General features: G+C 29.4%; 4 protein-coding genes and 2 pseudogenes across 4 annotated transcripts in view; all 6 read left to right on the top strand.

Annotated features, from left to right (window-relative positions):
• Positions 1-1,766: 1,766 nt before the first annotated feature.
• Positions 1,767-6,215, top strand: LOC129315968 (beta-glucosidase 13-like). Its single transcript, XM_054960161.1, has 13 exons — positions 1,767-2,022; positions 2,224-2,293; positions 2,884-2,942; positions 3,036-3,111; positions 3,273-3,350; positions 3,467-3,554; positions 3,657-3,912; positions 4,017-4,132; positions 4,266-4,480; positions 4,576-4,607; positions 5,110-5,212; positions 5,325-5,421; positions 5,819-6,215. Exons 1-13 carry the CDS (start codon positions 1,891-1,893, stop codon positions 5,985-5,987), a joined length of 1,491 nt encoding a protein of 496 aa, XP_054816136.1. The 5' UTR covers positions 1,767-1,890; the 3' UTR covers positions 5,988-6,215.
• Positions 6,216-10,729: 4,514 nt separating this feature from the next.
• LOC129316713 (vicianin hydrolase-like) lies at positions 10,730-15,268 on the top strand (annotated as a pseudogene).
• Positions 15,269-18,353: 3,085 nt separating this feature from the next.
• Positions 18,354-24,554, top strand: LOC129315997 (vicianin hydrolase-like). The gene is made up of 13 exons (XM_054960211.1): positions 18,354-18,551; positions 18,629-18,698; positions 19,173-19,231; positions 19,369-19,444; positions 19,571-19,642; positions 19,758-19,845; positions 19,976-20,228; positions 21,205-21,320; positions 22,420-22,637; positions 22,773-22,804; positions 23,496-23,598; positions 23,685-23,793; positions 24,240-24,554. Exons 1-13 carry the CDS (start codon positions 18,390-18,392, stop codon positions 24,406-24,408), a joined length of 1,527 nt encoding a protein of 508 aa, XP_054816186.1. The 5' UTR covers positions 18,354-18,389; the 3' UTR covers positions 24,409-24,554.
• A 13,091-nt stretch (positions 24,555-37,645) lies between these two features.
• On the top strand, positions 37,646-40,937 carry LOC129316712 (vicianin hydrolase-like). The gene is made up of 11 exons (XM_054961105.1): positions 37,646-37,707; positions 37,819-37,894; positions 38,068-38,139; positions 38,271-38,358; positions 38,483-38,735; positions 38,842-38,957; positions 39,115-39,332; positions 39,449-39,480; positions 40,027-40,129; positions 40,337-40,445; positions 40,727-40,937. Exons 2-11 carry the CDS (start codon positions 37,834-37,836, stop codon positions 40,935-40,937), a joined length of 1,263 nt encoding a protein of 420 aa, XP_054817080.1. The 5' UTR covers positions 37,646-37,707; positions 37,819-37,833.
• A 7,623-nt stretch (positions 40,938-48,560) lies between these two features.
• On the top strand, positions 48,561-50,769 carry LOC129316711 (vicianin hydrolase-like; annotated as a pseudogene).
• A 7,210-nt stretch (positions 50,770-57,979) lies between these two features.
• The window catches only part of LOC129315842 (vicianin hydrolase-like), a 4,313-nt gene continuing 1,344 nt past the window's right edge, over positions 57,980-60,948 (top strand). Inside the window, exons 1-9 of the mRNA XM_054959950.1 lie at positions 57,980-58,153; positions 58,396-58,465; positions 58,691-58,749; positions 58,847-58,922; positions 59,151-59,222; positions 59,347-59,434; positions 59,985-60,237; positions 60,345-60,460; positions 60,853-60,948. The exon at positions 60,853-60,948 is cut by the window's right edge and continues 122 nt beyond it. Coding sequence (XP_054815925.1) covers positions 57,983-58,153; positions 58,396-58,465; positions 58,691-58,749; positions 58,847-58,922; positions 59,151-59,222; positions 59,347-59,434; positions 59,985-60,237; positions 60,345-60,460; positions 60,853-60,948 — 1,001 coding nt within the window. The 5' untranslated portion in view covers positions 57,980-57,982. The remainder of the gene's footprint in view (positions 58,154-58,395; positions 58,466-58,690; positions 58,750-58,846; positions 58,923-59,150; positions 59,223-59,346; positions 59,435-59,984; positions 60,238-60,344; positions 60,461-60,852) is intronic.

Here is a 60,948-nt window from a genome sequence, read left to right as displayed (position 1 = left end):
TAAATTTTAGAGAAAATTATGTATAGGTTTCATGGAGTAGCCTTATTTGCAAATAAGTTACAAAATTTAAAAACTATAGTCAAATTCTTTGAAACGTAAGTGTAATTTAAAATCAGAATACAAAAACAATACTACCCTCATTTGTAATGCATAATTAGTTTAACTATTAAATGTGTAAAATTATAATTATAAAAAGTTAAAATGATAATTGTAAATTACTAATAAAATAATTATAAAAATTAGTATTAAACTTTGTTAAAAGTGCATGATCAATTTAATTATTAGATATGTGAAGTTACATTATGTGAACAATTAATATTAAACTTTATAATAACGTATGATCAATTTAATTATTAGATATGTAAAGTTATAATTATAAAATATTAAAGTGATAATTATAAATTATTGATGGGATAGTTGCATACATTAGTATTAAACTTGTGGTATATTATCAGTTTAACTATTGAATATGTGTAGTTACAATTGTAAAAAGTTAGAGTGATAATTATATTATAAATTATTGATTAATTAGTTATAAATTACTTGATAGATGTAATGTATTTATAATTAGAGAACTATTATCTTTGCACCTCAATTTTAAATTATACTTAGATCCTAAGAAAAATTTTAAATTTCACAAGACTTATTTATAAATAATTCTACTTTATGAGACTTATACATAACTTTTTCTAAACTTTATTATGGATAAATATTTTTTTATAAATAACAAGGAAAAATTAATTTTTCGGTCTTTGTAGTTTTGACCCAATTATAACTTAATCCCTTAACCTTGACTTGTTATAACTTAGACCCTAAAATTTTGGCTCCGTTGCAAATCAATCCATGAATTTTGCTTATTGTAATTTAGTCTCTGAAATTTTAACATATTAAATATTGGTCCCTATATTTTAAAAAATAAAATTATAAAGATTCAAAATATTTTAAAATTTATTACTAATATTTTAAATTGTTAAACCCTTTTAATCTTTATAAATATTATAAATATTAAAAGTTTAAAGTATTTTTAATTTTTATAATTTTATTTTTTAAAATATAGGGACTAATATTTAAGAAGTTGAAACTTTAGGAATTTAATTGTAAGAGGTAAAGTTTAAAGACTGATTTATAATCGAGTCAAAATTTTAGAGACTGAATTATAATGTATTAAAGTTAAAAATTGAGTTACAACTGGATTAAAATTATGAAGACTAAATAATTAATTTTTTTAAATAATAAAGTTGTTCTTGTCTAATTGAAATAACAATTTTTTCTTCATGCAGCCTTCTCTTACTAAGCGAAACATAAGGAGAGAAAACTATATTCCTTCGCTTTTCTCTCATCTCCATTTTCTGTTGTTAAAATGAATCTTTATTTTATTAACAGTGGAAGAAATATTGTATTGTTTTCAATTGTTGATAGAAACATTGATCATAAAATGCTAAACGCTCTTTGAAGGACCAAATGTCTTCTAAAATCTAACCTTTGCGAAAGAAACATCACTATAGCTTCTCCAAAAAAAAAAAAAAACTGACAATGGAAAAATTTCAAAGATGGAAATTGGAAGAGATGGTATTGGTATCATGAAGGTTCTCTTCAGAAAGGCTCGTATATATTATAAACATATCGGTGCAGCGTCAAAAAGCATAAAGTTTTATTAGTTTAAGCATGGAATTTTTATTAGATCGCCCACATCGAGAATAATGGCATCCTTCGTCTAAGTGACTTGTTAGTGAGAAAAGGTGTAACTTTTTTCCGTTTCCTTTTCAGTAAGAAAAAGACAAACGCTTCCTTGTGCTGCTGCTTTTCTTCAAGACATAATATAACAATACACGCGCTTTCTTACGGAAGGAGGAAGGAAGTTTGAGAATCAAATTCAAACGCCAAAGAACAATGTGGCGGGGTAGTAGGGGTTTTCTTCTCCTAGTGCTGCTCTCTCTTCCCCTTTTCGATTCAGTAGCTTCTCTGAATCGTAGCAGTTTTCCGGCGGATTTCTTTTTTGGAACTGCATCTTCCGCTTATCAGGTTTTGTTATTTGCATCCATGGCTCCTTCTACCTCCTAACATTGTGTGTAGTTCTGTATCTGCATCTGGCTAAGTGAATGAAGTGTGAAGCTGCCTGTGGGCTGTGGTTTACTTTGCTTTCAACGTTGTTTGGTTATTTGCGTTTCCCCATGTTAATAGTTTTGATCTTAATAGTTTTCTGACTTTCTCCTGTAAATGAAGTATGAAGGTGCCGCAAACGAAGGAGGTAGAGGCCCTAGCATTTGGGACACCTACACTCACAGATACCCCGGTATGACTATTTGACTCTAACTCTTAGCAGGCTAGCAGCTTCTCATATTTTTTTTAATCCCTAGAAGGCACAGAAGTATCATCTGTTCTCATTGGAACGTTTTATGACGATTCACGCAAATATGAGTTTCAATCCTTTATATGGTTTTGTTTAAAAAAGATTAGGACATGATATCGAGGAATTTAATGCCCTCTTTTTACTGAAGTAGTTTAGCATGGTCTTTTTCTTCTCCCCAAATAGTAGAGTAACATCCTCTATTGTAGCTGAAATATTTTATGAAAGTTCGTACATAGATGAAATTGAATCCTTTCTTTCTGTTCAGAGTTAGAAACGATAATAAGGTAGTTGATGTCTTCTTCTTAATTAAGAAACACTCTGGCATGGCGATTCTTGAAATCCCCAGATAGCTGATTAATATCCTCTGTTTTTGCTGAAATATTTTATGAAGATTGGTTTATGTGGAATCCATCCTTTTCAGAAGCAAGATTATAAATTATATTAAGGAACTTGTTGTTCTTTTTCTTGATTAAATTTTATTATCAAACAAACACAAAGGCTTGAGGGGTTGAAACATTTTCTTGGTTCTTTAGAAAGGATAGCTGACCACAGTAATGGGGATGTTGCTACTGATTCATATCATCACTACAAGGTACTTTCATTCTCTAAGTATTTTAAATTTTAAATTGCTGAGCTTCATTTTCGTCTGGACTGATAACACTTTCCTTGCACAAAAAATTGTTAGGAAGATGTGGCTTTGATGAAGGATGTTGGATTTAATGCATACAGATTTTCGATCTCTTGGTCCAGAATACTTCCCAGTGAGAACTGAAAAAAACTAAGCTTTCCTATGTTCCTTTTATTTTCCTCAGATTTAATGTTCAATAACTGAGCCTTTCCCCCTTTTGAGACGCAGTAAGAGGTTAAATTTGGATCATCAGTTTTATGATCTAATCAATCTCATGATTAAATTATGTTCTAGGGGGGAACCTTAAAGGAGGAGTGAACCAAGAAGGCATTGCATATTACAATAATCTCATAAATGAACTCTTATCAAAAGGTCAGCAGAATTTGTGTGTCAGTGTGTGTGTGTGTGTGTGTGTGTGTGATTCATTATACTTATGTCCCAAAATCAAAACCAAGTTGAATTGAATTTCTCATTCCTTATGCTCACAGGAATACAGCCCTTTATAACACTATTCCACTGGGACCTCCCTCAAGCTCTTGAAGATGAATATGGTGGTTTTCTTAGCCCGAAAATTGTGTAAGTATTAATTATAATCACATGGTTTTCTATAATGCTTGGAACCCCCTTCTATGTTTTTTCTGGCTGCCTGAAACATTCACCCTTTGGTTTTGCGAACAGGCAGGATTTTGCATCCTATGCAGAAATATGCTTCAAAGAGTTTGGAGACAGGGTAAAGCACTGGATCACTCTTAATGAGCCACTGTCCTTTATCGTTGGTGGTTATGCAAATGGTGGATCTCCTCCTGGAAGATGCTCTAAGTGGCTAGGCCCAAACTGTAATGTTGGTGATTCTAGTACTGAGCCTTACCTTGCTTCCCACCACCAGCTTCTTGCTCATGCTGCAGCTGTCAAAGTCTATCGGGAGAAGTACCAGGTTACTGCATTTATATGGTTTTATAATCCAACAGATCAAATTAGATTTCATTTTCATGAACGAACCTTGTAGCTTGGTTAAAACAATGATGATCTTTTTAACAGATTTCCCAGAAAGGTCAAATAGGGATAACCCTAAATACTGGTTGGGTTATGCCTTTGACCCCATCTAATGCTGACAAAGAGGCAGCAGCTCGGAGTCTTGCTTTTTCATATGACTGGTAAGTGTCTGTTTCACTTGAACATAATCTACTTGTTTCAAATTCTTACCTGTCTTGTAGTGCCTCCCCTCCTCTCTCTTGTAATTCCTCATGGGTGATCAGGCCTAGCACTCATCATTCCTTGCTTTTGAAGGTTCATGGAACCCCTGCATTCTGGTTTATACCCTGCTGTAATGGTTGAAAAAGTTGGTGCGCGATTGCCGAAGTTTTCCAGAAGCGAATCCTTAATGGTTAAAGGGTCCTTCGATTTCATAGGTTTGAACTATTACACTTCAAATTATGCAGCTGCTACTCCTTGTCAACATGAAAAGCGAACCTTATTCACAGACCCTTGCGTTAGATCTACTAGTAAGCTACGGATGAACCTTATATATATCTCTGCACCCACTTTTATTGAGTTTGCAAATACATTTGCTTACTTATGATCCCTCGTGCTTCTTCAGCTGTAAGAAACGGAGTTCTCATTGGTCCAAAGGTAACTACTCATCTAGAGATAACTTCTACTTTGTTTAGAGACACTCTAGTGCATGAAATTGAATGTAATCTCTAAGACTCTTTCGTAGTCAAAGCCTGAGTTACTAGATCAAGTAGGTTGGCTCAATGATTTCCTGGTTTAAAGGGTGGATGGCAATGAAAGCCATCCCTAGTGTGGCGTTTTAATCCACTATCCAGGCATTTTAATTTTCCAAGTCCTTGAATCGTACTTAAATGATACATGGGCAAAGCCAATATTGTACTCATTCATTATAAATATTGAATTTGCAATATATCTTGTGCTCAAAATTTTATGAATAGGTTTCTAAATGCTTGAAACGTGAAGGATTTATATACCAAACGCCACCAAGTTCATTTATATTTATTTCTATAGTAAAAACCTAGCAACTGATCTAAGTAAAAGTTAGATTGAATTAATATTTTTCTGGCTTATAGGGTGGACTCCCTTAAAAAGAAAATTGAGAAGTGAAATAATTTTGCAGGCTGCCTCAGACTGGCTCTATGTTTATCCACGAGGAATTCAAGAGCTACTACAATACACGAAGGAGAAATTTAACAATCCTGTCATTTACATAACGGAAAATGGTAAGATTAGCCACTTTTTTCTCCTCTAACCGTAAAGGCTTGGCTTGGATCTTTACCAAATCAAAGCCCCTGTGTTTTGTTCTCCCCTTCATCAGATTTCATGTATTCACAGGAATTGATGAGGCCAATGATGGTAAAAGGAATCTCGATGACAAAATGAGGATGGACTACATCAGAAACCACCTTCTGTATGTTCAAAGGGCCATAAGGTGAGTGCAAAAGTGAATCAGTTCACTTGCAGCTTGAGAAACACGCACACAACACAACACAGTAAGATATCTAGCGTTCAAACAGACAGTTTTAGGCACATATATAAATGAACTCAACAAAAATTCATCAAAGTGGATATTTTAGGTGGGGGGATCCATTTGCTCACCTGCCTTTTGAGTTTCTTTTTATTGACCCCTTGCTCCAGGTAGCAGCAAAGTATATTGCTCTTGCTAATTTCTTGTGTTCAGAATCAGATGCAATTTGAAGTATCGTGTTGTATTTTTTGATACAAGTGTCTTCCACAAAATTAAGCACGGGCATGGCTCCAGTTTTGATGAGGCCATTTGTCATAGGTTGCAAAGCTCATGCTTCTCAGTTAACTTTGAATTTTGTCAGGAATGGTGTGAGGGTGAAGGGCTACTTTGCATGGTCATTCTTAGACAATTTTGAGTGGGGTGCCGGATACACTGTTCGGTTTGGAATGGTGTACGTAGACTACAAGAATGGGCAGAGAAGGTACCGTAAAAGATCAGCTTTATGGTTCAAAGTTTTTCTTCGCGGATGAAACGTCATGATTAGACTGGGCAGAGAAGGTACCGTAAGCTTAAGCGTGGCCACTATATGAAATTGATGTCTGATAATTGGCTCTAAGACTGCTTCATTGTAATCTGAGGTTCATGTCTTTCCTTGATCTGTTTCTGTACTTTGTTGTCTATTAGCCAACCCATAATATGGCGAGACTTTTGTTGTTCCGTTGGTAATACTTAACAAATTAGTGGACTCTTCAACATTATGAATGTGGCTACAAGTACCAGTGCTTACATTTTGTAGGTTAACGGCAGGTTTGTTTAAGATTAGAAAAGATTAGGGGAAAAAAAGGTAATTTTGATTGGTTAAACATGAGGGAGTCGTTGGGAGATGTGTTGGAAATAATTTTGTTTTAACTTGATACAAATGTGTTTATGATAAATAATGATATTGGGTTGCAATAGAATTTTAAGATGCGTGTGTTGTTTAGTTAGAAGAAGAATGAAGCCAAAAGTTAAGATATGCATTTAATGGAGGGTGAGCCGATGAAGCTTTCATTAACAGATTGTGGACTAGTAACACTGTGTTAGCACTATGCCTTGCATAAATAAGTTGAGATTTGTGAATTTTTGTAGAGTTTGCCTTTTTAAAGAAAAATAAAATTTTATATTTTATAAAGAATAATGAAATAAGGAAAATATTAAAAAAAGGAAAGCTTTACGGAAATCCATATATCCCAACTTCAGATGATTTAAATCCTACTTAATCTCATGAATTTTGTGTCTCTTTGTAAAATTCTTGCAATTATTTTTTCTATTTTTCAAAATATTTCTTTACAACACATCAATATTATTGTTATGTACACTTTTGATTGGGAATGGATTTGGTAACGAGAGCTTGCTTGGTCTTCATAAACCCGGTTTTTCTGGGCTTTAGCCTGAAAGCTCACATATTTCTTTGAAAAAAATTTAATTATGTTGATACATAATTTAAAATATTGTGTCATTTTAATATATCAATTCAAAAATAAAGCAAATAATTTTAACCATATTATTTGCAATATTATTAATTTTAATCCAACAATTTCAATTAAATGTTGACGGAAAAAATAATAAAATACAAAGCTTAAAAAAATTAGTACTTGAACTATCTTTTAAAGGGTTTAAATATGTTGGGCCTTAAACCCTTTTTTACTTTTATATAAAAAGAGTACATTTTTAAAAGTTCGGCTTTCAAAAAAATACAAAGCGAGGAATCCATTTTTGGGACAATGTTGGGTCTTGTGAAATCCTTTGAGTGATGGGACTCCATCCCCATATAATTGAAGCATGGACATGTTTTTTTACCAATAACTATGGAGATCGATTATTATATAAAAATAAATATATGTCAACTCACGGGTGTCTGACTGACTGTCGGTCTGCGCCAGAGGATATCATAAAAAAAATAAAGGGATATTTGATAAATAAAATATATTGTTATTATGTGATAGGTTGATGCTATTATTTTTTAATAAGTACTTTGAGTCTTTGCGATATTTTCTTTAGGAAGAATAAAAGAAAAGTTGTAAAGAATCAATTAATTTAATTTAAATTTTAAATCTTAAACTTAAAAAATTTATAAATTTATTTTAATTTATAATTTTATTGTGATGAATTTATAACTTATATTTTAAATTTTAACAGGTTCATCTTTCAATTTATAATTTTATTATGATTAATTTATAATTTATTTTTTAAATTTTAATATGATTAAAGGATAAATAAATTTATTTTCTCTATTAAAATTTAAAATATAAATTATACATTTATTATAATAAAATTATAAAATTAAAAGTTGAATTTATAAATTTTTAAAGTTTTAAATTTAAAATTTAAGTTAAATTAATTGATATTATTTGTTTTATTTTTTAAGTCTGATTCAGAATCAGAAACAGATAATGACTCCCAAAGGGCCGGCTATATCGTCCAAGAGACAGCCTTCCAACTGCTCATCCTTTCATTTTATGGTTTTGCTTGTATTTATTTATATTCAAGGTAGCGTAAAATATATTTAAATATTAATGAGTAAGCCTTAAAATTGGGACCATTTATTTTTGGCTTCATGATTTTTCCAAGAACAATTACTCTACTAGTACTATGTTGTATGTTTTTGGGATGAGTATTCACTGCGATGCTACTCAGTCCGGAAAAAAGCTGGATTAATCTTGATTTATAAATCTTACATTTTTTTATAATTTTTTTAATGTTATATTGATATTATTTTCGCACAGGGCACTTGAGATTTTCAAAAAGTAAACTTTATAGCAAGTTGTATTTCCATTAATTATAATAATGACAATTAATTGTTCAAACCACACGCAATATGCGAGAAAAGGTGTCTCATTTCTTTAAGAGAGCTCTAACTTAATCACATTATTTTTTAAATATAAATAGTGCAGCTTTTCTCACATTTTATGTGAAATACAAAAGATAGTCTTTTTTCTCAAGATGGTAAAGGTAATTAATTGAGTAAAAACTTATATTCTTTCTTTTAAAAATATAAAATATTTTTAATTGAATTATATCTCCAATAAAATATGGTTAATTATCTTTAAATTAATATCATTTTTTATATTTGATCTTATTTAATAAAGTATTTGGTTTTAAAATAAATATAAAATAAATTATTTATTAAGGACAATTTTGATAAAAGTATATTAATTACACCTAGTAATACTAAAAATATCTTGTATTTTTGAACATTTAAATTTTTAAAAAATGGGGTATAAGTTTTACTGTTTTATTTCTTAAATCTATTTTCATAATATTTGAATGAAAAAATTACTGAATTTCAGCCTAACGTAAGTAAAGCAGCAAATTGTTCCCTCATATGTGTTCCTTGTGGCAAATTGACCACCATACTATTAATTTTTTTTTTTTTACCGACTAACGTTCTACATTATGAGAAATATTTATTAATGATATTATAAATTGAAACTTGATTTAATAAACATCAAGTTCTAAATTTTTTTGTGTGAGACTTATATAGAATTTGGTGTCTACTTCTATATCAATGTAAGATAATAAAAATTACACTTGCTACTTTCTTTCTCTATACACATATCACGGTTCGTCCATCTACTTCTTTTTCATTGTGATTTTCAACAACCACCTAGATGTATTAAATCAAAGATTTAATAGTTATTAATTCAATATTATGGACCTATATGACTACTGTCATGATTCATGATCCATTTCTTTATACTTTAATGCTTTGGCTTTAAATATTTATATTTATTTTAACAATAAATTTTTATATTTATAAATTTATTAATATTATAATGCATCTAAACGATTTGGCACTGGATCCCACGTTCTTCTTCTTCTTTTTTGGCCATTCCATTATTTGGTATTTGGGGAAATTTAAGGATATTACCACCTTTTGCTCAAATAAATGCAAATTTCCACTACGCAAAGGTATTTTAATATATTTATTTAATGCAATTGTATATTTTAAAATTCAGACTCAAGATAATAAGTTAATTCAATTTTTTTCAACTAATTGAATGAAGTCCCTCCATCTGGATCTCACTTCTAACATGTGTTAATGTTTAAAAAAAAAAAACACTTTTTGAATGGAGCTAAGTGATGATACTGTTGAATTTGACACAATAGAATCGATATAATATATATATATATATATATAATATATCATTTTAAAATAATTCATAAAAATTAATAGTAATAATTAATAAATTATAAATAGTACGGAACTTAAGTCTACTTGCTTATATTAATTAGAACCAATTCTCCAATAAAATCTTAGTATTTTATGATAATTATAACAATAGCGCATTATATTTAAGTAAACGATGAAGTGAGGAAAAATGCCCGCATTACAAGACTTAATTAGAGAATTGGTTGTGATAAGTTACGTAGATAAATGGACTTAAGTTTATCCTTATAAGCAATATAATATAACTTATTTTTCATATGATAGACAAAAAAAGTGTGTATGGTTTTGCTCATATTAAGAATTTTAGGAAGTGAAATATTAGAGGGTTTGGAGATGATATGACGGCAGTATCCATTTTTTAATTACTGTAATACATTCATGATTTAATTTGATATACTCCCTGATTCTTAATATAAGACAGAAAAGCTTTTGTTAGTCTTAATATAAAGCAAAATTAAAGTAATTAATATATTTTTCAATTTCATACCTTATCTATTTGTTTATTTATTATATCATTTGATTTGGAAGACAATTTATTATATTTATCAATTGCAAGTAAAGGAAAAATTAGAAAATTATATGTTGTTTTAATAATTTTAAGAATATAACCGTATTTTTAGTAAACACGAAATTGATTAATTCTGTCTTATATTCTTAAGAACTAGGGAAGTATTCCAAAAATGTTTAATGGATTAGAAATAAATGAAAAATATGATTTGAGGTCTAAACAATTAACGAAGAGATCACATATAAATGAGAAAATCATATCCACAAACTTTGAAAGAAAATTATTTGCAAGTAAAGATCAATAACATATTTCATTCCAAAAAAACAAATTCATATTTTTATTTTAACAATAATGCATTTTGTATTGATCTTTGTCAATGAATAACTGTCTTTCTAAATCTTTAGATGGGATTCTTCCAATATAAATTCTTTCAATCGAAATATACAAAATTATAGTGGACATTTCTTTTTTTCTAAGCACTGCCTAGCCATCACAAGAACCGTTATAAATAGATGAGCTTCATGCAGCAACTGAGCACGAAAACAAAAGCAGCCATGAGAATTGAAGGTGATGTTGGTTTCCTCCTCTGCCTGTTATTGGTGGCCGCCACTGCCGCAACCCCTCCGGCAGCTTCCGGTGGCACTGCAAAGCCGAGCCATTAGTCTGTTCCGTTCAATAGAACCCTTTTCCCATCCGACTTTGTCTTTGGTGCTGGTTCTGCTGCTTATCAGGTGCGCGTGTGCGCGTGTTCATTCATTCATTTTCACTGACTTCCACAAACGTGCGTGTAAAAGTTTCATGGTGTTTAAGTGTGCGCGTGTGTGTGTAGTTTTTTTTTTTTTTTTTAATGTTAAAATTTGTTGTGGTTGTTGAAAATTACAGTCAGAAGGAGCGGCAAATATTGACGGAAGAGGACCAAGCATTTGGGACACCTTCACTAAGCAGCACCGGGTATGTCTGTACACCTTTTCCCTCTCCTTCACACCTTCTCTAAAGAAAATCAATTGCACGAGGGATATTTTGAGGAAGAAGATTAAGTTCAAAAAGAGAGAATTGCAAATAAACTATTTTAAATTTTAAATGTAATTTTTAATTAACAGTTGGAGTCTCTATCTACATATGTCTAAATTAATATTTACAATTCAATTTTTTTAAAATTTTTTTATTAGAATCTAACCGTGATCCATTCTCTATTTTAGGATACTTTAGTGTCATTTTTCCTTTTTATCCTTTTTATAATATTATATTGATTATTTATTAGATTTTTTTTCCTTTTTTAAGAATACGTTTAATTTAATATGGGTAAAGTAAAAGCATTTTTAAATATTTAGATAGAATTAATAAATTTTAAGATTTTTCTCAATTTTAATTTTAATTAAAAAAATGCTGGAAGCTATTTATAGATGGAATGAAAATGACTCCTGATACCTCGTTTGGTTTTCTTTTTCCCTTTTTATTTTGTTTATGAGGTTAAAGTATTAAAAAAACATTTGATTTTTAAGTAGTGCAATTAACTAATGAGCAGAAAAGATATCGGACCAGAGCACTGGTGCCGTAGCCGACGATTTCTACCATCGCTACAAGGTGTTCACCAACCTCAATCCACCTCATCATCAACTCATATCTATTTAATTTATCAATATTTCAACTTACATGCATACATATACATACATGCATGCATATATGTGTGTGTGTGTATATATGTTTGTGTTTCCCATATTGCAGGGTGGCATACAACTGATGAAAAAATTGGGCTGGACTCCTTTAGATTCTCCATCTCTTGGTCTAGAATTTTCCCTGGTAAGAATTTTTCTTTCTTTTAAATTGCGATTTATGGCATGAATAATATAATTATTTAAGATGGTGACATGTATCCATATTACCTTAGCTTTATGACACATAACGTTGATGAAAGTGAATAAGTGAAATTTAATAAGAATAATTGTTGTTTTTATTTGTGCAGAGGGAAGGGGAAAAGTGAATGACTTGGGTGTCAAATTCTACAACAACGTCATTAATGAGCTCCTAGCTAATGGTGACTCCCTCTTACGATATATCCCCTTCACTTAGTTATAATATAATTAATCTCCTCCAAATTATTATTAAATTAATTTCTGTAATATGAACACAAACTTTTGAAATGAAAGATATAATACAAATCTTTTTCATTTGCTGACCCATTATATTGTGGATATATATAGGTTTAACACCATTTGTCACCCTCTTTCACTGGGATCTTCCTCAAGCTCTTGAAGATGAATATGGTGGATTTCGTAGCCCTAAAATAGTGTGAGTAGTAAACTATCGTCCATCCAATCTCATGATGTGGACTCCCTTCAATAGAAGAATGAAAGACTTAAAATTCATTAACTTTGTCTTTTTAAAAAAAAATCATTTTTGCCCCTTTGTTTAAAGCCATATTGTTTAATTTTGAAAAATAAGATGACATTGAAAAATAGTAATATGATGATAAAGATATAATAAATATTTCATATACTTTATAAAAAGTATTAAAATTTCTTAAAAGGATCAGAGACAAGTAATTGTTCTATATGTTACACTTGTCTAAGTACAATAATAAATTAATTAATGATGTGGGGCTATGTTTAATTTGTTGTCAAATTTTAAAGATGTTATCAAATTACTTGCACATATCTCAAATTTTATGATGCTTCACATTTCCAAGTCACTATCATGTTGATGAACATCGAATCAAATGCCAAAATAATTTCATTATTATTGCTCTGATCTGAATGATATTTTAGGGATGACTTTGGAGAGTATGCAGACTTTTGCTTCAAAACATTCGGAGATAGGGTCAAGAAGTGGGTTACTCTGAATGAACCTTACTCATATAGTGTGAATGGCTACAATGGTGGGACGTTTGCACCTGGTCGGTGTTCTAATTATGTCGGAAATTGCATCGCCGGCGACTCCGCCACCGAACCTTACATGGTGGCCCATCACCTCCTTCTTTCTCATGCTGCTGCTGTTAAAATCTACAAAACCAAGTATCAGGTTCTCTTTAATTTCTGCTTTATATCTAGCGTAGCTCTATTAATTTCTTATGTTTAATTTTCTTCCTAATATTATACTTATTTATTTATCTCACACTCAATTATTTATTTTAATTATAGGCTACCCAAAAGGGAAAAATAGGAATCACAATAGTGACGCACTGGTTTGAGCCCAAGTCTGGGGATGCAGCCCATCGTGATGCTGCAAATCGAGCTCTAGATTTTTTCTTTGGATGGTACGTAAGTGAACAAAAAACATTGATACTGATCTGACCACAGTTCCAATTCTGACCTACTGACTTTTATTATTAGTCTTTGAACCAGTGCTTTAAACAATTTAATGAATAATAAATGAGAACATGTGAGACCAATTTTTCCCCCACTAAACATGTCGCCATTTAAAAAAAAAAAAGTGAAAATTTCATCTCATTCTTAAATTAACGTAGAAAATTGAGAGAGAGAGAGAGAGAGAGAGAGAGAGAGAGAGAGAGAGTTGTTGTTGAAGCTAATGATATGATCTCATGCAGGTATGCTCACCCTATCGCATATGGAGACTATCCCCAGAGCATGAGGTCACATGTGGGAGATAGGTTGCTAAAATTCACAAAAGCAGAATCAGAAATGTTGAAAGGATCTTATGATTTTCTTGGTGTCAATTATTATACCACCAATTATGCAGAAAATTCTCTCTCTATTAGCAGTGTTAATAAGAGTTACAGTTCTGATATGCAAGTCACTTTTTCAAGTAAGTGATCAAATTGACTTACATATTGGTATAAAGTATCATCAATTACCCCAAAAAAAAAAAAAAGTTCTTCTATATATCTTTCAAAACCTAATATACAACTTCATTTTTCTTTCAATCTCAGCCTCCAGAAATGGTCTCTATGTTGGTACCCCGGTATGTTCCTTCTTCTTGTGTTCTGGTTTTTTTTTTTTTTTTTTAAATAATGTACACGCATCCTTTCCAACTTGGCCATTTGTGCCACCACTAATAAAAAAACAAAAGTAATAAACCTCATTTGGTATAGGACCTATTACTTTGTTTATATAGTATGATTGTTAATTCCCTTTTTTATTTTTATTTTTTTGAAATAAGTTATGATTCACATAATTGCAAATTTAGGAGTTTCAATTATAAATAAGATATTTAAGTTTAACATGTAACTTTCAGTTTATAATTTCCTGAATCAATATTTATAACTTATTTTTTAAAAATATTTAATTGAGAATCTATTTATTATTAATTTAATTTTTTGAGACTTTTTTTAAAGAAAAAAGATTTGGTGGTCCGAAACTAACACGTGAGACCCACAAAACTCTATCTTTTTCCATTGTTGATGTTAAAGATATGATGGAACTAGGTTTGTGACTTTTGTAGACTGCTTTGAGTTGGCTGTATATTGCCCCCAAGTGACTCCATCAACTTATGGTGTATATAAAGGACAAATACCACAACCCACCCATTTACATCACTGAAAATGGTATAACAGTTTACAATTATTTGCTAAGCTTTCTATATTATTATTGTGGAACCCCACTTAATTAAAGTGTTTGTGGAAAATTTTAGGAGTCGCTGAAGCAAATAACGTGTCAAAACCAGCTCAAGAAGCCATCAAGGACAGTCTCAGGATCAGATACCATGATAACCATCTCAGAAATCTCCTTCAAGCTATCAAGTGAGTGTTATATATATACATATTACATAAGACAAGTTCATATATATATAAGTAACTATACATGTAAATTGATTATATATATGAATATTTTTCACAGGGATGGGGTGAACGTGAAGGGATATTACGCATGGTCATTTTTTGATGATTTTGAGTGGGATGCTGGTTACACTGTTCGATTTGGAATCACTTATGTGGATTTTAAGGACAATCTCAAGAGATACCTCAAATATTCTGCTTATTGGCTCAAGATGTTCCTCCTTCATTAATTTCCACGTGGTTGCTAATTATTTGCCAATTTGCCATGTTCTGAAATAAATGATGATCGTGTACTTTTATGAATTTTAAATAAATGATATATGGCTCACCCTTCCTTAGCTATATATATAACATGATTCCAAATCCCCAATCTGGTCTCCATATATATTATATGGAGATAGCAAACTGGAAGATTAATAGGTTATGAATATATAATACTTCCCCCTAAATTATTGATCCATAAATGTTCGAGACTCTAAACTTATTTTTAATACAATGCTTTCTTTTAATTTTCAAAAAAATGTAATATGCATTTATCATTAAAAAAAGGTAACTTTAATTGTTAGCGATTCAAAAAAATTACAAAAATTGATTCAGAACTTTTGGTCATTTTTTTTGTAATTTGTTAGTTTTTTTTATAATTTTTTGGTCAACTAACAGTGAGCTTAGTTTTGTTAACGACATGGATGGCATCACACCATTTTTAAATATTAAAGAGAAATATTGCATTAAAAATGAGTTTAAAATACTAAATATTCTTAGACCTATAATTTAAAGGTAAAATTGTACTTTAATGCTTTTTATATATAGTGCATTGAATTTTAAAAGGCAACATACATCTTCAGCCTTCACAAAATTGTATGAGTTATTGAACTTTTAATTTTTTTAATGAAAAATTTTTAATTTAAGAACTTAACCATTAACGTTTTAGTAAAAATGCAGTTTCTGTGCTAAAACGCTGATGACTAGGCATATCTCTCTACAAGGAAAGAAATATTGGCCATTTATATTTTATTTTTATAAAAAATGTTAAATTTATTTAGAAAAATGACACTTTAAAGTCTTGTATAGAGAATAATGCTGATTAAGTAAGTACTATTTTGACTTTTGAGAAAGAATTATTAAAATCCTTCCACTTGATCCAAATGAAGGGTAAGTTATTTTTTTTTCCCCCACTATCATCGATTTTTTTTAAGTCACAATTAGTTCTCTTTCTTCCATTATTTATTTATTCAGAGACAACAATTCAACTATAATGTAGTTCTAATTTGTTCCTTAAAAAAAAAATTCAACCAACTATCTTTTGATTTATTATTTCCTACAGACTGCATTATTGATATAATCAATTTTTTTAAATTATTAAATCCAACTTAAAATCCACATATTGTATTAAATCAATACACAGCCAATTCATGCTTCCATATAAAATTACATTGTTCAAATCAATCGCGATCGCTGAAAACATAAACGTTTAATTAAGAGTTAAGAGGCACCTAATAACATTTCAAGGCCAAGGTGACTCCTGAATGGAGACACTAAAATTGTTTAATTATTTAAAGAATTCATTTATAAAAAAAACGTAGGTTTCTCCATCATTAAACTTATTTTGATCATTTTTTGCGGAAATTAATTTTACGATATTTGAAGTACAGGTGTTTTAAAATTAAAATGTGTGAGAGAGAAACTCAACTATACAAGTATAATCTGAATCAGATCATCAATTCATGCATTGAATTGAAATAATTAAGAGAAAATGACATAGGCATGTCACAGGGAACCACCACAAAATAAGTTAATTTCTTAAATTCATATAGGTCCCTTTTTCACTGTCACTGGCCTTGGAACTCCACAACCGATGAATTATTAACAAACTTGGAGACTAATTAATAAAATTAAGTTTATAAATTTAATTGTCATTCTTTACTATTAGAGTGATAGCGATCATGGCAAGATTTATTAGAATTATTAGGGCCGTTAAATATATTGACCTGTCACTAATACTGTTAATTTGTGTTGAGTGAAATTATGATTAAGTAGATTAATAATGTTATTCACCCCGTTATATTTCATATTTTACATTTGATTATGTTAAAACATAACTTCAATACAAAGATTAAGGATGTTACTCATGGGTTAACACATTTATCATAGTTAGTGCCACTTCCTCGTTTTTTTTTGGCATATTAAAAAAATAGAAGGAATAACATTGCACACAAGATAAATTAGAAGACCTTGAAGGAATGAAAAAGAAACTACAAGGACATATCAAAAGACGTTAAACCATAGGATTAATAATTATTTATTTTTTTAAAGAAAAGCAGTATGGTCATGTTTTAAAAAAAAATTGTGTCAAGACTTTAGAGAAATCAACCCATTTTTTAAGATCATTAGTCTTCTAAGATACAATAATACAATTAAATATCTCATGCTTTATTGATAATTTAACATATTAATTAGTTGTCATTTTGCTATATCAAGTTATCAAAGACCTTATAATATTGTGTTATATAGTGGAGCCTTTAATGTTACCATCCCACCTTCTAATCCTTTTTTCCTGCTATGCCTGCGTCTTCGCATGTTACTCTCCCTAGAAACAAAACAAAGAAGAAAATAATTTTTTTTTTTTTAAAAAAAAAAAGCTGACCGACAATACTCATTATTTACCTAATAGAAAATTGCAAAATTGCGGCAAATGTCAGTGAATGTGGGGTATAAATCCAAAAGGTCAAAAAAGAAATAAATAAATTAAAAAAAGGAGAAGACAACAGTTAAATATGTTTGGATACAGCTTTTACGCGCGCGCGCACCCACAGCTTTTCTTATTTGAAAGTACTCTTAGCATATAATCTGAATTTAAAATTGTTTGGGTGCTTATTATTGTTAATCTGAAAGCCTATTTGAGTTTGATAGTCCATTTAGCAAATATAGTTTTTGCTATCTTTTAAATTTTAAAATATGAATTGGAACTAATTTCAACTAATTCACATATTATCTAAACACCTTTTGAGTTTATTGCTGATATTTGAAAAAAAGTTTTGATCAAAGTTAAATGAACTATTGATAAACATAATACTTTTGACTTTTGACAAACATAATATTTTTGATGAATACCTATAGTATAAAAAAATTTAAATTTTGTAAAAATTACTTTCTAAACCAAATGTAGAACTAGATCAAATAAAGATGATTTAGAAAGTCAAATACTTTTAAACCGGTCATACAACCGGTTTAAATAATATCACTGGCAGTCGCATTTTCTAAACTGTATGCAAAAATAGCCAATTTAAAAAGGACGGTTTGAATAACCTATTTTGTACTAATAAAATTGATTTTTGGTAAATAAACTTTTGATCTGATCAAGAGACTTATTCAATAAGTGAGAAATGACTGTATAATCCCAGGTGATCGAGATAAACTATCGTTGTGTACTTTAAATAGGAGTGTTTCTTGAAGTAGGTGAAGAGCAAATTAAAGAGCCAAGCATGAGAGTTGTAGCGTTGAGCTATGTCGTTGTTTTGTTCTTCTTCTTCTTCATCTTGTTGAGAGGCATAGAGAGTGCAAAGCCAAGTCATTATTCTGTGCCTTTCAATCGAACCCTTTTCCCTCCCTCCTTCGTATTCGGTGCTGGTTCTGCTGCTTACCAGGTATATATCTCTTCTTTTCTTCTTCAGTTTTTCTACAATCTTTGGCGGACCCCAAATTAAAAAATTTGATGATTCAGTCAGAAGGAGCAGCAAATATTGATGGTAGAGGACCAAGCATATGGGACACCTTCACTAAGCAACACCCAGGTTATTAAGTACATTTACATATGTTTTTAAAACAATTATTCACTTGTACTGCGCACCTTCTTCTTCTTCTTCTTCTTCTTTTTTTGGGACCAAAAGAAAACAGAGATACCAAAGTGAAAAACGCCAAAGCAATAGCGAAACTAAGAACAGGAAACTCCTAGTTACAGAGCAAACAGTAGCCAGGAAAGAAGAGAATCGGGACAGGGGCTCGACAACCCAATCTTTAGAGCACTTCCCTCATAGAAACTGCACGAGCAAGAAAGTTTGCAACGAGTTTAGAATTTCTTGGGATCCATTTGAAACAACAACGGCTCATCGATTTAGAAGAAGAATTAAAGAAATAATTAAATTTTTTTTATTCAGGACATAATTTTATGTACAGTAGAAGAATTAAAGAAATAATTATTTTTTATTAAGAAACTAATTGTATGTCAAGAGATCGATGCTAAAAAGAGAATAAATTTTGATAAACAGAAAAGATTTTGGATCGCAGCAATGGTGCTATTGCAGATGACTTTTATCATCGGTACAAGGTGCATTTGCTTTTCAATTTTATTTCATCATATAATTGCTTATATTTCTGATCTTTCCACACACAAAGAGATACATATAAATTATATATATCGGCTCTACAAATAATTGACGTTTGTGAATGGCATAATAATTGTAGAGTGACATAAAATTAATGAAAAAGATAGGGTTGGACTCGTTCAGGTTCTCCATCTCCTGGTCAAGAATATTCCCTAGTAAGTATATATTATCTATCCTCGTCTAAGTGTTTTGAATTATTTAATTATTTTCATATGAACAGATTAATGTTGAAACTTGAAAGTGATGATGATTAGCAAAAAATGAAACTTGTTTATTTGCAGAGGGGAAAGGAATGCTCAATCCCTTGGGGGTTAAGTTCTACAACAATCTCATCAATGAGCTCCTTTCTAATGGTCAACTTCTCTGTCTTTTTCTCTTTCTTTTTAAAAATAAATAATGATGGATCTGAGTTTTTTTTCTTCTAATTTTCAAAAATAATTTTAAACTCACATATTATTGCATTTACAGGATTGACACCATTTGTGACTCTCTTCCACTTTGATCTCCCCCAAGCCTTAGAAGATGAGTACGGTGGATTTCTCAGTCCTAAAATAGTGTGAGTCATACTAATTAACTAAAATTATTGTCAATCAACTCAATATTTATCCTAATGATTAAGTATTTTATTTTGCGTTTTTTTTTTTGCTTATTATAATCCAATTGATATATAATATATGATGATGTAGGGGGGACTTTCATGAATATGCTGATTTTTGCTTCAAAACTTTTGGTGATCGAGTGAAGCATTGGGTTACTTTGAATGAACCCTACGGGTACAGCAATAATGGCTACAATACTGGAAGCTTCGCACCGGGAAGATGTTCTAACTACGTCGGAAATTGCGCCTCCGGCAACTCCGCCACCGAGCCCTACCTTGTGGGCCACCACTTGCTTCTTGCTCATGGTGATGCTGTCAGATTATACAAGGCAAAATATCAGGTTTTCTTTCTCACTACAAAAAAAATAAGCTCCATTTTTTAATTATGGCCTAATTTGCGATAAAAAACTTTTTTTTTTCTTTTTATGAAGGAGTAGTTTGTGATGAAAAGTATTTTTGTATGGCTGCAAAGTAGAATGCAAACATATTTTTGTAAGAAAAGTAATTTGTGTCAGCGTGTTTTATTTTTTGAGATATGTAATACTCACTCCGTTAAAAAATATAAAATATTTTTTAAGGAGTTGAATATTAAAAAATATAAAACATTTTTAATTTTTTTGAGGTGTAATTATTGCCTTTTTTTAAAAGTATTTCTATTAATAAATGATTTTATATTTATTATAAAGCGTTTAATAGAGATAAGTATAAAAAAATATGGTTAGTTTGAAAGTAGATAACTATTTTATTGAAAAGTGAAATTTGATTAAAAATGTCTTATATTTTTTAACGGAGGATTAAAATTTTTGACCCTTAAACTTTCAGTCATCAACTTGATACTTCATAAAATGTAATACTTATCAATCAAATTTCTAGACTTTTGCAACCATATAAAATTGCACCACATGCGTATGTCTAGGATTATATGTCTTTAACTTAAATATAATTAGTCATCTTGCCATAATAGCATCTTCCATTCACACCCTTTCTTTTATTTTTTTAATTCAATTGTCCAGTATTCTGAAAATTTTGGGAATATTACCACCCTTGTCCTCTCATTTAGACTAATTCAAACCATTGGACCGTTATTACTAACCACAATTTCATGAGTATTTTGGGCATGCCCTTAACATATTTATTTAACGCAATTATGTATTTCAGAACTCAAACCTAAAACTCCATGATAACCTGATCAATTTAACTCTCTTGACTATATAAAATCAAGCACCCCTTGATTTCACTCTTTCTTTTAACCAGACCTACATCCCCCCTTCATTATCACTAATGTATTTGTGGGTGTGGGTGTTACACTGGAAACAGAAATATCAGAAAGGAGAAATTGGAATCACATTAGTGACTCACTGGATGGAGCCAAAAACAAACGCTCCTGCCAATCGTCTGGCTGCAAGTCGAGCTCTTGACTTTTGGTTCGGATGGTATGTTTTGTATGAACTTCTCAAATATTTTCAGATTTTTCCTGCCTCTCTTATACTTTATTTGGAGGATATGAGAAGTGAGATGAAAGAAAATGTCGTTCTTCTTATATATATATATATATATATATGGAATAACAAGAGAATTGGAAAGAAGAGTGAGTAGTCTCACAGTTTCACTATAAGAATGATACTTACAGAAAAGAGGCAAGTACTTTGTACCTATTTTTCTGACTTTTGGGGTAATTTTTGGAAGGTGTATATCTATATCTATATCTATATATATATATATATATATTCTCTCCAAAATCTTTCTTCTTCTGTTTCTTTTTGAACGAAAATAAATTCTTAATCAAAAGAGATTATGGGCTAGTCAAGTTTGTCAAACAATCTCCTTTCATCATCCACCACTTTAACAAGAGTTATTCAAAGATAATATAACATAAATATAAAATCATTTTGAGCTTGAGTAACCAACAGATGAGCACAAGTAGTGTTGGCTAAACCCTAAAACCCTAAATATTAAACATAAAATTCAAATGAATGTTCCAATCCCAATAAAAATATATTGTGGCTTGGTTGATAATTTTTCTGAACAGATGATGACTAATATCACTTCTAACGATCAGGTTGATCATTTAATCACAATTCATGTAGACTTGTACATATTGCGAAAATTCCTTTCCCAACATAACTGAAGACAAATCTTTCTCCTTTTGAATAAAAAACTACTGAGAAGAGAACGTGCTAGTCTTTCTCCACTTTCCCTTTCATCCTACTTTTACTTGCTATCCAAACGAGGTAAAATCTATTTTTATTTCCTTCCTGTTACTTTTCTGTCCAGTCAAACTTACAGCTTTTTACCTCTTAAAATTTGCGTTTGCATAGTATATTAAAACACCATGAAAACTGACTAACAAAGTTGGATCTCTTAGAATATGCTAGTCTATCCTATAATCTTCATCAAAAGAGGTTCACACATTTAATATCTAACTATATCTCGAATATGAATGTTTCTAACATAAAGACACATGTATGTAATAAAAAAACAAACAAAAAAACTAAGTTTAAGTTTCTAAGCAATAATTTTATGTTTGTGCAGGTATGCTGAACCCATCACGTATGGTGATTATCCGCAGAGCATGAGATCTATAGTGGAAGATAGATTGCCAAGATTTACAAAAGCAGAATCAGAAATGCTGAAAGGATCTTATGATTTTCTTGGTGTCAATTATTATACCACTAATTATGCAGAAAATGCTCCCTTAACCAGCACTGCTAATCGGAGTTTCTCTTCAGATATGCAAGCCTCTCTCTCTGGTAATTAACCCAATCATTAATTTCCTATAAAACTAATTACATATTATATTATACTATATTATATTATGTTATGTTATATTCACTAACATGACGCAACACAAATAAAACGTCATCTTCATTTTCTTTTGATTTCAGCTCTGAGAAATGGCGTCCCTGTTGGTACTCCGGTATTTCCTTTCTTTTTTATTAATTATTTCCTTAATTAGAGATTAGAAATATATTATTGGATCGTAATTCTACAGAGAGATCTGTGAACTTGAAATCCCATTCCGCCAGTCTCCAGATCTCAAATTCAATAATATAATTACTTCCTCCGTCCCTTACATATAAACTGTTTTTTATAAACTTATTTTGTTCTTAAACATGTTTTTTAAATAATTAAATAATTTTGTCCTTATCTTAAAAAAAGAAAAAATATATTAATTATTTGTTTTATTTATCACCATCATGATATTAATTAACATTAGTAGGGGCAAAATTGAAAAATTATTATGATTTAATATAATTTCAACTACGCGGACTTCAGTAAAAAAAAAAACATCTTATATATAAATGTATGGAATATATATGTTTAAATATGTAAATATAAGCACAGATTTGGATTAAGATATATTCATATAAATTGTTGGATTAAAATATATTCTCTCTGAACCATAACATAAGTTATCTATAATGCCATGTGAAACACTAAAAGGATTAGGAAGAATCTCGCCGAATCCGGATCTCTGTGCGTCACTCCATAAAAGCTAGTTAAAGAATTTAAAAGTGAGAGGTGGTTGACTAAAAAATGCAATATTGGAGTTAGGTGATAGACAAAAGAAAACTTAATACAGAAGAGTGTTTTGGATGGTTTTGCAGACAGCATTGAGTTGGCTTTTTATATATCCCAAGGGTCTCCGTCAGCTCTTGCTGTATGTCAAGCATAAATACAACGACCCACTCATCTATGTCACTGAAAATGGTTGGTACCCAAAACTATTCATCTATTTGTGATTTTTAACATTATTATATATTTCTTTTATATATAATTTTTGTTGAAAATTTTAGGGGTTGCTGAAGCAAACAATGCATCTATACCAGTGAAAATAGCGATCAAGGATGGGATCAGAATTAGATACTATGATGGCCACCTCAGATATCTTCTCCAAGCTATCAAGTTAGTTCTCATATATATTACCACAACGAAGAAATTGATTAACTGATTATTGTAAGAAATAAATTAATAAATTTTATCCACGAAAGTTATTATAATTAATGAATTGATGCATGTCCATCCACGAAATATTACATATAATTTAATCAAATTTTCATTAATTTTTTAAAATATAGACATTTAAAAATTAAATACAATTTGTTTTCAATAGTTAAAATCCAAACTTTTTTTCCATAAAATATGAATTAAATGAATCAAGGACTCTAGTATTGAAAATCATGTCAATTCAACCGAGTGAACCGGTAAAAAATTAAACTTGTGCCTTAATTGGTTGAATAAATTTGTTCATAATTAGTCAATTCATGATTTAACTATAGTTTTGACTATTGGTCTTTAAACTAACAACATATTGACTAATTCAATAATGGGTTCGATCTTCATATGTGCAGGGATGGAGTGAAGGTGAAGGGATATTATGCATGGTCATTTTTTGATGACTTCGAGTGGGATGCTGGTTACACAGTTCGATTTGGAATCACTTATGTGGATTTCAAAAACAATCTCAAGAGATATCTCAAATATTCTGCTTATTGGCTCAAGATGTTCCTCCTTCGTTAATCCCTATAATACTATTAATTGTGCTCTATGGATTCTTCCATCATGTTTCTTATCTTCCATCTTTCATCATGTGCTCCTAAATCTCAAAAATAAATGACATCTCAAGATCATGCAGTAACATTTGGTGTATGTTGTTAATATCACAACTTATTGTGTTCATCGGTTATGAATAGTGTAACTTATATAAATATTTCAAATTTTTATTATATAATATAAATTCTTCATCACTAAAATTTTTTCTCTTATTTTTTTTTTACAAAAATCAATTTTAGATGCCAATCATAAATTCATTTAGTAAAAAAAAAAAATCCACATTATCATCACTCCCGTATTCGGTATTCCTGTGCAATACAAATCAAAAGAAGACAAGGCAATAATCAAATTTCAATCAAATAAAAAGATTAAAGAAGAAGAATCCTTCAAAACGAAGGAATAATATCTAAAATACCCACACGCAAAATGAATTGGGCCTCTTTCTCACTCCATTCCTTGGCAGCCCATATTTCCTCTTGGCCCAACACACTCAAGCCTGTTTATCATTAACGACATTCACGTTTATTTCATTGCTTCACGATGATGACGATTACATTGTTCAAAGTATTTTATAAAGTTACACTAAAATCATAATAATGTGACGTTCATTGAAAAGGCACCAATAATACGAGGTGGCTTTTGACTGAATACAATATCATAATAATAACAATAATAATTAGTCAAAAGTATAACATATGCGAAACGTTTGTGCCATGAAACTTACTTTTTGTTATGTCATAATAAATATAGTTTTAACTTTTATGTTTCCTATACTCAACTTTTTTCTGAATAATTTTATAGTATGCTGAAAGTAAGGCTTTCATTTCACATGCCTGATCTGATTTGCCTGTTTCTCTTTTTATTTTAAATTAGGGGCATCATAATCATTTTGCCAAAACATTAATGTTAGAAAATTCTCAAAGGATTTAAGAAAAATTATCACCTTTCATAGAATTTTATTGTTATTTACATATTTTAAGGAGATTTTTCTGTCATTTTTTTAATCAACTAATTATCATAAATATTACATATAAATTAAATATATTTTCATTATAATAGTTAGAATTACACAAAATTTCTTAACATAATAATTAGAGAGTAAATCACACAAACCTCTTATAATTTATTTGATCACGATTCAACTACAATTTTAATTGTTAACCTTTGAACCATTACTTTAATCAATTTAATGCTAAGTACAATGACAAAGACTTGTTATCTGAATTTTGGATGCAGGGGTGGAGTGAAGGTGAAGGGATATTACGCATGGTCATTTTTTGATGACATTGAATGGGAAGCCAGTTATACACTTCGATTTGGAATCACTTATGTGGATTTTAAAAACAATCTCAAAAGATATTCAATATTATTGGTTTAAGATGTTCCTAGCTCCTCCCTTAATTCCACCATTTTCATGCTAATATTTGTAATTTTTTATATATATTCACAGTCACACATTTCTTTTCTTTATTCTTTCTCATTACCTGCTTCTAATAATCGTGTACTTGTAAATTTCAAAAGTACATGGGATTTCATTGCTTCGTGGTTCATGACAAACTGTTCATATAAAGACGTTATATATGGTGCCTTGGGTATTGGCCTATGATCCGATCTGCGCAGGTGTATATATGATTTATTGGTAATTTTAGTTAATGATAAAAACTTGTGTTGATTTAATTAGACAATTTATGTGCGGGTGTAGTGAACCAATGTTCAAATGTTTATTGGAAGCAAAGGTGAAAATAGATTAGATTGAGTTAAGCTTTGACTAAATAGACCAAGCCTGTATGGCAAGTTAAATTTTTAAATTTGACCTGAAATTTATATAAAAATGTTTTCATGGCTCAAATCCAAAGTTACCTAAAGCTTGAATTAACTTGAAAGACTATTTAAAAGTAAATATTTTAAATAGGCTTGTATTTTAATTTTAAATATCTCAAATATACTTTAAAACTATTAGTATATAATATATAATTTAATTTATCAATTATAATATAGAATAATTAAAAGGATTCACCAAATACAATACAATATGATAATAAAGTAATAACATTAAAGTCAATATATAAGTTCAATTCAATTGAAAACATAATTACAAATAAAAAAGAATAGATTGATTAATAATCAAAGGATGAAACTGATGTGTGTGTGATATATTACACAAGATATATTTGTATGTGTAAATAGGTCAGCTCATTGAACTCATATGTTTGGCCTCAAAAAAAAAACATAACTTATTTAATTAAATAGATCTAATTAAAACTTTGAGCTTACGCTAGGTTTAAAGTTGGCTAGGATGCACAAAAGCCTTGGCCTATGCCCACCCCTAATTGCCTCTAATAAAAAAAAAAATATAAATTGCGTGTGAATGATTAAATATCATCTAAAATATTTTTATTTTTATACATATTCTTTAAATTTTATTATTTTAATTGAGATCTAATCATGAGTCAATGAATTTTTAAGTTATTTTTTTATACTCCCTCTGTTCAAAAATATAAGATATTTTTTGAGAAGTTGGATGTTTTTAGTCTTTTGAAGTGTAATCATTGCCATTTTTCTCAAAAGTATCCCTATCAATGTAATTTTATATTTATTATAAAGTGTTTAAATAGAGTATTTAATAAAAATAAATATAAAAAGATAGGATTAGTTTGAAAGTAGATAATTATTTTATTGAGAGATAAAATTTAATTAAAAATATCGTATATTTTTTAATGGAGGGTGTAATTTTTATGCATTTGCTGTCAAAAAAACATGAGAATTCACGTGTCCATGGAAATGGTACGACTGGTATTAAATTTCCCACAAATATCCAAAATGTACCCAATAATTTGGGGGGGGGGGGTGGAGGATATAAAACTAAGAAATTTCAGGTAGCTAGACAAATATATTCTTTTTAGCAACTAGCTAGACCAGTGTCTTGGCCAACAAGAAGATTTTTTATGATAACATGCCTATCCATATGTTGCTTGCTGTGTGGATAAAATTTAACGCATAAGGAGTCTAAAATAAATGGCTGGTGAGAAAAAGATGTCTACAATAAATTATGTTATTTTTTTTATTTTTAGCACAATTTCCTAGAAGTCATTCATTTACTTCAATTAATATATGTGCAAGAACATAATAAAACAGGGATATTTCGTAAATAAACCAATCCATGTGGTCACATGATATAATTAATTTTATCTTATATATTTATTTTTATCCCAATTAAATTTCATGTTATATATAAGCTAAACTTTTACATCCATCAAGAAATGTTAGTTATATTCTTAAAATTATAAAAATATATATAATTTTGTAATTGTATCCTTCTTTTCAATTAATAACTACAATAAATTGTTGCTTAAGAATTCAAACGATAATAAATAAAAAATGATAAAATTTAAAAATAAAATTAATTACTCTAACTTTATCTTATATTAAAGAACCAAAAAACTTTTAAAATTTATCTTATATTAATGGCTAGAAAGAGCATATGCTTGAATAACAACCAAAAGGTGTATAAGACACCTTGCTACAATCGACAATTTAAATGACACGTGATTATTAGAACATAAAAACTAGAATAGAGAAAGAGAACAAAACCAATGAACAAACCTAAAAAATGAATGGAATTAATATTTTTTACGAGGTGGATTCGATTTTTTTTTTTAATATTTGTTTTCCCTTCTATCAGCCCCCTATTGGCTAGCCATTGTCCCCACTTTCGAGTATCACCTATTTCTCAGATTTTTTTATTGCTAAAAAAATTTAGATGAATTGAATCTGTAAGCTTGCAAAGATTAAAATATGTTTTTAAATTTAAATTTCTTTTATAAGAGTATTTATAGATAGCTCATTAATAAGAACCTTATAGTGATGTTGTGATTTAAACCTATGACATATTTTGTGGGTTATGGGTAAATTTCTTTTAGCCCTTTTTTTTGACTTTTTTGTTGTATAATTCTTATTACATTAATTGTTGTCGGAAGCTAGTTAATAAGTTCAATCTTTGATAGCCATTTTATTTTTTTGTTTGTTTGTGTAAAAATGCCAAAAGCTCATGTACTAATTTTCAATGTGTAGTTGTGATAAGAAGATAAAACTTGTGTTGTTTGAATGTATATTGATGGCAATTGCCTGGATCAGAAATTGAGAAGTTAATTAAGCCGGCCGTGAATTTCAGGCCAAGGAATTTTCAAATATTTTTAATCTTTTAGAGTAAAGTAAACAACAATAAATCTATTTGAGTCATGAAATGAAGCATTTTGAGATACATGTTAAAGAATAAAGTATAAAGAGACAAAAGTGCATGAGACATGAGATTATAAATCTCTTCAAGCGTTGTCATTTCATATACACACACGCGCGCGCACAATGCATATAAATATGCTATAATTTATCTCTTAAGATTAAATTTTAAAAATTAAACCGAACATTGAACTGAACGAACTACTAATTTAAGGATCAATATTCGAACCATTTATGATTAATTTATTATATTTAAAAATTTGCTTCTTCACTGTTTGTTTGTGTAAAAATGCCAAAAGCTCATGCACTAATTTTCAATTGTTGTGATAAGAAGGTAAAACTTGTGTGGTTTGAACGAACATTGTTTGCAATTGTCTTGATTAGAAATTGAGAGGTGAATTAAGCCGGTCGTGAATTTCGAGCCAAGAAATTTTTCATCTTTTTCTAATCTTTTAAACTAAATTAAATGACAACAAATCTATTTCAGTTGAGCGTTTGAGACAAATGTTAAATGATAAGGAGACAAATGTTCAAGTGAGCAGGGATGTACCTACTTAGCAGCTAGAGGGGGCAAATGCCCCCACATGAAAAGAAAAAACAAATTGTATGGAATGACCCAAAAAATTTCTTCGCCCCCTAGAAAAAATTTCTGTTGCCCCCTATTTAAGGAAAAAAATTCTTTTGCCTCCTTAAAAGTTACACTTATCTCCTTAAAAATTTATTTAACTCAAATCTAACTTATAAGTTATAATTTTAAAAATTGATAATATAGTTTGAGAGTGAAGGAATACTAATTTAAAAAATAATTTTTTTGTTTAAATAAAAATTTATGACAAAAAATCCTCAACTACACAAATATGGTCAAATTTTATTTATATTAGACAAATTTATTTAATACGCCATTATAATTTTATGCTTTACCCTTATTCTCTAATAATTATTAAAATTTTTTTTCTATAATTTAATTTAATAAATATTTAAAATTATGCTTTTTTAAAAAATCAATATTTATGTTAAGTCAAATTTTTGTCGCTTCTTAATGTTTTTGGGTCTGTCACTGTACGTGAGGCATGAGATTACAAGTTTTTTCAAGTGTTCCCACTTCATACATTCAGATTGCTAAGGGGGAACAAAATACATTTTAAATAATTAGATAGATTTAATTTTCAAATACACTTATATGGCATGACAACTTGTTGTCTCCTCCATATATTATGCTTGGTATATTAATTCACCCGGCTAAATATAAACTAGTTTAAGCCATAGGCGCCAACAATTATTAGGCTCAATGGGAGCATATAATGTGGTAAGATTTATCCAACACGAGTCCCAACCATACACCAACATGTCATGTAATTAAGAACAGTTTCAACATACATAAATACAATAATACATAACACATTAAAAATTGTGCTTTCCAATACACTTTTTAATAATCTAAATACTTTCTTACAAATAGTTAATATCCCACTAGCCAACACATTTTCTCAACAAAATGAAGTTTAATTTAATACATGAGTTCTCAACACATATATTTCATAATTCAAAATACAAATAATTAATCACAGAACACACAACATGATATTAAAAAATGCTTCCTCAAATACAAAAGTGACCACCTACAGTGCCCACAACACACTCTACATGACACAGTTATGCTAATTAATAATAAAACATATTAATTATAACTAATTGTAATTTCTAACACTAATATCATATTAATCCTAGAGTTAGATTAGTTAATTGCATTACCCTAAGCAAATTCCATACAAATGACAAAGTGAATAACTCTTACATTAAGGAACGAATTAGTGATCTAACCAGTGAAAATAATGAGTGAGATGTGATGAATTTGATGACTAAATTTTAGCTCAATTTAATGGTTAATGAATTTGTAAACATTGATTTATCAAGACTGTCCTATGAAAATATGAAAATAATTATGAATAACAAAATAAATAACTCTCACATTGAGAAATAAATTAACAATTGAACCATTGAAAATGACAAATTGGGTGTTATGAATCTGTTGATCAAATTTCAGCCCTATCCAACTATTAACGTATTTGCAAATGCCAATTTACCCACACTATCTTGTGAAGATGTGGAAATAGTTATGAATGATGAATTTAATAACTCTTATATCAAGTAACGAATCAATGAATCAACTGTTGAAAATTATTATTTGGATGTTATAAATCTTAATTATGACCAAATTTTGGCTTGATTTAATGGTTAATAAATTCACAAACACTAATTTTTATGCATTTGCTGTCAAAAAAACTTGAGAATTCACGTGCGTCCATGGAAATGGTACGACTGGTATTAAATTTCCCACAGATATCCAAAATGTACCCCAATAATTTTTTTGTGGGGGGAGGAGGGATATAAAACCAAGAAATTTCAGGTAGCTAGATAAGTATATTCTTTTTTTTAATAAAAAGATAAATATATTGTTTTGAGCAACTAGTTAGACCAGTGTGCTTGGCCAATTTTTATGATAACATGCCTATCCATATGTTGCTTGCTGTGTGGATAAAATTTAACGCATAAGAAGTCTAAAATAAATGGCTGGTAAGAAAAAGATGTCTACAATAAATTATGTTATTTTTTTTATTTTTAGCACAATTTCCTAGAAATCATTCATTTACTTTAATTAATATATGTGCAAGAATATAATAAAACAGGGATATTTCGTAAATAAACCAATCCATGTGGTCACATGATATAATTAATTTTATCTTATATATTTATTTTTATCCCAATTAAATTTCATGTTATATATAAGCTAAACTTTTACATTCATCAAGAAATGTTAGTTATATTCTTAAAATTATAAAAATATATATAATTTTGTAATTGTATCCTTCTTTTCAATTAATAACTACAATAAATTGCTGCTTAGGAATTCAAACGATAATAAATAAATAATGATAAAATTTAAAAATAAAATTAATTACTTAACTTTATCTTATATTAAAGAACCAAAAAAATTTTAAAATTTATCTTATATTAATGACTGGAAAGAGCATATGCTTGAATCACCAAAAGGTGTATAAGACACCTTGCTACAATCGACAATTTAAATGACACGTGATTATTAGAACATAAAAACTAGAATAGAGAAAGAGAACAAAACCAATGAACAAGCCTAAAAAAAGAATGGAGTTAATATTTTTTAAGAAGTGGATTCGATTTGTTTGCCCTTCTATCAGCCCCTATTGGTTAGCCATTGTTCCCTCTTTCGAGTATCACCTATTTTTCAGATTTTTTTTTATTGCTAAATTTTTTTAGATAAATTGAATCTGGGAGCTTGCAAAGATTAAAGTATGTCTTTAAATTTAAAAAAACATTTATAAAAATATTTATAGATAGCTCATTAATAAGAACCTCATATTATTGTGATATATTTTGTGGGTTGTGGGTCAAAAATTTCTTTTAGCCTTTTTTTTTTGACTTTTTGTTGTATAATTCTTATTACATTAATTGTTATCGGAAGCTAGTTAATAAGTTCAATCTTTGATGGCCATTTATTTTTTGTTTGTGTAAAAATGCCAAAAGCTCATGTACTAATTTTCAATATATAGTTGTGATAAGAAGATAAAACTTGTGTGGTTTGAACGTATATTGATAGCAATTGTGTGGATCAGAAATTGAGGGGTTAGAACCCTCCTCAGGCTTCGGCCTGCCTCCTTTATTCAAAAAAAGAAATTGAGGTGTGAATTAAGCCGGCCGTGAATTTCGAGCCAAGGAATTTTTATCGTTTTCTAATCTTTTAGACTCAACTAAATGACAACAAATCTGTTTCAGTTATGAAATGGATCGTTTGAGACAAATGCTAATTTATAAGGAGACAAGTGTCCACGTGAGCAAGGATGTACCTACTTATAGTAGCTAGAGGAGTCAAATTCCCCCACATGGAAAGAAAAAAAAAAATATATATATATATATATGGAATGATCCAAAATATTTCTTCGCCACCCAGAAAAAATTTCAGTTGCCCCCTTTCTAAGGAAAAAAAAATTCATTTGCCTCCTTGAAAGTTTCACTTACCTCCCTAAAAATTTGTTTAACTCAAATCTAACTGATATGTTATAATTTTAAAAATTATAATATAGTTTGAGAGTGAATGTATAATAATTTAAAAAATAATTTTTTTGTTTAAATAAAAATTTATGACAAAAAATCCTCAACTACACAAATATGGTCAAATTTTATTTATATTAGACAAATTTATTTAATACACCATTATAATTTTATGCTTCATGCCTTATTCTCTAATAATTATTTAATTTTTTCTATAATTTAATTTAATAAATATTTAAAATTATGCTTTTTAAAAAAATCAATATTTATGTTAAGTCAAATTTTTGCCCCCGCTTCTTAATGTTTTTGGGTCTGTCACTGTACGTGAGGCATGAGATTACAAGTTTTTTCAAGTGTTCCCACTTCATACATTCAGATTGCTAAGGGGAACAAAATCCATTTTAAATAATTAGATAGATTTAATTTTCAAATACACTTATATGGCATGACAACTTGTTATCTCCTCCATATACTATGCTTGGTATATTAATTCACCAGGCTAAATATAAACTAGTTTAAGCCATAGGCGCCAACAATTATTAGGCTCAATGGGAGCATATAATGTGGTAAGATTTATCCAACACGAGTCCCAACCATACACCAACATGTCATGTAATTAAGAACAATTTCAATATATGTAAATACAATAATGCATAACACATTAAAAATTGTGCTTTCCAATACACTTTTTAATAATCTAAACACTTTCTTATAAATAGTTAATATCCCACTTGCAACGTATTTTCTCAACAAAATGAAGTTTAATTTAATACATGAGTTCTCAACACATATATTTCATAATTCAAAATACACATAATTAATCACATAACACATAATATAATATTAAAAAATGGTTTCTCAAACACAAAAGTGATCACCTACAGTGCCCACAGCACATTCTATGCTACACAATTATGCTAATTAACAATAAAATATATTAATCATAGCTAATTGTTGTTCCTAACACTAATACCATATTAATCCTAAAGTTAGATTAGTTCATCTCATTAACCTTAGCAAATCCCATACAAATGACTAAGTGAATAACTCTTACATTAAGCAACAGATCAATGATCTAACTAGTGAAAATAATGAGTAGGATGTGATGAATCTGCTGATTGAATTTTAGCTCAATCCAATGATTAATGAATTTGTAAACACCAATTTATCAAGATTGTCCTATAAAGATGTGAAAATAGTTAAGAATAACAAAGTAAATAACTCTCACATCAAGAAATGAATCAACAATGGAACTATTTGAAAATGACAAGTTGGGTGTTATGAACTTGCTGACCAAATTTCAACCTTATCCAACTATTAACGTATTTGCAAATGCCAATTTACCCACATTGTCTTATGAAGATGTGAAAATAGCTATGAAATGAATCAAGGATCCAACTATTAAAAATTATTATTTCACAAGTACAAAATATGAAATTTACAAGTTATTTTTTATATTAGTTGGAAGGCAAATGGTATAAAAAGTTAAGGCAGTGACATTTTTACAATTATAATAAAATATTCTATAGTTTTTACATCAGGTGTCACCCGATGTAAAAAATCTATTTTCTACATCAAGCAAGGCCACCCGATGTAGAAAATACACTTTCTACGTAGGGTGGAACTCACTCGATGTAGAAAGTGTATTTTCTACATCGAGTGAAGGTTCACCTGATGTAGAATATACAACGGGTGACCCTTCACCTAGTGTAAAAAATTTTTTAAATTACTTACTCGTTTTGCTCTTGCACAAACTTACATTGTTTCCTTCCCTTTCATTTTCCCTTTGCTCCACTTCGACTCCCCTCCCTTTCTCTCATTTCCTCCCCCTCCCTCTCAGTGCTCCCTCTCCCTCTCACTGACTAGCCCCCCTCCCCTTCACCTCTCTCTCTCGGCACCCCCTTCCCCCTCCTTCCTCCCTCTCAAGCTTCCAACTGATGTAAAAAGTCATTATTTTACATCAGTTGGAAGCCCAACCCATGTAAAAAGTTTTAGGTAAATTTTTTTATATAATTTTTAATATTGGTTTTATAATTGATTTAAAAATTTTAGTTTTTATATTGGGTGTATAACTAATGTAAAAAGATGGGACATTCTACATTTTTTGGAACAACATTGTCCTTTTAACCGCTGTAAAAAGTCATTTTTGTACTAGTATTTGGATGTTATAAATTTTATGATCAAATTTTAGCCCGATTTAATGGTTAACAAATTCAAAAACACTAATTTACCAAGACTATCTTATGAAGATATGAAAATAGTTTTCTCTTCTCTTTTTTGTTTCTTTCTTGCTGTAGTTCAATCCTAAATATAACCTCTCTCTCATAATCTAATTTGATCTCTCTCCATTTACTTTGTATGACTGACAATGTGTTTTAACATTGGGCCTTTCTCCATGTAGGAATGGAGTCTAAACTCATTAACCTCAATTTTTCTCAAAACATAATTGAATTTTTAATTAGACCTCATAATTTTCTTAATTAAATTATTAAATAAAACTATGAAATTACATTATGGATATCTTATAAATTATATTTGTATAATTATAATTAATAACACAATTATACATAGGGAAAAGAAGAGGACCTGTAATGGGTGGCAGAGGGACAAACTTTATTTAAGATTTGGGGGGTGGGGGAATTGGGATGAGGGTGAGGGAGGTCCCAAAAGTTAGAAAAATTAAATATTTAATGTAAAAAAATATTTTTCCAATAAGAAAATGAAAATTGTTTCTATCCTGTTTTTAAAAATAGTTTTTTTCTTTTTCAAAAAAATATTTTTTTTCATATACCAAACATGCACTAAACCTCTCTTAAGTCTATGTTTTTATGTTATAAGAAAAAATATAAAATAAAGAAAATGAGAAAAGAGAAAATGAAAAGATAAATGTGAAATGATATAATTTTCTCTCTCTATACTTGGTTTAACAAAAGAAAAGAAGGAGGATAATTTCATACATATAATGATAACCTTATTAATTGTAGAAAAATATCTATATGTAATAAAGCTTAATATTTTAACATATTATTTACATAGTTTCTTTTTATATTACTAATCTAATAAAAAATAATTGCAAATAATTTTATCTAGTACTAGAAAAAAAATATCTTATCCAATTTTAAATTTTATTTCTTAAATTATTAAATATCTAATAAGATCAAAATTTTAACAACTAAATATAAGGCATTTAAGCAAAAATGAACGTAAAAATTTAAAATTAATATTTGTCTAATTTTTAATTAGCAAAAGCCAAGCAACAAAAATATTTGTTTGTAAACAAAAATATTTGTCGATACATTTTTACAGAGAAAAGTTGGAGGGACAAATATGTAGACCCAACATGTTATTTTCCTCCCAATTTTTTTCGCTCACATTCTCCTCTCATTAAGCAAACAAGGAAAAATATAGTTTTTCCTTCACTTTTCTCTTCTGCGTTTCTTTTCCTTGTACTTTTCTCTCATAACAAACATATTATTTGAGTGAAATGATTATACTTATAGCATTTAATTAATAACTATTATTTCAATCTCTTTTATATAAATCTTTTTTTGCCAGTCTTTTATATAAAGCTTACTTCCAAAAGTAAAACATCTAAATTATAAGGTATCTAGTTAAAATAATCTAATATTTTAATAACTTTTTGTGTTAAGGTTCATTTTTGCTCTTGAACTATTTTCAGAAAAGCATCAAGTATTCTAAAATATTTTTTAACAATATTACCCCCTTAAAGTAATTAAAATTTGGCAATGTATTGCTCTTAAGTCTTAACATTAAATTGTAGGAAACGTAAAACTTGTGTGGTGTGAACATTGTTAGCAACATTCGGGATCATCAATTGAGATGTTAATTAAGCCAGCTCGTGAATTTCAGGGCAAGAAATTATCATCGTTTTCTAATCTTTCAGACTAATTAATGAAAACAAGTCTGTTTCAGTTATGAAATGAAGCACTTGAGTGGGCTTCACTAAACTTCATAGCTTAGTTAAGCAGAGAACTTGAAAAGTTATATACAACGAGACAAATGTTCACGTGAAACATGAGATTACAATTATTTTCAGTGTTCCCACTTTACATGCATCTACTTAATGGCTATAAACAGTGAGGATTCATGAAGTTGCGGATCAGAAATATAGCAAGAGCAAAAGCATCAAGTATGAGAGTTAAGGTAACAGTTTCGTGCTGTGTGTGTTATTGGTGGCCACCGCCACCACTCTCACGGCGGCGGACGGTGGCACTCCAAATGCACTAAATAGATACCATTTCCCCCATGGCTTTGTCTTCGGTGCTGGTTCTGCTGCGTATCAGGTATATATACATCCATTCATTTCTACTAATACTAATCTATACAACATAATATTCACCATTTTGAATATGCAAAATCCCTTTCTTTTCTTCCAACATAGTATAGTTTTTTTTTTTTTTAATGTTTAAAACAATATGGTTGTTCCACGACACAGATAGAAGGAGCGGCAAATATTGATGGAAGAGGACCAAGCATTTGGGACACCTTCACTAAGCAGCATCCAGGTTTCTCTCTCCCCCTATGTGTGTGTATCGTGTGTGTCATCTTAATGGGGGAAACGAGATACGTACATGCATGTATACATGCATGGAGGTTTAAATCTATGAACTATGCATGATTAAACATCAATATATCTATCTGGAGTGTCACACGTTTCATGACACGGCTGTAAAAATACCAACTTAATTATTTTATTTTTAAGTTACATAATGTAAACAAATTTTAACATTAATGTGAAGTGGATCCCATTTGTATGTGATCAAAAGCTAAAATAATAAGAAGTCCAACAGCAGATCTTATCTTAAACTATACTAATCATACAAATATATACTAGTTTTTTCTGTGTATAATTATTAATGAGCAGAAAAGATACTGGATCACAGCAACGGCGACGTGGCCGTCGATTTCTATCATCGCTACAAGGTGCTCATCAACTTTCAATTCGTCCACATCTATTTCATCAATATTCCCCATATGTATATGTGTGTATATAAACTGTGCGCGCAAATGCCTTTTTTTTTTTTAATATTGTAGAGTGACATACAACTGATGAAAAAAATTGGGCTGGACTCCTTTAGATTCTCCATCTCTTGGTCTAGAATTTTCCCTGGTAAGATTTTTTTTTTCTTTTTAATTAAACTAAGGTAAGATAATTTTGAAAAAAATCAATAAAGGGCCTTTACATATAATGAATTAATTCTCGATTCTCATTATAAGACACCAGACAAAGTATTTAGTACCCAATTGTTTACATTTGGTTATTATTTGTTTGTATTTGTGCAGAGGGTGGAGTTAAGGTGAATCGGTTGGGTGTCGAATTCTACAACAATGTCATCAATGAGCTCCTTGCTAATGGTCAGGCTCTGGCTTGGGTCTCTCTATCCATTCACTTAATTAGTTCATTTTTGTGATAATAATAGCATAAACTTCTCTAAAATCAATAGCAATCCTTTCATATTTTCTCACTCCTTGTTGCGCGTGTATAGGCATAATACCTTTTGTCACTCTCTTTCATTGGGATGTTCCTCAAGCTCTTACAAACAAGTATGGAGGATTTCTCGACAAGAAAGTAGTGTAAGTGTTACATTACATTATTTGCACTAATTGTATTGGATTAGTATGCGTCAAAGATCTAGCATACCGGGGCTTATTATGGAAAAAAGCATTTGTTAGTTTTCTAATTGATTAATGATTTTAGGGATGATTTTCGGCGCCATGCTAACTTCTGCTTCAAGACGTTTGGAGATAGGGTTAAGAATTGGGCTACTCTGAATGAACCCCACATGTTTTCTTTTGGTGGCTACGATAGTGGCACCTTTGCACCAGGCAGGTGCTCTAACTACGTCGGAAACTGCACTGCTGGCAACTCCTCCACCGAGCCCTACACGGTCGCCCACAATCTCCTTCTTGCTCATGCAGCTGCTGTTGGCCTCTACAGAACCAGATATCAGGTTCTATTGCATATATTATATCACATTTTTTTACCTTACCATGCATGTTATATATAGTTTTTTCTCGAACAAAATCTGAAATTTTCCGTCATTACAATTATTCTAGGTTAGCCAAAGAGGGCAAATAGGAATTACATTAGATTCATGTCGGATGATTCCAAAGTACGAAACTCCAGCAAATCGTGAGGCTGCAAATCGAGCTCTGGATTTTTACTTTGGATGGTAAGTGAGAAAAACATGAGTTTGGCTTTTTTTTTTTTTTCCCTTCACTGTACTTTCTCTCCACTTCTTTTTTTGAGATTTTGAATTGTTCATATTAAATTTAAAATATTAAATTCAAACCAGTCGAAGTGAAATTAAAGATAATTCTTTTTTGCAGGTTTGCTCATCCTGTCACCTATGGAGATTATCCAGAGAGCATGAGATCTATAGTTGGAGATAGATTGCCAAAATTCAAAAAAGCAGAATCAAAAATGTTGAAAGGGTCTTATGATTTTCTTGGTGTCAATTATTATACCGCTAATTATGTGGAAAACAATCCCTCTACGAGCACTGCTAATAAAAGTTACACTTCTGATATCCATGTCACTTTCTCGAGTAAGTAGTTAAATTAAAATGATGGTATAAAGCAAGTGTGTGTGTGTGTGTGTATCAAAACTTAATGAATACTAATAATAAATAAACTCACTTTATTTTTTTCTGATTAATCTCAGCCTCAAGAGATGGTGTCTACGTCGGTGCTCCGGTATATGCTCTGTTTCTTGATATGTGTGTGTGTGTGTGGGGGGGGATCTTGGATCCTCGGATCCAACTAGAAAATTTTTGGGGATCATCGGCTTGTTTGGTTTTGTTCTAATTTTGTTAAAAAAATTTTAAATATTTTTTTTAAAAATAAAACAAAATGAAAATTCTTTTGATTATATATGTTAATTTGAAAGCATTTTTGGAGTTGAAAAAACAGCCAATGGTGGTAGTCGCCAGAGGTAAATTAATGATGATGGTCAATGATAGTTGTTAACCGTAATTGAAGATAATTTATATTTATTAAATTTAGAGTGTTTCAAAAAAATTATTTAAAAAAAATAAAACAGCTCTATTTATATTGTTTCCATTAAAAAAAATAAAAAAGGAGAACAATTTTTAAAACATTTAAATTCAAAACAGTTACTCAAATAATTTTTTTTATTTTCCTGTTTTTAATAATAAAAATTTTTTAAAAAAAAAACAGAAACCAAACGAGCCCATATATGTCCTTTTTTTGTCCATTTATGGAGATTTGTTGCTTTTGTAGACTGCTTTGAAGTGGCTCTACGTCTACCCAGAGGGACTCCGTGAGCTTTTGGTATATGTAAAGAACGAATACCAGAACCCAACAATTTACATCACTGAAAATGGTACCTATCTACATATCATACGCTTTCATGAGAAGACTTGGCTTCACAAGCAACATATATCTAAGAAGCATATTACATATTTTATACTTGTTAAGCTTTCTGCATTGTACTTTTTGACGAGTTGACTTTATAAACATTTACTCAAAACTCAAATTATTTTTGTCCAATTTTAATTATATATGTTGATGTGTTTGAGGAAAATTGTAGGAGTTGCGGAAGCAAATGATGCGTCAATACCAGTTCATGGAGCCACTAAGGATGGTGTCAGGATAATATACATTTATAGCCATCTCAGATGTCTTCTTCAAGCTATCTGGTGCGTCATATATATTATTAAATTATTATATATATATATATATATATATATATCCTACATTAACCATTTTCATGATCTGTGAATTGATATAATTCATTGGATGACACGGGAAGGAAGGATTGAAAACTTGTTACTTAAACTTAGTAAAAGAGATAATAGCATGATTAGAAATGAGTGACGAATGTTTCATTAATTTTTGTAAAAAGTCTTGCATTGAGGTCTTATATATAAATAAGATCGAAAGGAGTAACTTATTCAAACTGTGTTGATTATATATGTAGGGGCGATGGGGTGAATGTGAAGGGGTATTACATGTGGGCATTTATGGACGACTTTGAATGGAATTCAGGCTACACACCTCGATTTGGACTCACCTTCGTGGATTACAAAGACAACCTTAAAAGATATCTCAAGTTTTCTGCTCATTGGTTTAAGAGGTTCCTCAATCCTTGGCTGCTTACTCTGCCAAGTGATTCTAAATCCTCTGATTAGGATTGAAAGAAAATGAGAAGGAAAGAAAATTAAGGGAGAAAAGTAGAAGAAAATATCATTTTTCTTTCAAAACATAACGTTTTTTCTTTAGTTTTCTCTCTTTGTAGAGGAAATTAGGGGAAAACAATTATGGATAATGATTTTTTTTTCCCTAGTTTTCTCCCATATAACTTTTTTTCCTTTTCATTCCAAACAAAGCTGAAGTTGTTATGTTTGAAGCTTCCCTTTGAGCTTCATATGTTATGATATAAACTATCGTGTACTGTTCTTAATATTAAATAAATGAAGTCTCAGTTCCGTTATTGAGGCTTCCCTTTAAGTTTTACGTGTTATAAGATAAACTATTGTGTACTGTTCTTAATATTAAATAAATGAAGTCCATTGAGGCTTTCCTTTGAGTTTCACATGTTATAAGATAAACTATTGTTTACTCTTTTTAATATTAAATAAATGAAATATCAGTTTTGTTGTTGAGACTTCCTTTGAATTTCACATGTTATGAGATAGACTACTATGTATTTTTTTTATAATATATTGTGTACTCTTCTTAATGTTAAATAAATGAACTCTCAATTTCGTTATAAATATATATATATATATATATGGAGAAAGGCAAACCCATCAACACTGGTGAATGGTTTTTATTGCATACACACAGGGCTGTGTGAAGGAGTTTTAGGATCTAAGACGAAATTATCTAAGAAGCCTAATGCATTGTTATTTATATATTTTCATATCACTTTTCTAGTTTTTTGAATTACAAAATCAATTATTAAATTTTTATAATTAAGTAATTCTAACATTTTACTTTTAATATATAAATATAACTATTCCATTTAATCTATTTTATAATATGATTGATCTTTAATAAGATTTAAGTAATTTTAATTTTAAAAAACTTCTTTAACAATAGCAACTGTTACAAGCATTGTCAATAGTATTCTATAAGTAATAAGAAAATGACTAATTATAATATATATAATTAATATTAATGTTTAATGAGAAAAGTAATAACTCATTATATTGGGTATAAGTAGACCTTTTTTTGAAGCCTGGTTGCCTTATTAGCCTAACATGAGCCATGGCCTTGCACACACATGAATTTACAATATCAAAAGCTTTATGCTTTTATATAAAATTTTTATTGATAAATTGATTACTGTATTCTTTGGATCTTGATTCTTTCTCAAATCTTTTTTTTTTTGGGTAAAAGATTCTTTCTTAATCTTTATCTTTTAATTTGACTAATTAGAACATGCAGTAATGCCACATGTTTTATTTTGCCTTTCGGTCTGGGCTGGTTGAGTAGGTCTCGTAACGGGTTGGGTTTTGAGTGCTTTTGACCCAAATTATGAATCCTCAATTATTATCCATTATTTTAATATAATGTTAAGTTAAAAAATTAATATAAAATTTTAAATAAAAAATTAAAAGGATTAAATATCAAAATGACATCTGATGCTCACAAGGCTAATTAATTACACAAGGCATATAAATAAAAGCAACTTAATTGAGTCATTCCTAAGTTATATGCTTTATAATTTATATGCATTCTGTAACAAAATATGAGAATTCACATGTGTCCATATAAATGGTATGACAAGCATTAAATTCACTAAGAATATATTTAAAATATATACTCAAATTTAAAAATAAATATAAGAATTAATTAGAAAATCCATAACCACAACAAGATATTTTATGATAGGATCTCTGGGCATCCCATATTGTGCAAGTGTGGATGAAAATTAACTCATTTGTCTGCGCACCTAAATATCTTTGGACATTATTTTTGTCCTAGGATTTTTGTTTTTAAAAACTTTAAATAATTTGTATCATCATAAAAAATTTTGCAATTTCAGGATTGTTTAGTATGGAAAATAAAAAATGATCCTTAAAAGACCATTTTTTTAATTGTATTGTTCTGTTTTAAGGAATGTAAAAACAATAATTCTAAATTCATGGTCATGTTGTTGAAAAAAACTCCACTCTTCCTCTCCCATATTCTCAATTAAAAGAGAAATTATAAGACAAAACATCATTTTGAATCTGTCTCAACTACATGAATTTCAACAAAAATTTGAGGTTGCTTTAAAAAAAAAAGAAAAAAGAAATCTTCTAACGTCTTTTCAAGTTATAAAATGGTAATTCATTTGGCCCAGAACAAGATAATGATAACAACTATTATTAAGTTTCCTAGTATGTAGATAGAATTTAACCCATTTATTTGTCTATTTACATATCTTTGACCGTCATTTTTATCAAAGGATATTTTTTAAAAATTTTAATAAATATTTTTTATCATTATTCATAAATTTTGCAAATTTAGAATTTTTTTTCGTGTCGAAAATTAAAATTGACCCTTGAATGACTTTTTTTATATTAAACACATGTTTTTTCTTTTATTATAAAACATTACCTATTGTATGAGGTCTAGAATAAATCATATTATTTATAATTTGTAGTGTAATTTTCAATAAAGTAATTATTTATATTAATTAACATATGTGCAAGAACATAATAAAAAGGACATTTCATAAATAAACAGATCTATAGTGACATGATGTTTGGCCATTATTTTTACCAAAGAATATTTTTTAAAAACTTTTAATAATTTTTTATCATTATTCTTAAATTTAGCAAATGCAGAATTTTTTTTAGTATGGAAAATTAAAATTGAACCATAAATGACTTTTTTTGTTGTATTAAACACGATTTTTCTTTGATCCCATTTGTTTTTATTTTTGAAAAATTAAGTTTAACATTGTGATATTATGTATTGCTTATCTAAAGCACAAATTATAAATTTAAGTTTTAAGGAATATAAAAAAATATAAAGATATGACAATGTTATAGAAAGGACTCCACTCTTTCTCTCCCATATCATGAATTAAAAGAGGAGGTATTTAACAAGACATCATTGTGAATCTATTTCGGCTTAATTATCTTCAACATATTTTTGAGGTTCCTTTTTCGCCTTCAATATTTTATTTTTTCAAAGCTTCCAACCTCTTTTCAAGTTATTAATTGGTAATTCTTGCCCCAGAGGCCAGGACAATTTTTTTTTTTTTAATGATAACCCTTATCTTAATGTTCCCTACAGTGCGAGTAGAATTTAACCCATTTGCTTGTACGTCTGCATATCTTTGGCCATTGTTTTTATCAATGAATATTTATTTTTTAAACTTTTAATAAACATTGTTTTTATCTTTATTCTTAAATTTAGCAAATTTAGATTTTTTTTGGTACGGAAAATTAAAATTGATCCGTAAATGACTCTTTCTTATTAGACACGTTTTTTCTTTGATATAAAATAGTTGTTTATACCTATTGTATGAAGTCTAAAATAAATCATGTTATTTATAATTTGTAATACAATTTCCTAGAAATCATGCATTTACATTAATTCATGAGAAATACTTAGGTATACCAAGCATACCACGTCATGTGTTATCTATTCAATAAAAATATAACATTTAAATGGCATTAAATATAAATTGATTTTAATATTAATAATAGTAAAGAGAGAAAAAGTAAGAAACTAAATATACATTCTATTATAAAAATAAAATTAATTTAAAAAATGTCACATAAAATTTTATTTAAATTATTTGGAGCATTTTGATTGAACAGATCATAAATGACATGATATACCTGTTCTACTTGAGTATTTTTCTTAATTCATATATGCGTGAGAATATAATAAAACAAGGACATTTCATAAGTAGACAAATCTATAGTGATGTAATTAACTTTATGTTATATTTTTTTAACACAGTTAAATTTTTTTATGACCATTTATACTTTAATGTCAAATTAAATCCTTTTACCTTAAGATTCACTATTTATTCAAGCCGGTTCTTGTTAGTCAAGCTTAATGTTCGGCCGAAAGTCCATTTTTTAATTTTTTGAAAAATTAAGTTTAACATTGTGATATTATATATTCATTATCTAAAATACAAATTATAATATTCAATTTTAAATAACATAAGCAAAAAAAATTATAAAGATATGGCCCTATCATAGAAAAGTACTCAGCCATTTCTCTCCCATATCCTCAATAAATCAAAAGAGAAAGCATTTGAAAAAACATCATTTTAAATTCCTTCCGACTTCATTATCTTCAACATATTTTCTCAGTGACTTTTTTTCCTTCAATATTTTTTGTAAAGCTTCTAACATTTCAAATTATTAATTGATAATTCTTGGCGCTGAGGCTAGGGCAAGATTTTTTCATGATAACCGCTATCCTTATCTTACCTAATGTGTAAATAGAATTTGACCCATTTGTCTGCCCATCTGCATATATTTGGCCATTATTTTTATCAAAGAATATTTGTTTTTTAAACTTTTAATAAATATTGCGTTTATCTTCATTCTTAGATTTAGCAAATTCAGATTTTTTTTACCATGGAAAATTAAAATAGGTTCTTACATGACTATTTTTTATATTGAACACTTTCTTCTATGTAAAATACTCTCTCTGTTAAAAAATACAAGACATTTTTAATTGAATCTCACCCCTTAATAAAGTAGTTATCTACTTTCAAACTAACCTTATCTTTTCATATTTATTTCTATTAAACACCCTATAATAAATATAAAATCATTGTCAACAGGGACACTTTTGAAAAAAAGATAATGATTGCATCTCAAAAAATAAAAAAAGTCTTACATTTTTTAACATTCAATTTCTTAAAAAATGCCTTACATTTTTTAATGAGGGAGTAGTTGTTTTTACATATTGTAAGAAGTTTAAAATAAATCATGTTATTTTTAATTTTTGTACAATTTCCTAGAAATTATTCATTTATACCAATTCACATATGCCCAGGAATATAATAAAACAGGGACAATTCATAAATAAAACTATAGCTACATGATGTAATTTATTTCATTTATATATTTATTTTTATCACAGTTAATTTTTTTTATATGCGCATTTATAGTTTTATGTAAAATTTAAAGCCCTTTTGCCTTAAAATTTACCATTTATTTAGGCCGGTTGTCATTGATCGAGTTAGGGTTAGGCCAAAAACCCTCTTTTTTTTTTTCAAAAAAATCATTTTTAACCCATTTGTCTATCCATCTGCATATATTTGGCCATCATGCTTATCAATAAATTTTAATATCAAGGGACATTTCAAAAGCTTATTTTTACACTTGATTTGTCAAAAAAATTACATACAATTTCTTTTTTATATAAAAATTAAGAGTAGGATGGTCATATAAAAATTAGGGATCACATTTCAAAAGCACATCTCAAAAGCTAAGGGAATCAGTTTGGAAAATCCACATTCAATAATTTTTCCAAAGTACATTCATAAAAGCACTTTCATTTAATTTGTTATTATACCTAAACAATTTTTAACTTCCATGAAGTGCTTTTAAAAGCCAAGTTCCTAAACAAACCTTAAGCAGCTGGAAAAAATAAATATTTAATGCTATAAAACTATTTTCTAATAAGAAAATGAAAATTGTATTTATACCAAGCATGCACTTAATAATAGAGCAGAAAAATGGTTGAACTTACGGGTGACTCATTTCAACCCAAAATTTAACAGGTTGGCTTGAACAAATAGGCCTATGTAAAACTAGCGAGCTAAAACGGGCTAGCCCACAGGCTAAACGAATTGGCTCGTGGCTTGCATATTTTTTTAAAAAAAATTTTTATTTTTTAATCATATTATATATTTTTTATAAATTTATAATAATGATAATATTTTTTAAATATGTAATTTATGACTCACAAATATATTTTTTACATCTAAAATATAGTGTAAATATTTTTTACAATTTAAAAATAATTTTTTTGTTATGGTTTGTAAATCCATAATTTATTATTTTTTATAGAAATATTTTAATATATATTATTTATTAATATCATAAAATTTATTGATTAAAATCATAAATATAAATTCATTAAAAAATAATATGAGTTTATATTCAAATTTTTTTCTCATTGAAAAAGATAACACACCTAGGCTTTAAGATGATTAATAGTAAAAATCTACCAAAATGAATTTATTTGGTTGAATTTTATATTTATTTTATTTATTTGCAAATTTTTTAATTGCTAATTCTCTTTAAAATGTAATATATATATATATATATAATTTAAAATTATTGAAAAAAATCTAATAAATTTTTACCGGCCAACCTGCGGGTTGGCTAACCCGCCAGAAAATAGGTTGTGTTGGGTTTTCTAGTCCGTTTTATCTGGTGAGTTGGCCCAACCCAACCCGCAAAAATATCAGCTCGAGCGAGCTAGCCCGCTAGTTGGCACATAATCTATTTGTCCAATGTACTCAGGGAATCCAGGGCCTACATCCCACTTTCCTTTGAAAATTTTTTCAAATCTGTTTTACTAAATTGTTAGAATTGATTCTTTTGCCCCCATATTTTATGTTAATTTTGAAAATCCCACCATATGTACCATGCAGAATCCGTCCCCAGTGCACTGAGCCTTTTTTTAAAAAAAATTATTTATTTGATAAACGAGTGCACTAAGCCTTTTATATAAATAACTATTCATTATTGGCCGGGAAAAAAATTATATGTTGTTTCCAATATTTTATATAAATCTTGTTTATAGCATCTAATTAATAACTATTCTTTCCAATCTTTTACATAAATCTTTTTTTTTTTTGTGCCAGTCTTTTATATAAAGCTTACTTCCAAAAAGTAAGACGTCCAAATTATAAGGTATCTCGTTAAAATATCATATTATATCTATCATTTTACTAAATTTTTGGGTTAAGATTTATTTTTGTTCTTAAACTACTATTGGAGGAACATCAAGTGTCTTTAACTCTGTCGTAACAATGCCACTCTTAAAATAAATGAAATGTAATAATATTGCTCTTGGCGTTAAATTGTAGGAAACGTAAAACTTGTGTTGTGTGAACACCGTTAGCAACCTTCAGGATCAGAAATTGAGATGTTGATTAAGCGGGCTTGTAAATTTTAGGGTAAGAAATTTTCATCCTTTTTCTAATCCTTTATATTAAATAAATGATAACAAATCTGTTTCAATTATGAAATGAAGCACTCGAAGGAGATCTACTAAACTTCACAGGTTAAATAAGCAAAGAAGTTGAGAAGTGTTATATATAGTTCACGTGAAACATGAGATTACAAGTCTTTTTAGGGCCTTTGGTTTCTATTCTTATTTTTTTATTTTTAAAAATTATTTTGTAATATAGCATTTAAACTAAAAATCTGTTTAATTATATTAATTTAAAAACAATTTTAGAATTAAAAAAGGATGATAGTGATAATTGCAAATAGTTAAATGTGATAGTTTATGAAATAAATTGGTCAAGCTAACTATATTTTTCAATAATCAAATGAATATATTTTGAAGATAAGAAAAATAAAATAAAAACAATATTAAAATGTTTCAACTTTTTTTAAAAAAAAAATGAGACAACAGTTTTGAAAACAATTAATCCAAAATACTTGTCAAACAAGTTTTTTAATTTTTTATTTTTAAAAATAAAAAATAGTTTTCAGAAACCGAACATACGCTTAACTTCAAAGTTGTTCCCACTCAATGGCCATAAATAGTGAGGATTCATGGAGTTGCTGATGAGAAATATAGCAAGAGAAAAGGCATCAAATATGAGAGCTAAAGGTAACAATTTCGTGCTCTGTGTGTTATTGGTGGCCACCGCCACCACTCTCACGGCGGCGGACTGTGGCACTCCAAAGCCACTCATCAATAGATACCTTTTCCCTCCTCGCTTTGTCTTCGGTGCTGCGTCTTCTGCGTATCAGGTCTCTCTACACACACACACACACACACACACATTCATTCATACTATAACCTGCACAACATAATATTCACCACTTTGAATATGCAAAATCTCTTTCTTTTCTCCTTAATTATTTCTCTCTCTCTCTCTCTCTCTATGTGTACAAGTTTCTGGGTAATTGATCGTAGTTTTTTTTTTTTTTTTAAAATGTGACCACGACACAGTTAGAAGGAGCTGCATGTATTGATGGAAAAGAACCAAGCATATAGGACACCTTCACTAAACAGCATCCAGGTCTCTCTCTCACTCTGTGTGTGTGTGTGTGTGATTATACATAAACGAGATACGTACATGCATGCATGGATGTTTAAATCTATGATTAAACATCAATATACCTATTTGCTGTATGTATCGCAAGTGTGACGGCCGTAAAGATAACATACCAAATTAATTATTTAATTTTTAAGTTACATAAGGTAAACAATTTTTAACATTAATGTGAAGTGGGATCTGCTCGCTTGTATGTGATTGAGGGCTAAAATAATTGGCTGTGTAAGATCAGATCTTAAACTATACTAATCCTGCAACTAAATATTATTTCTCTCTGTGTATAATTATTAATAAGCAGAAAGGATGGCGGATAAAAGCAACGGCGACGTGGCCAACGATTTCTATCGTCGCTGCAAGGTGTTCATCAACTTTCTTCCATCTATTTCATCAATGTTCCCCGACTCATATATACATAGAGGATTTAAATCCTCATCTGAAGTTGAAATTAAATTTGTGAATTTTTGTAAATTAAAGTTTTCTTTTTTCGTATTTTTTTCCTTATTTTATTGTTTTATAAAATATAAAATCTTTTCTTTCTTTCATAAAAGGAGAACTTCACAAAAATTGATAGATTTCAATTTTGGAGGATTTAAATTCATACACACACACACACACAATTAATGTGTTCGTGTGTGTGTAAATGCCTTTATTTTTCCCCCCATATTGCAGAGTGATATACAAATAATGAAGAAAATTGGGCTGGACTCGTGTAGATTCTCCATTTCTTGGTCTAGAATTTTCCCTGGCAACATTTTTCTATCTTTTTAACTAACCATGGTAATATAATTTTGAAAAAATAGATAAAGGGGATTTATATACGCTGAATTAATTCTTGATTCTTATTGAAAGACAGAGAAAATAGTTAGTACAGATTTTTTTCATTTGGTATTTTATTTGTGCAGAGGGTAGCGGAAAAGTGAATCACTGGGGTGTCAAATTCTACAACAATGTCATCAATGAGCTCCTTGCTAATGGTCAAGCTGTTCACTTAATTAGTTCATTTATTCTGTGATAATAACATATACAAATTAAACTTTTCTAAAATCAATAGCAATTTTTTTCATATTTGCACACTTATTATTGTGTGTGCGTGCGTGTAGGTTATACATTTTGTCACCCTCTTCCATTGGGATGTTCCTCAAGCTCTTAATGACGACTATGGATGATTTCTTAATTGTAAAATAGTGCGCGTGTTGCCCCATTGTCCATCAAATCTCTGTATGTGTGGATCTTTTCTGAATATGTTAGCTATGTTCATGACGACTAATTGTACTAATATTGTTAGTTTTCCAATTGATTAACGATTTTAGGGATGATTTCCGAGGCTATGTTGAATTGGGTTACTCTGAATGGACCCCACATGTTTTCTTTTGGTGGCTACGGTAGCGGCACCTTTGCACCGGGTAGGTGTCAGAAATTGCACTGCCGGCAACTCCGCCACTGAGCCCTACTCGGTCGCCGATCATCTTCTTCTTCCTCATGCAGCTGCTGTTAGACTCTACAGAACCAAATATGAGGTTCTCTTGCATATAATATTATCACATTCTTTTGTCTTACCATGTAGATTCAACTTTGTTATATGTAAAGTTTTTTCTTTGAACAAAATCTGTAATTCCTCGTTACCATTATTCCAGGTTACCCAAAAAGGACAAATAGGAATCACATTAGATTCACCTTGGGTGATTCCAAAGTGCGAAACTCAAGCTAAGTGTAAAGCCGCATTTCGAACTACAGATTTTTTTTAGTTTGGATGGAAAGTGAGAAAAACATGAAGAGTTGGGCTTTTTTTTTTCCACTGTACTCTTTCATTAATTCTACTTTTTCGAGGCTTTGAACTGTTCAAATCAAATTTTAACATGGTAAATTAGTTTACTATTTTATGTTTCAATGAAATGTTGAATTTAAACTAGCTGTAGTGAAAGCTGATCCTTTTTTGCAGGTTTGCTCATCCCGTCACCTGTGGAGATTATCCAGAGAGCATGAGATCTATAGTGAGAGATGGATTGCCAAAATTCACAAAAGCAGAATCAGAAATGTTGAAGGGGTCTTATGATTTTCTTGCTGTTAATTATTATACCTTTAATTATGCAGAAAATAATTCCTCTACCAGCGCTGTTAATAAAAATTACACTTCTGATATTCATCATGTCACTCTTTCATGTAAGTAATTGCATTAAAATAATGGCATACCTCAAGCATGACATCAGTCTTTTTTCTTTGAGAAAAAACTGCCCTTGTATCGATCTTTCAAAACTTAAATGTGTACCAAGAATACATAAACTCACTCAATTTTAATCTTCTAATCTCAGCCTCAAAAAATGGGTACTCCGTTATGTTCTGTTTCTTGATTTGTATATGTGTGGAAACTTGGATCCTCGAATCCAACTAGGATAAATTTTGTTGGGTGACTATGGGTTTGTTTGGTTTTATTCTCGTGTTTTATTTTAAAAAATAAATTATCTTGTAAATTAATTTTTTAAAAATGTTTTTCAAAACAAAACAAAATAAAAATACATTTGATTATATTAATTTGAAAATAATTTTTGAGTTAAAAACAACTAATAGTGGTTAATAATGATGACTTATAATAATAATTGACTGCAATTGAAAATAATTTATAATAATAAAATGTAGTGTGTTTTACAAATAAAAAAAAACGAAAACAGCTCTAAACTGCTTTTATTTTCTTTGTTTTTGAAAATAAAAATAAGAATAGTTTTAAAAACACTTATATTCAAAACACTTACTGAAATGATTTTTTTTTTTTGCAAACAAAAAGCAATTTTTAAAAACAGAAATTAAACAAGCCGTTATTCAAATTATATTGAAGTATTTAAGTTTTAAATATAATTTTTAATTTGTAATAAAAATTTATAATATTTACAAGAGCTTATTCAAATATTTATTTGAATTGATCTTTACAAGCCCTTTTTTCATAGTATTTTTTGGGGATCCACTTGAAATTAGACAAATTTTGGTGCTCAAATGTTATTCTCCTTATAAATTATTATCGAGCATTGAAATTTTATCTGACTAATTTTAAAATTTAGTAAACTATTTGGAGAAAATGTGCAATGAAAAAAAAAAGAAAATTTTTAAAATTGAACTCATTGAATTGAATTATCCATCTTAACTATTAAAATTTTTAAGTTGTGAAAAAGTGGTGCTCCTACCTAAAAATAACATAATGCAATAATGATCACTAAAAATACAAGTTATAGGCTAGCCCATAGGCTAGTCATTTTATGAGTTGGATTAGGCCAACTTGTTAAAAAAAAAAAGGCTAAAAAAGTTTGACTAAAATTGCGTGCAGGTATTAATGAGCGCTTAGTTGAGTAAGAAAAAATTATAGTCAATATATTTTAGGGCGAGTGTTTAATATTAAGGAGTGATAGACACAATAATTAAAGAGATTTTAAAAAAGTCATCCTATCAATGTTCTACTATCACTATAAGATCTCCTCGTTAGGATCCGGATTAACATGGGATGAGCAATAAATTCAAGTATCAGATGATTTATATCGGGGACAAAAAAGAAGAAATTGCATGCAGGTAGGTTAGGCGGCCAGCTATCATTTATAGATTGGGTGGGGCCAACTTACAAAAAAGAATGTAATAGAACTTAAACCTAATCCACGTTTAGGTAGGCCAGCGGGCTAGTGGTCCAGCCCACAATGCAGAATGACCGCTTATTCAACTCCTTCTCCGACTTGGAACGGTCTCTTTCCTCTCATATCTCCATGTGTTTGCTGACATGTTATTCCACTTTGCATATTAGGAGTGGCGCGAATTTCCAACTGTTTTAGTGTTACGGGCACCAATCAATGCTAAAACGGTGTAAAATAGATAATTGGTCGATTTTAAAATATATAAAATTATTATGATTGAATATTAGCAAGACTAATATGATTTACTTCCTTCAATTTTATTTATAAAATAGAAAAAAAATTTCCTATTCATGTGTCATGTTATTAAATTTTTATTATATTTTTTATCTTTTATTAAATATTGTAGAAATAAAGTATATTATTAAAATATGTATATTTAATAATAATAAATGAGAACTTATTAAATTTTGAACTGAATTTATGATTTTTAAGTTTCTTTTTTTTTATAAAATATGCTGGAAATGAAAAATTATAGTTGCATTGCTGAGCTATTACTTTAATCTTTGTTTGGAATGGGGGAGGGGAGAAATTCAATGAAAGGGAGGGATTTTATTATTTCATGTAATCTTGTTTGGTTTAAAAAAAAAAAAAGGAGATAACTTGTTGACTGTGAATAGAGGATAAAGATGCTCTCTTCAGGTCATAATTAGATCATTTTCTAAAGGTTTATTTAATTTAAAATATAAGATATTAGGTAAGTGTGTGTGTGCATTTTTTTAATTATACTTTTACTTTATTGAATAATGGGCAGAGGGGCAAATTATTTTTTAAATTTTAAGTTTAATAGCACCATAAATTTTTAATTTTTTTATTATTTAAATTGTTCATTCAACTTTTAAAACAATACAATTTACTTCTATTATTAATAAAAATTAATTATAACAATCAGTCAATCAAAAAGTATAGAGAAGAACCTCAAAAATTTAAAAAAATCAAAAAATTTGGTCCTTTTTGTAATTTTTGTGAACCTTATTTGTAATTTTTAAATCCATTATTATTATTTTTTTGTAATTTTAAAAGTCATTTTTTAGTTGGTGAAAGTTAATTTTGCTATCGACAAAAGCTAAGTTGCATTATTTTCAAAAGTTAAGAGAATAATTTGTATAATAAATGAGTTCAGAATCTACTCCTTTTGTCTCTATATATAAGGTGATTTTAACCAAATTATGCATATTAATATAAGTTTGTTATTTAGTTGAAATCATATTAAATCAAAATAATTTTTTTAATTTTGTCCTTAGTAATGTCAATTAGTATCATGATTGTGATGGGTAAAGTATATAATTAATATCTCTTGCCTTTTTTTTTTAAACAAGAGCAAAATTGTGTAATTATTTAAAAATATCATGACACTTTTTATATTTAAGAATAAAATAAAATTTTAAAAAATAACCTATATATAGGGACGGAGGGATTATGATGCTATTAAATCTAAAATTTAGAAGGTAATTTGTCCCTCTACTCTTAAGTAATTAATGATTGTATTTTAAATAAGTCAAGTATTATATTTCATACATTCAATGGTATAATTAAAAAAATTAAAAAATAAAGAGTTTAATTAATCTTTTTTGTTAACTTAAATGAATTAAGAATGATGATAAGTGCAGATGGATGGAATAAATAAGCAAACAATTTTAGAAACGGAGGAGGAAGAGGAGCGAACATGTGGAGAAATAAAGAAGCAAAGGACATGAATGAGCTGGCTTTTTTTGTCCTCTTGTTTGAATCAGAGATCCACAGTACCCTCTCCATCTCCAATCCATTCATTGATGATCCTGCCGTATTTTTTGTTTTTTTTCCTCTTTCCAATGGATTACATTATTTTCATTTACTTCTTCTCTCTGGGGTTTTTTTTTTTATGGAACGCGCAGAATTTTAAATATTTTTTTTGCAATGTTTTTTCAACCTTTAAAAATAATGTAACTTAAGTTTTATTATTAATAAAAAATTAAATTAAATTAAATTATTAATTAATTAAAAAATTATAAAAAATGGCTTCAAAAATTAAATTTCTTGGTCCTTTTCTTTATTTTTTTGTCATTATCAGTAATTTTGGATTTTTTACTATAATTTTTTATATTCGTTTTGTAATTTTTAATCAATTAACTGTCAAGGTTAAAATTTATTATCAGTAGAAGTAATATTGAATTCTTTTAAAATATTGAAAAAGAACATTATTCTAAAAACAAGTTTAAGATTTTAAATGCCTTTGAACATATAATTTTGGAGCAAATTTGTTATTTAACTTCTTTAAAAAAATTAATAACCTTTTTTATAAGCTATTTTGCATAAAAATATTGGTCAAGATTTTAAACTTCGTCATGCAAGGAGAAAACATATTAAAAGCGTAAACAGTCCTCATAAGTTCCGATAAAATAGTGAGAAGGAAATATACTCATATAAGTGCCTGTTTGGATAAGGCTGGAAATCAATTTTTTTGCTGATAATCGATTTTGAAAAGAAAATTAGCCAAACACCAGATTTGTGATTAATCGATTAAAATGCTGATAATCATGTTTTGGCATAATCTGAAAACTTCAGCTTCTTCAAATGATTTTTACCCTTATGAATTAATTATTTCTGACCCACTCTCTCACCTACCCATATCAACCTCACGAATGTGTTATTATAAACATATTATGTAATTTAAATAATATAATGAAATATTTAATTTCATTAAAATTAATTTTAAAAAATATTATTTAAATAAATTGGTTATAATACAATTAATTATAATTAAAATTTATTATTTAATTAATTATTTTTATATTTAATTATATTTAACTGAAATTTAAACAGACGTTAAATAGTATGATAGGGTAGGTGGGCCCAACAATACAGTAATGTCTGAGCGGACAGCTGTGCATCCACTATTGGGCAGACATACAATTTCATTATTTCACTCATGACAAACGTGAAACTGTAAGTTAGTAAGGGGCCAACAAGGAAAAACAAAGGAACAAACAAAAGGCAGATGAAAATAACTTCACATTTCACTATGCTAAGTCCGTCCCCAGGCCAAGCCTGAAACTGAAAGCTTTTTATTATGATATTAAAACTCGAACCGGACCGACGAGTCAACTCAAAAATCGGTGACCCAATTTTTATTCGGTTTGAGTTTACTTCTAAATCGGTGAGAAAATGAATCGGTATAACCGATCAACCCAGGTTTAACCCAATATAACCCGATCAACCCGGTGGGTTGACTGGGTCAACCGGGTTATTTTTTTTGGAGATTTTTTTTTATTTTTAATTTTTTAGAGTATTGAGTTCAGAAATAAGATAACAAAAAAAAGTAAAACTAAAGTCAAAAAAATGAGAAGTTAGAGGTAGAGCACGCTAAGTCCAATCCAGATTTTCAAACAGCATTTAGTTCACCTTTCATCTGTGTCTCTCCTCTCTCGCCCTAACCTAATCAGCGTCTCTTCTCTAACTTAGTCTCCGTCTCTTCTCCAGGCTCCAACTCTATCTCCGTCTCTTCTCCAGCTCTATCTCTGTCTCTGCTATCTCCATCTCTTTTCCAACTTAGTCTTTGACTCTCCGTCTCTTTTCTAACTCAATCTCCGTCTCTTTTTCAGCTCTATCTCCATCTCTTCTCTAAACTTTTGAGATTGAAGAGTTGTAATTGTAATGATAGATATTTAAAGTGTTGTATTTTATTACTATTAGACTCTTGAGTGGTTGGATTTAGTTGAATGTTTTTATAATTAATGTCTTTTTATTTAAATTGTATTATTTTAATCATGACTTGTTTGCCTCCGGTTCAACCCTAATTGAATCACTAACCCGTGACCCAGTGCCATAATCGGTTCAATAATCGATCCATTTTCCGTACTTTGCTTTTTACTGTGTAAGGCAATAATAATGAGCTGTCCAGTGCTATTTTTTTGCTGCTGGGTCCCCCAAGGAAATTAATGCGCACGTTGCCCACATCATCACCGTTTTTATCATCTAACGGTTGTAAAATTTCCAAATCAAGCATCATAGTTTTATCCCGGAAACTTTTCAAATTTAAATCTCCAACATACCTTTGGTAGCGTATTGATACACTCACTTTCTGTCTCAAATAATAAAATTATTTTTAAAATCATTTTATTTTAAAATATAAGATAATTTAAAAAAAATTCATCCATAATATTTTTTATTTTTTTAATATTACTCTTCAAATGAAAAGATAATTAAAATTATATTATCGCATAATAATTAATTGTATAAAGGTATTTTTAAAAAATTTATAGTTTTATTTTCTAAAAGTAAGTTTGTAATGTGTTTTATTGTTATGTATAATCTTGTGTCAAATTATATAGAGGGAGTATAATAGTTAGGACTCATAATCAATGTTTATCACCATCATGCTCATCAATGTGACGAGATGTAAACCATTCAGATTTAAAATATTATTTTATATTTATTAAAATGAAATTTATAAAAATTATAATTTTATCATAAACTTGATCTAGAATTAATTTAAAATATTTAATTTAATATTAAAATTTTTATAATTCTTATATATTGACTATACAAATATACTGTGTACTGTCACAATTTTATATTAAATATTTATCATTTTTATAAATTATTATTTTGATAAATATAATGTTAAAAATTAAAATACATAAAAATGGCATTTTTTAAAAAAAATTATAAGTTAGAAACTTTAAATCTAAACTGTGCAGCAGACTGCAGAAGTGTTGGATTTTTACTAGTCCCCTTTAAAATTTCTTAATCAGAATTAGCTTCAACTAATTGAGTGAGAATTGCAAGGTGCTCTGGTTCTTGGATTGTTAACTTAATATAAATTTGAAGTCATTTTAATTTTAAATTGCAATTATAGAATAGCATGGACATGTGAGAACAAAGTTTCAGGATCAACCGTACAGAGTTGGCCAATGTAATTATGGTTCACGATTTAAAATTATGATGCTTTTGCAGTCATTATTGTTGCTTATCTCTTGTTTTATGGCCATTAATTATTATTATTAATGTCACTTTGATCGTTGACAAACGGAGCTGAGTGCATTTTTATAAATTCATGAAATTTATTTATAAATAAGTTTTTATATGCCACATGTTCGTAATATTTCTTAATATTTCTTTATAAATTCACTTTGTTTTTATATGCCACATGTTCGTAATATTTCTTAAAAACGGCGCAAATTATTGAAAGATGATGAATTGCATCCCTTATTTAATTTCTTAAACTCCATATAACGTACGAATCACATGCAGTTCTTAGCTATAAATATTCAGGAATGTTGAACTAGTTTCAGCAAAAGCATCAGGCATGGCTATGAGAGTTAAAGGCAACAGTTTTCTGCTGTGTGTGTTAATGGTGGCCGCTGCCACCACCCTCGCGGCGGCGGCCGCCGCCACTGCAAAGCCCGCCCATTATACGGTTCCATTCAATAGAACCCTTTTCCCCCGTGGCTTCGTCTTCGGTGCTGGTTCTTCCGCGTATCAGGTCTCTCTCTCCCTCTCCCTCCCTCCCTCCCTCCCTCTCTCTCTCTACACACACACACACACACACACACATTCATTCATATATATTAAGCAGTACAACATGATATTCACCACTTTGAAGATGCAAAATCTATTTCTTTTCTTCCAAGATCTGCACATCTCTCTCTCTCTACGTGTACAAGTTTCTGGGGTAGTTGATCATAGTTTTTGTATGTTAAAAAATATGGTTGTTCTACGACACAGTCAGAAGGAGCGGCAAATATTGATGGAAAAGGACCAAGCATTTGGGACACCTTCACTAAGCAGCATCCAGGTCTCTCTACCCCCCTGTGTGTGTGTATCTGTCTGTCTGTCTGTCTGTGTGTGTGTGTTATCTCAATTGCGAAAACGAAATACATTTTTTAATATTAATGTGAAGTGACGAATCTCATTTGTATGTCATTAACGGCTAAATTAATTGGCATGTGCAAGATCAGATCTTAAACTATAGTCCGAACAAAGATTGATTTATTTTGATGTGCAATTAATTAATGAGCAGAAAAGATATCGGATCAGAGCACTGGTGACGTGGCCGACGATTTTTACCATCGCTATAAGGTGTTCACCGACTTTCGTGCTTCTCATCTATTCATATCTATTTTATCACTATTTTAACTCTCTCACACGCCCACACAATGTGTGTCCCGTATTGCAGAGTGACGTACAACTGATGAAAAAAATTGGGCTGGACTCCTTTAGATTCTCCCTCTCTTGGTCCAGAATTTTCCCTGGTAATAATTTTTCTTTCTTTTTAATTAAACCATGCTAAGATAATTTAAAAAAAAATGAATAAAGCGGCTTTATTTATACTGTATTAATTCTTGATTTTTTTTTATAGGACACCAGAGAAAGTTTTTATTTAGAACACTTTTTTTCCCCAACGTTGCCCTTTTGTTAATGTTTGTTGCTCTGTATTTTTTTTTTTTCCCTTTGGTTATTAATTGTTTTTAATTGTGCAGAGGGTAGAGGAAAAGTGAATGCCTTGGGTGTCAAATTCTACAACAATGTCATCAATGAGCTACTTGCTAATGGTCAGGCTGTTCACTTAATTAGTTCATTTCTGTGATAATAACAAACTTTTCCAAAATTAATAGCAATCTTTTCCACATTTAATCACTCATTTTTGTGGATATATATATATATATATATATATAGGTATAATACCTTTTGTCACTCTTTTCCATTGGGATGTTCCTCAAGCTCTCACCGACGAGTACGGTGGATTTCTCAGTCCTAAAGTAGTGTAAGTGTTACCCACACTACGGTCCATCAAATCTCTCTCTGTCACTGGGAACTTTTTTGAATATGTTAAATGTGTTGGTGATGGAACGGGTAAATAGGTAAGCCTTGGCTTTTATAAGCTTGACCTGCTGTTGACCTTAAAACTTATCAATTCCACTTAAAGCGTTGGCGTTTATTGATAGGGCCTAGAATCAGCTCAAAGCCTTTTTGGTTTATTTTTATTTTTTTATTTTTTTATTTTAAAAAATTAACTTTTATATTATATTACATATTCATTCCCTAAAATTAAAATATGTAATGTAATAAACTCTAATTTTAATGTGCGAACTCATATTCTAAAGCCTAAATTTAATATAAAAATTTCAAATACAAAAAGGATAGTCCCAAGCTTGTTCTTTCAAGACTTAAAAACCCTTTGTATAAAAATATTTTAATTTTCAGAGCCCATGGCTTAAATAAATTACCCAATAAATCAACCTATTCTTCAGCTCTAGTTAGTGATGAGTGATTGTATTGTTGTTCTTAGTTTTCTAACTGATTAATAATTTCAGGGATGATTTCCGAGATTACGCTGACTTTTGCTTCAAAGCATTTGGAGATAGGGTTAAGAATTGGGCTACCCTTAATGAACCCCACATCTTCGCTGTCAATGGCTACAATGGTGGCACCTTTGCACCTGGTCGGTGTTCTAACTATGTCGGAAATTGCACAGTCGGCAACTCCGGCACTGAGCCCTACCTGGTCACCCACCATCTCCTTCTTTCTCATGCTACAGCTGCCAGACTCTACAAAACCAAATATCAGGTTCTCTTACATATTATCACATTCTTTGGCCTTACCTTGTCGATTCAACTTGTTGCATGTTTTTTTTTTTTAACAAAGTCTGTAATTATTCCTCATTACAATTATAGGTTACCCAAAAAGGACAAATAGGAATCACATTAGTGACACATTGGATCATTCCAAAGTCCCAAACTTCAGCTGATCGTGAGGCTGCAAATAGAGCTCTAGATTTTTACCTTGGATGGTAAGTGAGAAAAACATGAGTTCAGCCTTCTTCTTCTTTTTTCCTCCCTTTTTTGTATTTTGGTTTCTCTCAACTTCTTCTTTGTTGAGGTTTTGTACTGTTCAAGTCAAGTTTTAATGGTAAAAATTAGTTTAACCTATGCTTTAATCAAAAATTAGAGTAAAAGGAGAATGATAACTAAGGACCTATTAAGAAAGTTAATACTCAATCAGGATTTTTTAAAGATTTTCAGTGCTAAAATATAGGAAAATGAGTGTTAAAATTGAAAACCTAATTTATGATGAGATCCTGATTTCCGATTAATTTTCTTATGAAGTTCTTAATTATCATTTTCCCTTTAATAAATTATTAAATGTAAACTAGCTGAAGTGAAAGCTAATCCTTTTGTGCAGGTATGCTCACTCTATTACGTATGGAGATTATCCCGAGGTCATGAGGGCTATTGTGGGAGATAGGCTCCCGAAGTTCTCAGAAGCAGAATCAAAACT

The sequence above is a fragment of the Prosopis cineraria genome, unplaced genomic scaffold, assembly GCF_029017545.1.
Source record: "Prosopis cineraria cultivar Desert tree isolate PC_DT_omini unplaced genomic scaffold, ASM2901754v1 PC7, whole genome shotgun sequence".
Taxonomy (NCBI): Eukaryota; Viridiplantae; Streptophyta; class Magnoliopsida; order Fabales; family Fabaceae; genus Prosopis; species Prosopis cineraria.
Note: the sequence above shows the minus strand (reverse complement) of the source record. Positions and strands in the feature narration are given on the sequence as shown.

Excerpts from the sequence above, each read along its gene's own strand:
- LOC129315968 (XM_054960161.1), top strand. The coding sequence starts at position 1,891 with ATGTGGCGGGGTAGTAGGGGTTTTCTTCTCCTAGTGCTGCTCTCTCTT. Across the intron at positions 2,943-3,035 it reads ATTCATATCATCACTACAAG|GAAGATGTGGCTTTGATGAA; the intron begins GTACTTTCATTC and ends AAAAATTGTTAG. Across the intron at positions 4,481-4,575 it reads CCCTTGCGTTAGATCTACTA|CTGTAAGAAACGGAGTTCTC; the intron begins GTAAGCTACGGA and ends GTGCTTCTTCAG.
- LOC129315997 (XM_054960211.1), top strand. The coding sequence starts at position 18,390 with ATGAGAGTTGTAGCGTTGAGCTATGTCGTTGTTTTGTTCTTCTTCTTC. Across the intron at positions 19,846-19,975 it reads TTTCTCAGTCCTAAAATAGT|GGGGGACTTTCATGAATATG; the intron begins GTGAGTCATACT and ends ATGATGATGTAG. Across the intron at positions 23,599-23,684 it reads CATCTATGTCACTGAAAATG|GGGTTGCTGAAGCAAACAAT; the intron begins GTTGGTACCCAA and ends TGAAAATTTTAG.
- LOC129316712 (XM_054961105.1), top strand. The coding sequence starts at position 37,834 with ATGAAAAAAATTGGGCTGGACTCCTTTAGATTCTCCATCTCTTGGTCT. Across the intron at positions 38,359-38,482 it reads TTTCTCGACAAGAAAGTAGT|GGATGATTTTCGGCGCCATG; the intron begins GTAAGTGTTACA and ends TAATGATTTTAG. Across the intron at positions 39,333-39,448 it reads TATCCATGTCACTTTCTCGA|CCTCAAGAGATGGTGTCTAC; the intron begins GTAAGTAGTTAA and ends GATTAATCTCAG.